Source organism: Rhinoderma darwinii, chromosome 2 (assembly GCF_050947455.1).
Source record: "Rhinoderma darwinii isolate aRhiDar2 chromosome 2, aRhiDar2.hap1, whole genome shotgun sequence".
NCBI lineage: Eukaryota > Metazoa > Chordata > Amphibia > Anura > Rhinodermatidae > Rhinoderma > Rhinoderma darwinii.
In genome coordinates, this window is record NC_134688.1 from 148,695,038 (window position 1) to 148,767,126 (window position 72,089).

General features: G+C 43.3%; 1 protein-coding gene across 1 annotated transcript; it reads left to right on the top strand.

The window, feature by feature from the left end:
• Window positions 1-16,460: 16,460 nt before the first annotated feature.
• Window positions 16,461-54,871, top strand: LOC142742522 (gamma-tubulin complex component 5-like). Its single transcript, XM_075852350.1, has 10 exons — window positions 16,461-16,511; window positions 16,584-16,692; window positions 22,132-22,206; window positions 22,427-22,559; window positions 26,025-26,168; window positions 32,262-32,440; window positions 32,642-32,767; window positions 34,659-34,747; window positions 53,550-53,665; window positions 54,373-54,871. Exons 5-10 carry the CDS (start codon window positions 26,036-26,038, stop codon window positions 54,417-54,419), a joined length of 690 nt encoding a protein of 229 aa, XP_075708465.1. The 5' UTR covers window positions 16,461-16,511; window positions 16,584-16,692; window positions 22,132-22,206; window positions 22,427-22,559; window positions 26,025-26,035; the 3' UTR covers window positions 54,420-54,871.
• Window positions 54,872-72,089: the final 17,218 nt, after the last annotated feature.

Consider the following 72,089-nt stretch of genomic DNA (forward strand, 5'->3'; position numbering starts at 1 on the left):
TTAATATTCTTGGACCCAGCCCTATAGGTAACCAAGAAATTAAATCTGGTAAAGAATAGTGCCCACCGAGCTTGTCTAGGATTAAGCCTCCGGGCCGATTCTAGGAAAACCAGATTCTTGTGATCCGTAAGGACCGTTACCTGGTGTCTGGCCCCCTCCAGGAAGTGCCGCCACTCCTCAAACGCCCATTTAATGGCTAGAAGTTCGCGGTTGCCAATATCATAGTTACTCTCCGTGGGCGAAAACTTCCTAGAGAAGTAAGCACAGGGGCGGAGATGGGTGAGGGAGCTGGTACCCTGGGACAAGACGGCCCCCACTCCCACCTCGGAAGCGTCAACCTCCACAATAAATGGCTCCTCTTGGTTGGGCTGAATCAGCACGGGGGCCGAGATAAAGCACTTCTTGAGAGTCTCAAAGGCCTGGACGGCCTCAGGGGGCCAATGGAGGACATCGGCACCCTTGCGGGTGAGGTCCGTAAGAGGCTTAGCGACGACCGAGAAGTTGGCAATAAATCTCCTGTAATAGTTGGCGAACCCTAAAAAACACTGTAACGCCTTAAGGGAGGCAGGTTGGACCCATTCCGCCACAGCTTGAACCTTGGCAGGGTCCATGCGGAATTCATGAGGAGTGAGGATTTGCCCTAAAAATGGTATCTCCTGTACCCCAAAGACACATTTTTCAGTCTTAGCAAACAGATTATTCTCCCGAAGGACCTGGAGCACCTTCCTGACATGCTCCACGTGGGAGGACCAGTCCTTGGAAAACACCAGTATGTCATCAAGGTACACAACAAGAAATATCCCCAGGTAATCTCTCAGGATTTCATTAATAAAATTCTGGAAGACAGCAGGGGCATTACACAACCCAAAGGGCATGACCAGGTATTCGAAATGACCCTCGGGTGTGTTGAACGCAGTTTTCCACTCATCCCCCTCTTTGATGCGGATAAGGTTATATGCCCCCCGTAGATCGAACTTAGAAAACCACTGGGCTCCCTGAACCTGATTAAAAAGATCCGGAATCAAAGGAAGTGGGTACTGGTTCCTTACGGTGACCTTATTCAGGTTACGATAATCAATGCACGGCCTAAGACCACCATCCTTCTTCCCCACGAAGAAGAAGCCAGCACCTACAGGAGAAGTCGAGGGGCGAATGAAACCCTTGGCCAGGCATTCTTGGATATACACCCTCATAGCTTCACGTTCAGGACATGAAAGATTAAATATCCTACCCTTAGGAAGCTTGGCACCAGGCACCAAATCGATGGCGCAATCGTAATCTCTATGGGGGGGCAACACCTCAGAGGCCTCCTTGGAAAACACATCGGCGAAGTCCTGAACAAACTCAGGAAGCGTGTTTACCTCCTCCCGGGGAGAAATAGAGTTAACAGAAAGACATGACATCAGACATTCATTACCCCATTTGGTGAGATCCCCAGTATTCCAATCAAACGTGGGATTATGCAACTGCAACCAGGGAAGGCCTAAAACCAGATCAGACGATAATCCCTGCATCACCAGTACAGAGCACTGCTCCAAATGCATGGAGCCAACCAGGAGTTCAAAAACAGGGGTATGCTGAGTAAAATAACCATTAGCAAGGGGGGTTGAGTCGATTCCTACTACAGGGATAGGATAAGGTAAATCAATACAAGGCATCTTTAGAGACATAGCAAATTCCACAGACATGATATTAGCAGATGAGCCAGAATCCACGAAAGCACTGCCCGTGGCAGACCGGCCAGCAAACGAGACCTGAAAGGGAAGCAAAATTTTATTGCGTTTCACATTAACGGGAAATACCTGTGCGCCCAAGTGACCTCCCCGATGATCACTTAGGCGCGGAAGTTTTCCGGCTTCTTATTCTTGCGCCTGGGACAGGTGTTCAGTAGATGCTTGTCGTCCCCACAGTAGAAGCAGAGACCATTCATTCTGCGAAACTCCCTACGTTGTCGAGGGGACATGGAGGCCCCGAGTTGCATAGGTACCTCCGAGTCCTCCGTGGAGGGGCGAGGAGACGGGACCTCGGGGGGAATCGCAGAAAAGTCAGAGGGGAGCACACTGAAGCGTTCTAGCTGACGTTCCCTGAGACGTCGGTCAAGTCGTACTGCTAGGGCCATAACCTGGTCAAGGGAGTCAGGCGAGGGGTAGCTAACCAGCAGGTCCTTCAGGGCGTCAGATAATCCTAACCTAAACTGGCACCTTAGGGCCGGATCGTTCCACTGAGAAGCTACGCACCACTTCCTAAAATCAGAACAGTATTCCTCAACCGGTCTCCTACCCTGACGTAAGGTCACCAGCTGACTCTCGGCTAAAGCAGTCCTGTCAGTCTCGTCGTAAATGAGTCCGAGGGCAGAGAAAAAACGATCAACAGAGGAAAGTTCAGGGGCGTCAGGAGCCAAGGAGAAGGCCCACTCTTGGGGCCCTTCCTGGAGTCGGGATATGATGATACCCACCCGCTGGTTCTCGGAACCTGAGGAGTGGGGCTTTAGGCGGAAATACAGTCTGCAACTCTCCCGGAAGGAGAGAAACGTCTTACGGTCCCCTGAAAACCGGTCAGGTAACTTGAGGTCGGGTTCTAGAGGTGAGGTGAGGGGTACTACTAAAGCAGCGTCACCCTGATTGACCCTTTGGGCCAGGGCCTGGACCTGTAGGGAGAGGCCCTGCATCTGCTGGGTCAGGGTCTCAAGGGGGTCCATGATAGCGTCAGCGTAGGAGAAAGGGTAGACTAGGTAAGGGCTTGTAATTATGTAATGACAGGAAGGAGGTGAAGGGAAAGTGAGCCCTAATCTACCCACCGCCCTGTCCCTGCCTACTTGCAACGACCCGCCCTAGGCGACGAGGTACAACTGGGCGGCGGTCCCTACGCTGGCTAAGTGCACTGGAAGACAAACGGGGAACACGCAAGGGAAGGGGCAGTAGCCACGGAACGCCACGAGGAAACGGGGCGGCGAACGAACAGTCAGGACCAGGACGAAGTGAGTACACCCGAGCGGGCACGGAGACAGAAGCAAGCCAGGGCAAGCAAAGCAGGTCAAGCAGAACTGCAGCAAGGCAGAAGCACGGCAGAAGCAGGCTGGAGCAAGCAGCAGTGGGGCCAGGAATCCAAAAGAATTACAAGCACTGAGGGAGAGCACAGGGCAGGTAATAAAGGGCAGGGGGCGGAGCTAACTCCGAGAGACCAGGCCGCGATAGGCTCTCCCACTCCTGAGCCTGCCACCCTGGTTGGTGGGAGATGGTGTCAGTCGAACAGGTCTGGCCTCAGGTGTGGATTGATTAATCCCAGGAGTATAGCTAGATGAAGTACCTGGCAGATCCCTAACAGCAGGACTATGTGACTCTTCTGGATAGCGGCAACGCCCCATGGTCCTTAATGAGTAATTAGCATATAGTGTGCGCCGTTTTAAAAGTGGATTTTAAAGATTTTGCTGCATCTGAAAAAAACATACAAGGGAATATTGTCAGGTCATGTATTACTGCATGGTGGAGGTTCAACGGGTTAAAACTACCAGACAAGTTCCCATGAAATATACAATGAATTGAGAACAATTCCATCTGCCCTGCTTATTATAAATATATCCTATATTATTACAGATCCATAACCAAGCTCTGACATATACACCGTGTTCCAAATTATTATGCACATTGGATTTAAGTGTCATAAACATTTAATTATTAGTTTTTCAATTAAACTCATGGATGGTATTGTGTCTTAGGCTGGGTTCACACAACCTATTTTCAGACGTAAACGAGGGGTATTATGCCTCGTTTTACGTCTGAAAATAAGACTACAATAAGTCGGCAAACATCTGCCCATTCATTTGAATGGGTTTGCCGACGTACTGTGCAGACAACAGCTGTCAAACGACGACGCGTAAAAATACAGCCTCGTCAAAAGAAGTGCAGGACACTTCTTTCAGACGTAATTTGAGCCGTTCATCATTGAACTCAATGAAGCACAGCTCAAAATTTACGGCTGTCAGAGAAGCCTCGCAAAATGCGAGGAGGAGCAATTACGTCTGAAACGAGGCAGCTGTTTTCTCCTGAAAACAGTCTGTAATTTCAGACGTAAAAGCCTGCTACCGTGTGCACATACCCTTAGGGCTCTTTGGATCATTGTAATCAATCTCAGACACCTGTGATAATTAGTTTGCCAGGTGTGCCCAATCAAAGGAAAACTACTTAAGAAGGACGTTCCACATTATTAAGCAGGCCACAGGTTTCAAGCAATATGGGAAAGAAAAAGGATCTCTCTGCTGCCGAAAAGCATGAAATAGTGCAATACCTTGGACAAGGTATGAAAACATTGGATGTTTCAAGAAAACTTAAGCGTGATCATCGTACTGTGAAAAGATTTGTGGCTGATTCAGAGCACAGACTGGGTTCGTTCAGATAAAGGCATAATGAGGAAGGTTTCTGCTAGACAAATTAATAGGTTTAGGAGAGCAGCTGCTAAAATGCCATTGCAAAGCAGCAAACAGGTATTTGAAGCCGCTGGTGCCTCTGGAGTCCCGCAAACCTCAAGGTGTAGGATCATCCAGAGGTTTACAAGTGTGCATAAAGTTTTTATTCGGCCACCCCTAAACAAGCAGAAACGGTTGCAGTGGGCTCAGAAATACATGAAGACTAATTTTCAAACCGTGTTGTTTACTGATGAGTGCCGTGCAACCCTGGATGGTCCAAATGGATGGAGTAGTGGATGGTTGGTGAATGGCCACCATGTCTCAACAAGGCTGCGACGTCAGCAAGGAGGTGGCGGAGTCATGTTTTGGGCTGGAATCATGGGGAGAGAGCTGGTAGGTCCCTTTAGGGTCCCTGACGGTGTGAAAATGAACATAGAGTTTATGACTGACCACTTTCTTCCGTGGTACAAAAAGAAGAACCGTGCCTTCCGTAGCAAAATTATCTTCATGCATGACAATGCATCATCTCATGCTGCAAAGAATACCTCTGTGTCATTGGCTGCTATGGGCACAAAAGGAGAGAAACTCATGGTGTGGCCCCCATGTTCCCCTGACCTCAACCCTATTGAGAACCTTTGGAGCATCGTCAAGCAAAATATCTATGTGGGTGGGAGGCAGTTCACATCAGAACAGAAGCTCTGCAAGGTTTTTCTGACATCCTGCAAAGATATTCAAGCAGAAACTGTCCAAATACTCACAAATTCAATGAATGCAAGAATTGTGAAGGTGATATCAAAGAAGGGGTCCTATGTTAACATGTAACCTGGCCTGCTAAGTTTTTTCGATTGAAAGAGGTTTTGATTTCTGTAAATATAACCTCCTGATGCTGCAAATTCAACAAATTACCATTTTAGTTCTCTTTACAACCTTTAAAATGTTTTGATCTCTGTTGTGCATAATAATTTGAAACAGTGCATTTTGAGTTTTTTAATTCTAAAAAAAATCTGTTATCATTAGGAGATTTGTTCAATAAAATTAGCATTATACTCCAACGGTTGATGGCTTGAAGATTATACTGACTGTCTTTTGCATCGACTATTTAGGAAAATCAGCGAAAAATAACATTTGCATAATAATTTGGAACGCGGTGTATACAGTACCACAACCAAGCTCAGTACATAAATACAGCAGTAGAACCAAGCTCTGACATATATACAGCACCACAACCAAGCTCAGTCCATAAATACAGTACTAGAACCAAGCTCAGTACATAAATACTGCACTAGAACAAAGCTCTGACATATATACAGTACCAGAACCAAGCTCAGTACATAAATACAGCACTAGAACCAAGGTCAGTACATATATACAGTCCCAGAACCAACCTCAGTACATAAATACAGCACCAAAACCAATCTCAGTACATATATACAGCCCCAGAACCAAGCTCATTACATATATACAGCACCAAAACAATCTCATACGTATATACAGCACCAGAACAAAGCGCAGTACTTACATACAGCATCAGAACAAATCTCATACGTGTATATATAGCACCAGAACAAAGCTCAGTACATATATACAACACCAGAACAAATACAGCTCAATTTAGTGCAATCCCTGCTGTATAGGTTTGTACGGCGTAAAACGACAGCTCCCAGCATGGCACGAACAATGGTAAGGATATGCTGGGAGATGCTGTTTCACAAAAAAAAAATCATATCATAATCAAACCACTCATCATCTCGCTGCAGTTCATACAGTGACTACATTACTGATTAAAGGCAGAACATTTACATTAACCCCTTAAGGACACAGCCTGTTTTGGCCTTCAGGACACAGCCAATTTTTTCAAATCTGACATGTTTCACTTTATGTGGTAATAACTTCGGAATGCTTTTACCTATCCAAGCAATTCTGTGAAAGTTTTCTCGTGACACATTGGACTTTATGTTACTGGCAAAATTTGCACGATACATTAAGTATTTAATTGTGAAAAACACTTTGCATTTTTCTAAATTTAAATGTATCTGCTTGTAAGACAGATAGTAATACCACACAAAATTGGTGCTAATTAACATCCCCCATATGTCTTCTGTATGTTGGCACCATTTTTTGAACATCCTTTTATTTTTCTAGGACGTAACACGGCTTAGAACTTTAGCAGCAATTTCTCACATTTCCAAGAAAATTTCAAAAGGCTATTATTACAGGGGCCAGTTCAGTTGGGAAGCGGATTTTAGGGCCTTACATATTAGAAACCCCCGATAAGTCAACCCATTTTAAAAACGTCACCCCTCAAAGTATTCAAAACAGCATTTAGAACGTTTCTTAACCCTTTAGACGTTTCACAGGAATTAAGGCAAAGTAGATGTGAAATTTTCAAATTTCTTTTTTTTTTTGCAGAAATTAATTTTTCATCTATTTTTTTGTAACACAGAAAGTTTTACCAGAGAAACGCAAATCAATATCTATTGCCCAGATTCTGCTGTTTTTAGAAATACCCCACATGTGGCCCTAGTGCACTTATTGACTGAAGCACAGGCCTCAGAAGCAAAGGAGCACCTAGAGGATTTTGGGGCCTCCTTTTTATTAGAAAATATTTTAGGCACCATGTCAGGTTTGAAAGGCTCTTGCGGTGTCAAAACAATGGAAATCCCCCAAAAGTGACCCCATTTTGGAAACTATACCCCTTGAGGAAATTATCTAGGGGTATAATGAGAATTTTGACCCCGCAGGTTTTTTGCAGAAATTATTGGAATTAGGCCGTGAAATTGAAAATCTACATTTCAAAGAAAATGTAGGTTTAGCTATTTTTTTCTAATTTCCACAAGGACTAAAGGAGAAAATGCACCACAACATTTGTAAAGCAATTTCTCCCGAGTAAAACAATACTCCACATGTTGTCATAAACGGCTGTTTGGACACACGGCAGGGCTTAGAAGGGAAAGAGCGCCATTTGGCTTTTGGAGCTCAAATTTTGCAGGATCGGTTTGCGAAGACCACGTCGCATTTGCAAAGCCTCTAAGGGACCAAAACAGTAAAAACGCCAAAAAATTTACTCCATTTAGGAAACTACACCCCTTGAAGAATCCATCTAGGGGTGTAGTGAGCATTTTGACCCCACAGGGGTTTCATAGATATTATTAAAATTGGGCAGTGAAGATAAAAAAAAATCCTTTCTTTCCAATAAGACGTAGCTTTAGCTCAAAATGTTTCATTTTCTCAACAAATAAAGGAATAAAAGAACCCCAACATTTGTAAAGCAACTTCTCTGGAGTACGGCAATACCCCATTTGTGGTCATAAACTGCTGTTTGGGCACACGGCAAGGATCAGAAGGGAAGCAGTGGCATTTGGCTTTTGGAGCACAGATTTTGCTGGAGTGGTTTCTTGACACCATGTCACTTTTGCAAAGCTCCTAAGGTACCAGTACAGCGGAAACTCCCCAAAAGTGACTCGATTCACGAAACTACACCCCTTGAGGAATTCATCTAGGGGTGTAGTGAGAATTTTGACCCCACAGGTGTTTCATAGATTTTATTAGAATTGGTGAAAATAAAAAAAATCCTTTTTCTTCAATAAGACGTAGTTTTAGCTGAAAATTTTTAATTTTCTCAACAAATAAATTAAAAAAAGCACCCCAACACTTGTAAACTTCTCCTGTGTACGGCAATACCGTATATGTGGTCATAAACTGCTGTTTGGGCACAGAGTAGGGCTCAGAAGGGAAGGAGCGCCATTTGCTTTTGGAGTACAGATTTTGCTGGATTGGTTTCTGGGCGCTATGTCGCATTTGCAAAGTCCCTGTGGGACCAAAACAGTGGACCCCCCCAGAAGTGACCCCATTTTGGAAACTACACCTCTCAAGGTATTCACCTAGGGGTGTAGTGAGCATATTAACCCCGCAGGTGATTGGCAGAAATTGGTGTGCACTCGATGTTGCAGAGTGATAATGGGATTTTTTCCATAGATATGCCAATATGTGGTGCCCAGCTTGTGCCACCATAACAAGACCGCTCGCTTATTATTATGCTGTGTTTCCCGGTTTTAGAAATACCCTATGTGTGGCCCTAATCTTTTGCCTGGACATTCGACCAGGCTCAGGAGTGAAAATGTACCATGTAAAATTAAGACCTAATTTGGCCATTTACAAAGTGTTGGATCACAATTGCAGAGGCTCTGATGTGAAATAATAAAAGAAACTGCTGAAAAGTGACCCAATTTTAGAAACTGCACCCCTCAAGGCATTTATTAAGGGGTGTAGTGAGCATTTTCACCCCACAGGCCTTTTCCATGAATGATTGCGCTGCGGAAGGTGCAAAGTAAAAATTTCAATTTTTCCCTAGATATGCTATTTCAGTGGCAAATATGTTGTGCCCAGCTTGTGCCACTGGAGACACACACCCCAAAATTTGTTAAAAGGGTTCTCCCGGATATGGCGATGCCATTTATGTGGAAGTAAACTGCTGTTTGGGCACACTGTAGGGTTCAGAAGGGAGGTAGCACCATTTGGCTTTTGGAGCGTGGATTTTGCTTGGTAGTAGTTTTGTTTGGAGTCTTACTGGTGTTTCAGTTTATAATGTGGGGGTACATGTAAGCCGGGCGGAGTATATAAGGGGCATAGTCAGGTGGTATAATAATGGGGTAAAAAAAAACAATAAAATAGTCCATAGATATTTGTTACGCTGTGACACAATACTTTCTGCACAGGCCGGTGTCTCACTAATAAATGGTCCTTACTTATTCCCCTTTTGGTCCACACTCGGCATCTTTGCAGTTTGGGGAATTTTGCTGGGAAGTGTTGTCCTGGTATAATACGGGCGCTCTCGCTTCCAGCGGATATGTTTGAGCCCTCCCCTTCCTGGTTCCCTAATTTTAGGGGCCTTGATATTTCACCACTTGAAACACAAGAAATGTTCCCCTCTGGTCGGCACAACTGCATATTTTTTCTTTCCTAACTTATTGGAGCCTTAACTCATTTTAACTTTTTTCATAGACGTAGTGGTATGAAGGATGTTTTTTTTTGCGGGACGAGTTGTAGTTTTTATTGGTACCATTTTGGGGTACATGCGACTTTTTGATCACTTGTTATCCTTTTTTTTTTGGGAGGCAAGGTGACCAAAAACCAGCAATTGTGGATAGTTTTTTAGTTCTTTTTATACAGTGTTCACCAAGCGTTATAAATTACATGTTACCTTTATTCTGCGGGTCAGTCCGATTCTGGTGATACCTAATTTATAGCACTTTTTTATGTTTTACAACTTTTTGCACAATAAAATTACTTTTGTAAAGAGAATGGATTTTTTTCTGTTGCCAAGTTGTGAGAGCCAACTTTTTAATTTTTTCGTCAACTGAGCTGTATGAGGGCTTTTTTTTTGCGAGATGAGTTATAGTTTTTATAGGTACCATTTTTGGGTACATGCGACTTTTTGATCACTTTTTATTTAAATTTCTGGAAGACAAAGTGACCAAAAAATAGCAATTATGTCAGTATTTTTTAGTTTTATTTTTTTACGGCGTTCACTGTGCGGAATAAATAACATAATATTTTTATAGTTCAGGTCGTTACTGTCGCAGCAATACCAAATATGTATGGCTTTATTATTTTTTTCAATAATAAATGACTTGAAAAGGGAAAAAGGGCGATTGTGTTTTATGTTTTTACTTGAAACTTTTATTGTATTTTTTAAAACTTTTATTTTTACACTTTTTTTTTTTGCACTATTCTTTAGTCCCACTAGGGGACTTGAAGGTCCAACTGTTTGTTTGAAGTTCTAATACAATGCACTACCTATGTGGGAAGGAAGCACTACCTATGTAGGAAGGAAGCAGATAGGAAGCCAATGTTAGGCCTCCTGTTGCCATAGTAGCAGTCGCCAGCCGTGCCATCGCATGGCAGGCTGCCGATTTGATACAAACCACTTTGATGCAGTGATCGCATTGGATCGCTGCTTTGAAGGGGTTAGTGGCAGGAATCGGAGCTAGCTCCGGTTCCTGCCTTTACAGTGGGATGTCCGCTGTAACATACAACGGACACCCACTGCTGATGACGCCGGCTCAGCTTCTGAGCCGGAAGCTGAGCCGGAAGCTGAGCCGGCGCCATCTTGCTGATGGTACCGCCGACGACGGGGCATAGGAGTATTTTGTTGCTGGCAGACCGGGAGGTAAGTATTAGGCCTCCGATCGCCTTTGCAGCCACCGGCAACCCAGCGATCACGTTGCTGGGGTTCCGGTGGCTATAAACTCCTCACATACTACGATCTCTATTGAACGCAGCATTTGAGGGATTAATCGGTCGGATCGGAGGTTAGCTCCGGTCCTGGCTGATACCCTAGGGTGCCAGCTAACATACAGATGTCACCCAGCGGTTATGTTGCTGGCTCAGCTCCTGAGCCAGTTCCATCTCCTTCACGTACAGTTACGTGGAATTGCGTGAAAACACCAGTTCCCATCACGTAACTGTACGTGAAAATCTGGGGAGGGGTTAAGTGACTCACCGGTGACATCTCAGATTCTAGTTCTTTTCTTCTCCATCCGGTCCAGACCACTATGATGGATTTCTCCCGGCGATGACCCATTTCTGCAGTTTTCTGCTCAGATGTCTTCAGCTTCTCACTTTTAAAACATTTCTGCACCTATAAACAAAGTTAAAATTCTCAACACCTCTAAATATAATAAAGCGCTATACACTGCACCTCTAACTATAATAGCGCCATACAGTGTCCCTGATTATAATAGAACCATACACTGTCATACACACACCTCGCCCCCCCCTGTAGATAGTGCCCCGATAGCCCCCCGGAGATAGTGACCCCCATAGAGCCTCTGTAGATAGTGCCATACATAGAAGCCCCTGTAGATAGCGTTCCACATACAACCCTCTGTATATAGTGCCCACATATGGACTCCAGAGCTGCAAGGCAATAGTGCTAACCACTGAGCCACCGTGTTGCTCTACATATAGCTTCCCCTATAGATAGTGCTCCATGTATAGCCCACCTCTGTAGATAGTGTCTCACATATAGCTCCCCCTGTATATAGTGTCCCACATATAGCCCACCCCTATAGACACTGCCCTACATATAGCCCCCTGTAGCTAGTGCCCAAGTAACCCACCCCTGTATATAGTGACCCACATATAGCCCACCCCTATAGAAAAAGTGCCCTAAATAAATAGCTCCCCTATAGATAGTGCTCTACATATAGCCCACGCCTTTATAGTGTCTCACATATAGCTCCCCCTGTATATAGTGCCCCACATAAAGACCCCCCTGTAGATAGTGCCCCACATAGACGCCCCTGTATATAATTCCCCCCATCCCCACATATAGACTCCCCCTTGTAGATAGAGGCCCACATCCCCACATATAGACCCCCTGTATATAGTGGCCCACATCCCCACATATAGACGACCCCCCTGTATATAGAGCCACCACTATAGATAATGCCACTCACAGTTTTATTAGAGAAAAACAAAAAAAACGTTACATACTCACATGATCCCGTTCCCGCACTGTCCAATGGCAATGCAGACCTGCTCTATTCTGAGAAGGTCTGCTGGAGCTGAGCGACGCGTCGTTCAATAACGCTGATTGGCAGGGCAGAATGACTTTCCCCGTCAATCAGCGCCTTAAAAGCACGGAAGCGGCGCGATGATGTAATTGCGCTGCTAGCGTCGTTGAAAGGCGCTGATTGGCAGGGCAAGTAATTTTGCCCCACCAATCAACGTCATTGCAAGGCGCTGAATGGTCGGGCACAAAACATGCCCGTCCATTCAGCGCTAATGCATGTATTTTCTGTCGCTAGCACCTGGGCCCCCTCCGGTGCTAGCAACGCCTACGGGCATGAGAGGGCCTGTGTCGTCCCGGCCCATACTTGTTGGAGCCTTGGCGGCGCGGGCCTCGTAGTAGCGGTTCCATCCGCTGTAGCAGCCATAACGGCTGCGAGCGGCGCCACTGGGCATATGGGAGGGGGCGTGTCGGATGGCAGTACAGCCCCCCTCAACCAGCGGGCCCCGTAGCGGCCGATACCGCGGTAGTTGCGCCACTGGTTATGGCTTTTGGAAAGTGGGGAGAAAAAAATTAAAATCTGAAAAATGGCTGTGGTAGGAAGGGGTTAAAAATGTGGCAAGCCTGGATTTCATATGTTTTTTTCGTCAGTGCAGTAATTTACACTTCTATAGACTAAGTTTTGAATTTACATAGGTGCACATTTTAAGTATTTTACACTGATTTTATTGTACTAGTTTAAAGAGGCTGTCACCAGTTTAAAACTGCCCTATCTTCGACCTGATCTAATAGATAACGTATGGTCCGTGTCATACACTTCTCTTTACTACGCCCACTTGGTGAAAAGTAAAAAAAACGCCCACTTGTTCATTAAGAACGAATTTGCATAACTTGCTCCTCTTTGTAAAAAATAAACGTTTTTTTTAAAAAAACAACACAAAAAACGTTACTTATCTACATTAAAGCGCCTATTAGATTAGGTAGAAGACAGGGCGGGCAGTTATAAAGTGGTGATTGATAAAATTATTATATTGACTTCTTCCTTCATAGGGGAGCAGGTTGGCGATAAGCTAGAATCGGTCCTGTATATAACTGTTTAACAAACAGCATGGCTGAAAACTTCTGGAGTCTTAAAACTCTAGAGAAGATGAAAAGTTACGTAAAATATACTGTACATAGAGACACGCTTGTTAATATGAAAAGATCAGGACTAGAACTTGTGTATTTACTGTCTGAGGAGCTGGTGTACGAGCTGGGATTACTTCAAACGCATCATACATTGTCTCACCATGGCGACAGTCTGCTTGGTTTAAACACGTTGAGCATATTTAGACCCAATCAAATCTGTCCGTTTACAGTCGCTCCACCCCCTCACGCAAACGTGCCGTTCTCTACAGACGATTGGCTGCTGTCGGCTAACGTACTGAAGATTGGTGATTGGTGTATGGCTGTCCAATCCGTGGTCAGGTGACATTTGCCGGGCTGCCTGCTAATGTACGGGACATGGCGCACTGGACCCGCTATGAAAGAGAGCAGGAGAAGGATGTCAGGAAGCTGATCTCCAGTCTGACCGGCCTGGACGATGAGAGCGACAATAACTACCAGCTAGCTCTGTAGTACGCCGGGTCCAACTTCAGGTCTGTGCTTATTGGTAGCACACTATCCGCTGCTGTTGTGGAACTACAAGTCCCAGCGTTCACGTCATTAATAATGGGAGGGGAGACGGTGACTTGCTCCTAGTTCTGTATCACCTCCTTCTGTCTGTTAAATGAAGTGTTATTGTTGTAAACAGTTCTACAGCTTTATAATACCATTTGTATTTCAATTCCGAAATATTTTCAAGATCTCTGTTTGCTGTCCGTAAAGTGGAACGATATTGTTGCTGTGTTGCTCTCTGATGGCCTGAATGGTGTAGTTTTCTACACTATTCATAAAATTGGCCACCCGATGGACCCATGAAGTCAATAAGATCCATTAGGATCCATTCCGCAGTGAATCTATCATTGAAATACCGAACAGAACCTGATAATTCCCACAGCTGAAGGTTTGCTGCAACGCATCAGCAGCACAAATCACCTTCCTAGTCTTGTGTTTTGCTACAATGTATACTTATAGAATATCGCCAAGACTTGATGTATTGGGTCTGTATGCGGTTTCTTCGCATGAATGTATGGCCCCATTCACAAGACCGTACCCGTAACCACCCACATTTGCGGGGCCACACTCCCATATAAAGTATGGGAGCACGGTCCGTAAAAACCAAAAAAATACGACATGTCCTATCTTTTGCGGAGCCTTTCTATTGCATGAACGCCTTCCCGTAAATATATGGGAAGGTGTCCGTCAGCCATAGAATTGAATGGGTCAAAATTTACTGCTATGTGCATGGAGCCTAAGACTATGTTCACAAGACGTTTTTGCCTATGTTTGATGTACGTCAGGAAAAATTACCAACGTATACGTTAAACGTGGGCTTTGACAAATGCCTAACAATGGCATCCATTACCATAGAGTATAATGGTATTAGTTAAACGTATACGTCAAGAACTGGGGTCCTGATGTATCCATTATACGGGTATTGTTCTAGTCTATGAGTGACGCATGCCACTATTAGGCTATTATGGTATCCATTTAATATATTGAAAAGCACATGACATATATGTTAAATGTATACCTGTGACATGTCATTCAGTGGCATACGTCACCCATAGGCTCCTATTTTTAAAAAAAAACTTATTTAGTATACATATGTAGTATCAACCCGTGTGCATGGGGCGTACAAAAATAAAGCAAAAAGTTACTTAATAATTATATGCACCCCAAAATGGAGAAAATAAAAACTACAACTTCTCCTGCCAAAAATAAGTCATTCTACAGCTGGGCCAACAGGTAAACCAAAAAGTTATGGCTCTCGGAATGTGGCAATGATAAGGTCCCAAAATAGGCTGGACCTTAAGGGGTTAAGGAAGACCTAGACACAAAGATTTGGCCACAATCCGATGAACGTTTGGATATCGGAAGGTCAGACCCTTTTAATATGTCCATATATTTTGCCAGCTGGACAAACCCAGAGATCTAGGTTGTGCCTAGAAATTTACTTTTTTTGTTTATATGTTAATATTCCTATGGGGCAGATTTACCAATGCATTAATGGCAGCTGTCTGACAAAATTACATTACAAAGAATGGAAGACAAATGCTAGATGTTTCAGGGTCTGCTGACCTTTCCTCAATGCAAACCCCAATTGTATATCCTGGTGATGTTCAGCATCATACAGCTCCTTGGGTTATATGACGCATGGCACACTGTAAAATTAGGTGGGTGAACCCAAGAGTAGGTCTGCAGCATTTCTAGAAATCTGACCGTATTCTAGATATTGATGACTAATGTGCCACGATGTCCTCCTGTGATCCTACTCTTTAAGGCCTCATGCACACGACCGTAAAAACTCCCGTTATTACGGGTCGTAATTACGACCCGTAATAACGGGCTCATAGACTTCTATTGGCCACGGGTACCTTCCCGTTTTCTTACGGGAAGGTGCCCGTGCCGTTGAAAAAGATAGAACATGTCCTATTTCAGGCCGTAATAACGGCACGGGCAGCCCATAGAAGTCTATGGAGCTCCCATAATGACGGGTGGCTGCATGTGTGCACCCGTCATTACGGCAGCGTTGCTAGGCGACGTCAGTAAATAGTCACTGTCCAGGGTGCTGAAAGAGTTAACTGATCGGCAGTAACTCTTTCAGCACCCTGGACAGTGAATTCCGATCAGAATATAGAGCAACCTGTAAAAAAAAGACGTTCATACTTACCGAGAACTTCCTGCTTCCTCCAGTCCAGTCTCCCGCCGTTGTCTTGGTGACGCGTCCTTCTCGACATCCGACCCGACATCCCTGGATGACGTTTCAGCCCATGTGACCGCTGCAGCCAATCACAGGCGAATCACATGCTGAAGCGGTCACATGGACTGCCGCGTCATCCAGGGATGTTGGGCTGGATGTCAAGAGAGGGACGCGTCACCAAGGCAACGGCCGGGTAAGTATGAATGTCTTTTACTTTTACCTCGGAAAGGGCTGCCCCTTCTCTCTATCCTGCACTGATGGAGAGAAGGGGCTGCCGATTAGTGCAGTGCAATTTTGCATAGAAAACGTGCCCGTAAATACGGGTGGAATACTGGTGATTCCGGAACCGTATTTACGGGCACAGGTCCGTAAATACTGGTGCAAAACGGGTCGAATACGTGTGACACCGAACCCGTATTTACGCCAGCATTTACGGGTGGGAAAAAATACGGTCGTGTGCATGAGGCCTTAGGTATAGAAGAAAGGTCCATAGACAGATGTCTCGTTCAGTGCTGGTGGGACATCTCCTGTGCAGATCTTTCTCTAGGAAGCTACTTCCACTGGTCCTATTCGTTTGGGTTCATCACAGGTCTTGCAAAAGGGTGATCATATGGATGTTACCCATAAATATTGTACACCTCTGCATTGTGACTGACATGTAAATCGTTTCTCATCTGTATGTCTTCATTTCTTTGTAGATTCCATCAGTATCTTGATGTAAGCAGCCACAACATACACAGGACCCTAGACGGGTAACTTTTTATTTGTTATAGCGTGCATATACACTACTATGAAGGAGCATAAAAAATGAGCTTTGTTTACAGGATCTATGAAAAGTTTGTGATCCATTCAGATCTGAGTAAAGCTGAGAGCTGGAAGCGACTGACAGGGGAGTTCTTGAATCTTCCTCTTCCCAGCATAGAGGGGACACAGGTAACTCCCATTGTGTTGTCTTCTGTTTATTTCCTGAATTTCAATGACACAGACAGACAGATGTTTAGGAAAAAAATGAAATGTGTTATTTTGTGGAGCTAATGTGATTTGTTCTTCAAAAAGACATTAACGATAATATATAATAATAATATAAAGCAGTGTAGGGCAACAAATATAGACATAAACGGTAATCTGCCACCCATTGATCCTGAAAATCCAGCTCTGGGAAAACATTGTCCTAGTACCTGGTTAGGTGGAATTGACCTGATATTTTATCACTGTGGTGTTCCTCCCTCTCTTTGTATTTTTTGTATATTTCATCTGTTCTTTTTTTTATTTTATTTTTCTCAGACAGATGCTCATTATGCCATACTGTCTCTTCTACTTTGTTTTACTTACTCACCCAAAAATGGCTTTATTGAATTAAAAAGCAGATAATTGGAAACCACTTTTACCCTTTCACCTATGACAGCACCCCTGGAGAGACGTCCCATCCGCTGGACAGGAAACCTGAGGATATAAAAAGGACACACCTCTCCACACACACCAGTCAGGTTTCCTGTCCTCCGGCTACCTCTAGCCGGATAGTTCCCGATTCCTCAGCTGAGGAGGATCCTCAACTAGGAGAAGGGGAGTACAGCTCCTTAGATTCCTCAGGTGAGGATGAGGGAGAAAGAAATTTGTTCCCAACAGAGGACGTAGACTTACTCCTTAAGACGGTAAGGGCTACTATGAACATAGATGATCCTAAGGAACCTCGGTCCGTCCAGGACATAATGTTTCAAGGCATAGGACCTAAGAAGAATTAAACCTTTCCCATTCATAGGAACATAACTAACCTCATTAAAAGAGAATGAAAAAATCCTGATAGGAAAGCAGGTATTCCCAAATTCCTCAAAAGGAAGTATCCCTTTGAGGACGAGGTATGTAAGGACTGGGATAACACCCCTAGACTCGATGCTCCAGTAGCTAAGATTTCAAGGAAACACTCCCTTCCCTTTGAAGATCTAGGCTCCTTGTCTGACCCTATGGATAGGAAGGCCGACTTCTTTCTAAAAAAGACCTGGGAAGCTTCTACGGGGGCCTTTAAACCAGCCATTGCAGCCACCTGTGTGGCCAGATCTCTGAAAATTTTGCTCGCACAATTAAAGCTTCATCTAGAAGACAAGACCCCTCGGGATCAAATCTTATCCTCCCTTCCAACACTTTCCAAGGCCACAGATTTCTTGGCAGATGCCTCAGTAGACTCTGTACGCCTTTCCGCCAGATCAGCAGCCCTGTCAAATTCGGCTAGACGAGCTATCTGGCTGAAAACCTGCAAAGGGGACACTGGATCCAAAGGGAACTGTGCGCTATTCCCTGCTCGGGAGATTATCTCTTTGGGCCCCGCTTGATGACCTTCTGGAATAAGCATCAGATAGCAAGAAGGGGTTCACTGCACAAGCAAGGCCAACAAGAGATTCCTTTCGTCCCAAAGGGCTAATAACAAAAGACCTAACCCTAGGGGACAGGACTTTAGATCCTCAAGATTTACGAGGAAAAATAAGTCCTTTCTCTTTAGGCCCCAAAAGGACCCTAAAAATAGGGACCAACAATGACGCCATAGAATCCATGGTGGGGGGGGGGGTCATCTTTCCCGGTTTTTCAGGGATTGGCAGAAGATTTCAGCGAATCCTTGGATTCTATGAATCATAAAAATGGGGTACGTGACGCTTACTACGACGTACCCATATGTCTTCATCATCAAAGATATCTGAGGGTAGCAGCGACAATCAACGGGTCCTATATTCACCTACAATACAGAGCCCTCCCCTTTGGCATCTCACAAGCCCCAAGGGTATTTTCAAAACTAATAGCGGAAATTACCTCTTACATCAGGACGAACGACTTCCTCCTGATCCCATACCTGGACGACTTTTTGTTGGTTGCAGAAACATCTCAAAACTTGACCCTCCAAATACAAATAGTTTGCGCTATACTAGCAAAATTAGGATGGAACATAAATTTTAAAAAATCAAATCTAAACCCATCAAAAAGATGTGTATTCCTAGGAACTCTGCTGGACTCCTCCAAGCAGATGTCCTTCCTTCCAGAAGACAAAATCAGTCCCCTGATAGGATATCAGAGATCTACCTAGTCCATATGACCTCTTTCAGGAAAGATGTCTGTCCTGGGCCTCATGACATCATGCATCCCAGCTGTACTATGGGCTCACTTCAGATCCAGGGCCCTTCAGTGGGACATTTTAAATCAGTGGGACAGGAGCAGTCTCTCCCTAGATCAACCCCTACACATCTCATCCGCAGCAAGGCTGTCTCTCAGATGGTGGTTGAACAGAGAGAACCTCATGCTGGGTATTCCATGGAAGCTAACCCCTACTCTCAACATTACCACAGATGCGAGTCCTTGGGGATGGGGAGCTCATTACGACTCCTCTTTTCTTCAGGGTCAGTGGGATCAACAGACCATTCAGGGATCCTCCAACTTCAGGGAACTGGCGGCAGTTCTTCAGGCCTTCAAGAGATCCATGCCAGCAATTTTAGGTAGACACTTAAAGATCTATTCCGACAACACGCCCACAGTGTCTTATATAAATCGGCCTCGCTGATGGACCTATCCTCACAGATCTTTTTTCCTGGCAGAACACCACCTATTGACCCTATCGGCTGTCCACCTGAAGGGAAAAGACAACCAGGTGGCAGACTTCCTAACCTTAGAAAGGCTTCGCCAATCAGAATGGTGCCGAATACAACCGTATTTCAGAAAATTATCCTCATATCGGGGACCCCATCAATAGATCTACTCCCATCCAAGGAAAACAGAAAGACCCAAAGATTCTTCTCCCTAAACCCTTTAGACCACCCAACAGAAATAGACGCATTCTCACAGTTTTGGAGTCAAGAGAGGGGTTACGCCGAACCTCCTCCCTAGAGTAATAAAAAAGGTCAGGGAAGACAAGGCCAGTGTGATATTAATAGCCCCCTTCTGGCCAAAGAGACCATGGTTCACGTGGTTGAGGAAAATTTCTTCAGACCAACCATGGGTTCTCCCAAACATGTCAGATCTCCTATATCAAGGCCCAGTAATACACCCTGACATTCAGAAACTCCATCTGACAGCCTGGAAACTGAAAGGCTAATCCTTAGGCAAAGAGGATTCTCCGAATCCGTCATTTCCACCCTACTAGCCAGTAGGAAACCGGTTACCTCAAAAATATATCTGAGGTTCTGGAAAGCATTCTTGAATTTTGCAGGCAAGGATATTAATCCTTTAACCAAACCAGATATCCCTTTTAATATTGGATTTCCTCCAGGCAGGGTTAAATAAAAATCTTAGGCCTACTACTTTAAAGGTTCAGATTTCTGCTTTAAGTTCCTTCTTTAATTCTAAATGAGCAGAACACCCCTGGATCAAAAGATTCCTAACCGCAGCCTGCAGACTCAAAAACCAGATGAGATCCCCAATCCACCATTTGATCCAATGGACTCCATCTCCATGAAACTGCTGACACTCAAAATGACATTCTTGTTAGCCACTACATCAACCTATAGAGTGAATGAGATACAGGCCCTCTCTGCCTTCCCTCCACATACCCTACTGTTAGACGATAGTCATCTTAAAAACCTTACCAGGATTTCTTCCTAAAGTGGTCTCTCCCTTTCATTTAGACCAAGATATTGTTCTTCCCTCCCTCTGTGATTCCCCAAAAAATCAGAGGGAACAACAGTTTAACTGCCTAGACGTAAGAAAATGCCTAGTCCAGTACCTAGAGATTACCCAGGATCTAAGATCCTCAGAAAATTTGTTTGTCCAGTTTCTGGGTCATAACAAGGGTTCGGCAGCCAGTAAAGCCACTATAGCGAGGTGGATTAAGCAGGCCATACAATTAGCTTACATAAATCAGAAGCTCAATCCCCCAGAGTTTTTCGGAGCTCACTCCACCAGGGCTGTGTCCACTTCTTGGGCAGAGAAAGCAGAGGCATCTCTAGACCAGATATGCAAGGCTGCCACATGGAGTTCTCCTCACACCTTTTTCAAGCACTACCGATTACAACTGCATACAGCCTCTGACTTGGCCTTTGGTAGAAAGGTGCTATAAGCTGTGGTCCCACCCTAAATACTGATTTCTATTTTACATCTCCAGGGGTGCTGTCATAGGTGAAAGGGTAAAAGATTGATTACTTACCGGTAATCGGTTTTTCAAGAGCCTATGACAGCACCCCGCTGTTACCCTCCCTATGGTATGGTTTGTGGCAAATGAGCCATCATTAGGCAGATCACATTGAGTTAGGAGGTGGCTGGGATTATGTAAACGACGTAGCTTGCTGTGCTATGCTGTTTCTGCAACTCCCATTCACTTCTATGGGAGTTACGGAACAGCATAGCTTGGCTATTTCCGTACTCTGGCCACCTCCTAACTCATTGGCCGGAGAGCAGCGACAGTGGGAGACGGTATTACGGGGTATTTACATTGTAAAGATAAATGCAGGTAGAAGAGGTGGGACCTGGTTCTATCTTTCGTGTCTATTCCATAAATGTCAGAGATGGGAATACCCCCTTAAAAGGTTTGACCCCAAAATACCCTACAATTATAGTTAAAATTCTCAATTCCCATGCTGTCACTCGACTCTGGTTCACCTTGAGGGCTGGATATGAACGTACTACGTTGCTTCCGTCCATTTGCTACTGCAGGAGTTTGTCACTTTGCTAAATGTCACTGTAGCATGTTGTGATATAAAAGGGTAACTAAACTTTTGAAAAAACCTTTGACTAATGACGTGTCAGAAGTTTTGATTGGTGGGTGTCTTAGTGTTCGGACCCACACCGATCGCTAAAACGAAGCGGCAAAGTTCTTGGGTGAGTGCTGTGCCGTTTTTGTTTCTGATCGCCTTTCCTTGGAGCGGTGTACGGGCTCAGTAGAAAGTCTGAATCTGTACACCGCTTACTCGTCTTTCCGAGGAAAGCCGATCAGAAACGCAACGGTACAGCGCTCACCCAAGTACTTCTGCTGCTTAGTTTTAACTATCAGTGGGGGTCTCAGTGCTCGGACCCACGCCGATCAAACCTGACCTGTGACATGTTAAAAGTTTAGTTGCCCTTTAAGAATTTTAACTACAAGTATGCAATGCCAACTACTTTTGTGTGTATCTACAATATTTTTTGTCTTTTTTGACAAAAAAGTATTTAACATTGCATATAGTTTTTGGCTAACACGGTACTACACTATTTTTACCTATGAGTAGATTACAAAAAAAAAACCTTTTCTTCTCTTATAGGTATGGATAAATGTCAGACAAACCCTTTTAATATCTGTGTAATGAATGTTTTGTTTTAATGTTATTTAAAACCAAAAAAACAAGACCGATACTTGAGAATATACAGTCAAATCGATGTAAATCGTTACATTTTCCTGACCTGTTGTGTGGATTAATCATAGAGGAAGAGGAGCCATTTGATTGGGGAAAATACTTGATAGAAGGGGAAGACATTGGTCTCAGTGCAGACGACACACCGGTAAGTTTTATCTCCTCTTATGTCCATGTAGACTTCGTATTGCGACAATATTAGTATGTGCACTCCATTGTTCCATAAAGGTCAATGATAAAAATGTATCACTACACATTCTGCCAACCCCACAAAAAAAATCAGCCGTGCGCTTTGCATGTACTAAAACATTTGTATCCTATGGTAAAGTGGAATTTGTGGACTGACTGCTAGTTAAATATGATTTCAGGAGTGGTCTGATATTAGTGAGGAGGAAGATGATCAAGAGACCCTTAGTAGGGAGGACTCAGGAATTCAGGTTGATAGGACCCCACTAGATGATGGGGAAAAGAAGAGTGCTGCTCCTGTAGTATCATGGAAAGGTAACTATGTGATATCATTTGGTCTGTCTGTCTGCGCAAACTCCTGTGCCCCTGTCTGCTATTCATCTCATGATATTTTGGATGGTCATCTTATAATTCAAGCGGTTATCCCACCACCTGTTCCGCTAATTAAACCTCCTAAACGCGTTATAAAGTGAATTTAATGAGCTGTATTGGCTCCCAAAATACATTTTCCATCTCCTTTTTTTTAGTTTGGTATTTCCCTGGTGATATGCACCACACAGTAATCCCATAGTAGCACAGACCCCACTAAAACTTACCAACTAGAATAAATCCGACAACAATTTCTTTGGATAAAAAATGGCCACGAAGTTTATTAAGGGTAACATAAAATAATAATTAAAAACAGAATAACCATATATTGAAATCTTAAACGAAATATCAATATTAAAAACCAATAAAATAAAAAGTTCGCCCAGCATTAGCAGGGTGACAAACCCCTCTAAAAATAACGACAAGAAGGAAATCAAAGACCTGAAGGAGGGAGGGTGGGCGTCGGTCCAAATCTTCAAAACAAACTGCTTGATCACGACGGAACAGCTTTTTTTTATGGCCCATTTTCCAGCCTTTGAAATTCAAATGTCCCATCAGCTGGTGCCAGCAGAAATTCTTCCTGGAGATAGAAAGTTCTGGAACCTGCTCATGCAAATGCATAGCTGACTCAGGTCCAATCACCTGGTGTAAAGGATCTGCCAGGCACAGCTTCGGGGTTAACGCCCATAGATAATCAGTCTGCACCTGCTTCTATGTCTGTGAGACTGACTCCATCTTCCACCACTCGGGGTGGCAGGCTTAGGAGTAGGAGAACCTATCACAGCCTGGCCAGACGGAGCTAGCTCCCGCCCTCTGTCTATTTATACCTGCCTTTCCTGTTCCTCCTTTGCTTGTGATTCTTCTCGTGTGATTTCCTGGCCCTGCTGCAGCTTCTTGTACCATTGTCCTTGCTTCATATTGACCCCGGCTTGCTGACTACTCTTCTGCTCTGCGTTTGGCACCTCGTACTCTCCTGGTTTGACTCTGCTTGTTCACTTCTCTTGTTGATCACGGTGTTGCCGTGGGCAACTGCCCCTTTCTCCCCCTAGCTCTGTGTACCCTTGTCTGTTTGTCTGATGTGCACTTATTGAGCGTAGGGATCGTCGCCCAGTTGTACCCCGTCACCTAGGGCGGGTCGTTGCAAGTAGGCAGGGACTGAGTGGTGGGTAGATTAGGGCTCACTTGTCTGTCTCCCCACCCCCGTCATTACACCTGGAACCAAAGAATAATCTGCCCGGAGACAGAAACATCTGGAACCGCCTCGTGCCACCACCACAGCTTACACAGGGGATGCCAAGACGGTAAGTATCATTCTAAAAATATAGACATGAAGGGAGAAAAGAGGGAAGGGTAAGAGAAAACATACACAAAAACACATCTTTCCACTATAAAACCTTAGGAGGTTCGTGCCACCACGTGTCCCCCAAGCGATAGCTTGTGGGGCCCCTAACAGGATGGATCTTCTGGAGGCACACGTGACGGATCTTGCGAGGCACTTTCCTACAAGCCCTATAATTCCGTTAGTCTGCCTCTGCATCATAGTCCCTTCCCCTGCCGCCATATCGCTGCCGGAGTATGATTCTCCCTCCCTGCTCTGCTCACTACAAACCATTATAAATAATCTCATGACGTCCTGAATATCGGCATAGCAGGGATCCACTACTGCACACAGGATGCTATACTGTGAGAAAGCTCAATCAAAGACACTAGACAAAGAGCATCTAGTGAATTAATCCGCCGCTAGGTGCTCTCTAGATCCGGACGCACGCTGAAACAGACTTCACATATGTATCCAGCTATAGCATTACTGGACGGAAGTGCACAGCGGCGTACTCGCAAAACCGCAAGGGGAGCCATCTACGAAACTAGGTCATGTCTATGGATTACAGATTTTGTAATGCGTTTAAATTGATACATAACTAACTTTTTGATATGGGATCCTTTTATTAGCACTTGCTGTGGTGGGACAACCTCTTAACCCCTACCCGCACGAGTCAGTAACTATACATCATCGCGGGAGGTTACTTCCCGCACGAGGACGTATAGTTACTGAGTCGGTCGGGATTCGGGAGGTCTTCTGTCACCGACAGCTGATACTCCACTCTTGCCAGCCAGGGGTCCTTTGCTGCTGATTTAGGCAATTAACCCCTTAAATGCGGCGATCGTTTTAGGGGTTTCTAGCATATCGGCAGACCCCGCTCTGAAATCGCGTGGTTTGCCCATCGTTAGCATGGCAAACACGGAGGCCAAACAATGGCCTCCGTGTCTGCCATGCACAGAAGCCTATCAGGACCAACCTTCTGGCTGGTCCTTATAGGCTTCCTCTTAGAGTGACAGGAAGTCACCGTCTCGTTCCTGATGCACACCGTCCCCGACAGCTGATACTCTAGTGTTGCATCGCCGCTGATTTCGGCAATTAACCCCTTAAATGCGGCAATCGCCGCATTTAGGGGGTTTGTAGCACATCGGCAGCCCCCATGCAATCGTGGGGTTTGAAATGTCAACCGGAGGCCCGACAACGGTCTCCGGGTCTGCCATGCATGGAAGCCTATGAGGACCAGCCTCAGGCTTGCTGTCAGAGTGACTATGATGTCAGCTCATTAACATTAGCCCATGTTTTTATGGTATAGAATGAGAGCTTGTCACAGCACTGAGTAGTAATACAACCTTCAGCACTCCAGCTGTTGCGAAACTACAACTGACAATCAAAGGACTTATTATTCCAGCCAAAGACTGTCAGGGCATTCTGGGAATTGTAGTTTCACAACAGGCTGGAGTTCCGAAGGTTGCTGACCGCTGTTATACTGTTTTAAGTCTTAACCCACGTCGATATTACAGAAAAAAAGTGGGACATATAATAAGATTAAAAACACAAAAAATGGCCATGCTCACAAATTGGGCCGGTATAATCCCAACAGGACGCAGCCAGGTCAAAAATGCTGCTGAAGGAAAGTGCTCAGGTGTGTTAAATAATAGCCACTCCCACTAGAATTGAGGGGAGTGGCGTGTGGTGCATGGGATATGTAGTAAAAAGTAAATGAATAGTGTATCATGTGCAAGTAGTAATATGTGTGAAATATAGGGGGCAGTACTGAAAGGGTCAGGAACGTGAGTGATGCATGAAGTGTCGGTGCAGTGTGTAAAACATGGAGGGCTAATGCGTAAATCATGAGGCACAGCCTATATAGCCTGGTAGCAACCTATTTTTTGTGTTTTTAATCTTCTTATATGTCCCACTTTTTTTCTGTGTTTAGCTTCAAGTTTGGAACGAAAAGTTCCAGTTAGGGACTCGCAAGTGTGGGGATCCGTGACGAGGATTGCAAGCTTGCGTTCTTTTTGCCAAAATTACAACCAATACCCCATGTATTTTCCATGTTTACTTGTATTATATTTACTACTTTTTGGACGCAGCCAGGTCTTCAATGCTGGGAGAGCATGGTGTGTTGCGGTCTGGCATAGCAAGCAGGGCAGCCCGCTCTATGTACGACGAAGGCATCCCGCCGAAACGCGCATCGGGTCTGACGGTCTCTCATTACAGGGTTATCATTACTATGGGTATGTCATTGTATTTACTTCCCCCATGCTGCTTGTTTCCATGAAATACTCACTTGGAGCATTATTTATTTATATGTCCTTATCTGCATAACAGTCTCATGGTAGATTGGTGTTTGGCAACAGACTTGCTATATACCTGTCATTATCATATATCCGTATCCATGCATGCTACTTGATCACAATATATCACCATTGCTGTATCTTTGTTCTGACTATGTTACTTTACTAGTCTGGTTGCCTCACCTTAGTTCATGTTACCAAATTTTGGTCCCACTTCTCTGTATTTACATTCCCTGTAATCTTTGAACGTTTTTATCCATGCTTTGCATGACTAATTTTTTATCATTGTTATATATGTCAATAAAGTTTGTGATTATTCTGCTCTATTTTTTGTGTTAATTGTACCCCATTCTTTGTAGGTGTTATATCAGTTGTTGAGGGTCAATGCACCAAGTTACACTTGGTTTTACGTAAGATCTTGTGTTTAGCACTGATGCTATGATTTTTTACATTCATTAAACAAGATCATTTCCTGTCTGTACGAATAGGTTTTCGTTGCATAAATACAACAGCAGAACCAAGCTCAGTACATAAATACAGCTCCAGTACCAAGCTCTGTCCATCTATACAGCACCAGAACAAAGCTCATTGCATATATACAGTACCAGAACCAAGCTCGGTACATAAATACAGCTCCAGCACCAAGATCATTATATATATATATATATATATATATACAGCACCAGAACAAAGCTCAGTACATAAATACAGCCCCAGAACCAAGCTCGGTACATATATACAACACCAGCACAAAAACAGCTCAATTTAGTGCAACCCCTGCCGTATAGGTTTGCACTAAATTTGTTTCCAGCTCCCAGCATGACCCGAACAATGGTAAGGATATGCTGGGAGTTGCTGTTTCACAAAAAAAAAAAATCATATCATACAACCCATCATCTCGCTACAGATCATACAGTGACTAGAGTACTGATTAGAGGCAAAATAAATATTTACATTAAGTTACTCACCGGTGACGTCTCAGATTCTAGTTATTTTTCTCCATCCGGTCCAGACCTCTATGATGACTTCTCCCGCTCACAGCCCATTTCTGCAGTTTGCCGCTCAGATGTCTTCAGCTTCTCACTTTTCAAACATTTCTACACCTATAAACAAAGATAAAGATCTCATAGCCCACCCCTGTATATAGTTCTCCGCATACAGCCCACCCCTGTATATAGTGCGCCACAGATAGCCCACCCCTGTATATAGACCCCCTTTAGATATAGCCCACCTTTGTATAGAATTAAAAACACAAAAAATGGCCATACTCACAAATTGGGCAGGTATAATCCCAACAGGACGCAGCCAGGTCAAAAATGCTGCTGAAGGAAAGTGCTCAGGTGTTAAATAATAATAGCCACTCCCACTAGCCTTGAGGGGAGTTGCGTGTGGTGCATGGGATATGTAGTAAAAAGTAAATGAATAGTGTATAATGTACAAGTAGTAATGATATGTGTGAAATATAGGGGGCAGTACTGAGTATAGTGAGTGGTGAATAACGTGTAAAATATAGGGGGCAGTACTGAAAGGGTCAGGAACGTGAGTGATGCATGAAGTGTGGGTGCAGTGTGTAAAACATGGAGGGCTAATGCGTAAATCATGAGGCACAGTCTATATAGCCTGGTAGCAGCCTATTTGTAACGCCATAATAATACATAGAGCGGGCTGCCCTGCTTGCTATGCCAGACCGAGGTCTGGTCTTCAATGCTGGGAGAGCATGGTGGGTTGCGGTCTGGCATAGCAAGCAGGGCAGCCCGCTCTATGTATTATCATGGCGTTACAAATAGGCTGCTACCAGGCTATATAGGCTGTGCCTCATGATTTACGCATTAGCCCTCCATGTTTTACACACTGCACCCACACTTCACGCATCACTCACGTTCCTGACCCTTTCAGTACTGCCCCCTATATTTTACACGTTATTCACCACTCAATATACTCAGTACTGCCGCCTATATTTCACAAATATTATTACTACTTGCACATTATACACTATTCATTTACTTTTTACTACATATCCCATGCACCACACGCCACTCCCCTCAAGGCTAGTGGGAGTGGCTATTATTATTTAACACACCTGAGCACTTTCATTAGCAGCATTTTTGACCTGGCCGCGTCCTGTTGGGATTATACCTGCCCAATTTGTGAGTATGGCCATTTTTTGTGTTTTTAATCTTATTATATGTCCCACTTTATTCTGTGGTTTACCCCTGTATATAGTTCTCCACATATAGCCCCCCCCCCCCCCCGTAGATAAAGCCACCCCCAGCAGATAATGGCACGTACTTTTTTTTTTATTAGGATAAAAAAACAAACTATGCAAACTCCCCTTAATCCCGTTCCCGCGCCGCCCGACAGCAATGGAGACCTGCTCTCTTCTGCGCATGTCTCCTGGGGTTAAAACGACGCTAGCAGCGCGATGACATGATCGCGCCGCTTACGTCTATGAAAGGTGCTGATTGGCAGGGCAGAATGACTTTCCCTGTCAATTAGTGCCTTTCAACGACGCAAGCGGCGCAAAGTATCGCGCTGCTTCACTCGTAGAAAGGCGCTGAATGGCCGGACATGGAACGTACCCGGCCGTTCATTGCTTCTAATTGTACCTGTGTGCTATAAAAGCAGGTACAATTATAGTGCAGGAGGGGGTGGTGGCGGCTTGTTTCAGTGGCGCCACCAACCCCTCAGAGAGGCAGCAGGCCGCCGTCTTGGACGGTGTGGCCCTGGCGCCCCCGTCTAATTTGCGCCCGGGGCACATGCCCCGCCTGCTCCCCCCCCTAGCTGCGCCCCTGTATAAGGTAACACTATATTGTATCCAACACATACTGTATATGGCCTTGTACTGAGGTATAAGGTAATACTATATTGTATCCAGCACATACTGTATATGACCTTGTACTGAGGTATAAGTTAATATTATATTGTATCCAACACATACTATATATGACCCTGTACTGTTACAAGAAAAATTATATTGTTTCCAGCACATACAAAGCCTTATACTGAGTTATGAGGTCATATGTAGTGTATACGCAACCTTGTACTGAGTTATAAGGTTATACTACTGTATATTGTATGCAATATATACACAGACTTGTACTGAGTTATGAGGTTGAAAAAGGACTCGGTATATATAACTATATATATATAATGAATACTCACTACACACTCACCCACGTGTGTAAAAGGGCTGGTATAATAGCTGGGTTTCACCTACTTTGGTCGCCCATTATTACTACCCCCTTTATAATCGGGGTCACACGGGTTATGACTAGTTCCCCTACCTTTTTCTTATACTAACGTCTACTTACTTTGCTTCTACTCAACGGAATAAGACCGTACAATAAATACAATTGTATAGTAAATAAAGGGTACTATTTATTACTAACAATAATCACACTTACATATAAAATACACCAAACTGAACACAGTAACTGATCACCGTATAGTATCCGTATACCCCAATACATATAACACGTTAATATATACTGAGTATACTCACACTATACGTAGTACAGTATAACCACGATATCACAATCCTAATTATACCGCCACCCACTTATCTAAACATACATATGAATACAGTTACGTTAAAATACAATACACGCTACCTAATATCACTTTCCCTATATTCTAAGGGTTCAGCAATGGGTTAACAAGGGGAATGGGTTGCTGTGTAAATGGTAGGAAAGGGTTAAACAGGTAAAGCGGGGCTAGCAAGTTACTCAGGGCAGCAAGGGTAAACAGGAACTCAGGGCTACAAGGGTTGAAGTAAGGAGGGGGGAGAGCATAACGTGTAGCTGCTGCTACACGTGGATACTTAGCAGTCCATGTGGTACAAGTTGGTGAGGTCTCTCAGGAAGGGCCATGAGGCAAGAGCAGGCCAGGAGGGAAGAGGAGACCCTTAGTGGAGCCAGGTAGCAGGAACAAGAGAGAGAACTTTGGGACCGTATGTCCTTTTAAACCTCCCCGTGCACACCTGTGTGACATCACCGGCTCATGCACGAAAAAGGGGGGGCCTGGGCCTCATGGAATACCATTATCTAGTAGGGGGATGGGTATACACCTTTCTGGAGGGACAAATCTATATATATCTACACTCGCATGTATATAGATATAAATATATAAAACACTTCCCTTTACAGAGGTCATACCATATTCTATGCAGTATATACACTTCCCTGTACTGAGTTATAAGGTTATACTACTGTATGAAGTATATACAGACTTGTACTGAGTTATGAGGTCATGCTATATTGTATGCAGTATATACACGGTCTTGTACAGAGTTACAAAGTAAAGTTTATTGTATCCAGTACATACACAGATTTATGCTTCCTTTATAACTTTCCTCTCCCTATTTAATTGTGCATTTTTTAGAGGGAGTAAGGCTGTGTTCACATCAGTCTGTGTTCCGCTGAGGGGTTCCGTCAGAGGTTTCCATTGGGTTAACCCCTCACCCCATTGATATTAATGGTGAGGGAAACGGAAGCTTAGGTTTCTATTTGCCTTTCTGTTGAGGGGTTAAACCGACGGAAACCTCAGTCGAAACCCCAAAACGGAAGGGCAACTGTGATGTGAACAGGCCCTAAGGGGGACATTACTGAGCATTTGGCCAATGACAATCATGTGTATAGCTGCCTTAAATATTCTGTCATTTACACATGCTGTGTGTCTTCTCAACTGCTCCTCTTGTTTTATTGGTCTAGGTGCCTTGGCCTGTTGATATCGTTATCAGCTCAGAGTGCCAAAAGATTTATAATTAGATCTTTCTACTTTTGTTACTAATAAAATGGGCGAAATACAGTTTGGATGTCGTGCAATTTAATGGGAAGTACACTCTCATTCTGTTAAGAGTAAAGGCTATGAAAACCTTTTGATATCGGTTCTTTTTTTTTTTTTATGCAATGTATCTGTTTCTGCATACTAATCATTTTTCTAATATAGTTTTATTAAAATGTTTCATTTTAGCAATGCAGCGTCTATGTACCCACTATACATAGAAGCTGCATAACGCCGCAGTAAGCCAAGTTTTTCAGTCAGCTGGACTGTTTGCTTGTCTGACAGCGGCTTCTGTGTGGCTCTAACACAAAATCTTACCCTAAGGGTATGTGCACACACACTAATTACGTCCGTAATTGACGGACGTATTTCGGCCGCAAGTACCGGACCGAACACAGTGCAGGGAGCCGGGCTCCTAGCATCATACTTATGTACGATGCTAGGAGTCCCTGCCTCGCTGCAGGACAACTGTCCCGTAGTGAAAACATGATTACAGTACGGGACAGTTGTCCTGCAGCGAGGCAGGGACTCCTAGCATCGTACATAAGTATGATGTTAGGAGCCCGGCTCCCTGCACTGTGTTCGGTCCGGTACTTGCGGCCGAAATACGTCTGTCAATTACGGACGTAATTAGTGTGTGTGCACATACCCTCATACCGATCACATCTAAGTTGTTCAACGTAGAGCTGATTGTTATTCGGGTTAGATTGTGTTTCAGAGGTGCACAGGAGATGTCAGTCCAAAAAGAAATCCAATAACTACCACCAATTTGATATTTATTTATTTTTTCTGTTGGAAATGCCTTGTTTTGTTTAAAAACTTTTAGGATTTAATAAATTAAAGTATAATGAATTAAAGGATTTTACGATGATGGCCTGTCCTGAGGAATAGGTAATCAGCGGGGGTTATAACACATGGGACTCCACTGATCATCAGAACGAAGGGGTTATGGCGCTCGCTGGAGCACAATGTCCCTTTCACTGTAGTACCCAGCACATTTAAGCAATGGCATTAATGTAAAATCCTGGAAATCCCAGTGAAGACTGAAAATTTCCGGTGGAGCCAGAAAAAATAATAATTTTCCAGTTTTGACCATTTACTATTCCTGGAGCCTTTATTTGTAACTTCAGCAGGGAGGGAGCACAGTATTTGACTGTATTAGCAGCTATGTTTGCTGTGCCCATAACTTTGTTGCTTTTTGTCTTATTTTTGGTATGCTTGTAATGTTTTTAATTACCAATATTTTCATAGAACTTGTAAGCACAGCTGAGAAGGAATCTCTAAAAGCGGAGTCTGGATCTGAACCACAACTTCTTCCTCATCTAGTAACTCCAACAGAGCCTAAGGAACAACAAATCCATTGCATGTTTCTCCTCCGAGTCAAGCTTATGCATTTTGTCAACAGCTTGCACAATTACATGATGACCAGGGTTGGCAGTTTTATTTTTTTATTAATTCAATGAAAATGATGTGAAGACCCCCATTTTTCTGTGGATATGTCATAAATGCTTAAGATGGGAATACCGCCTTAATATTAATAACTGTATTTGATCATTTTTATATTTAAGAAGAGGAGATAGTAAATCACAATATATCTAAACTTATTTAATAACATTATTTTTTTTTCATAGATTCTTCATAGCACAGGACTGGAGTTTCAACATCAAGTAGAGGAAGCAAAAGATCTGGACCAACTGATTAAAATTCACTATAGATATCTGTCTACCATTCATGATCGCTGTCTTTTAAGGGAAAAGGTAAAGAAAGATTTTATTGAACTTTGACTATCCATTCATACCCTATTATTAAAAGGTCATATAATACCCTAAAACTCATTATAGATATTAAAGAGGCTCTGTCACCACATTATAAGTGGCCTATATTGTACATGATGTGATCGGTGCTGTAATGTAGATTACAGCAGTGTTTTTTATTTAGAAAAACGAGAGAAGTGTATGACGCTGACCAATCAGCGTCATACACTTCTCTCCATTCATTTACACAGCACATAGCGATATAGCTATATCGCTATGTGCAGCCACATAAACACACTATAACTTTACTGCAGTGTCATGACAATGAATATTCATTACCTCCGGCCAGAACGTGATGTCTATTCCGAATCCTGACACTTTGCTAACACAATCCTGACACTAAAGCACAGCAAGCGTAATCTCGTTTGAAATGACCGTTTACAGCGTAATCTCGCGAGATTACGCTTCCTGTGCTGTAGTGTCGGGATTGTATTAGCGAAGTGTCAGGATTCTGAATAGACATCACGTCCCGGCTGGAGGTAATGTATATTCATTGTCAGGACACTGCAGTAACGTTATAGTGTGTTTATGTGGCTGCACATAGCGATATAGCTATATCGCTATGTCCTGTATAAATGAATGGAGAGATGGGTATGACGCTGATTGGTCAGCGTCATACACTTCTCTCCACAACGCCCACTTGGCCATATAGTAAAACATGCCCAGTTGTCCATTGAGAAACTCATTAGCATAAAGCTAATGTAGGTCATAACTCCGTCAAAAATGATCGTTTTTCTAAATAAAAAACACTGCCGTAATCTACATTACAGCGCCGATCACATCATGTACAATATAGGCCACTTATAATGTGGTGACAGAGCCTCTTTAAATATGCATCTGATGCCTGATCTCTCATTCATAAAAATGCATACTATTTCTGGAGATGCAGAAAGGGTAATGCCAGCAGTTGTCTGCAGTTATATTTCGTGACTCACACATAAACCTGTGGCTGATCCCTTTCAAAATGGAGAGGGAGCAAATTGAAATTCAGAAGGCATATGACTTGAATGGTTGGGCTGCCCCTATACCTATTAGATGGTCCGTCAATCCCACTGTAATAGTCAGGTAATGCTGACATCTAAGGTACAGCTCAACCCTGTTGAAAACAAGACGATCAGTCATATTTATCAAAATGGCGCAAAATGTGATATATTTGGTGTAGCTCAATAGACATGTTAGACACTTTTTTTTTTTTTTCTTTTTTATACCAGCTCATGTCTGGTGTCCATAAATACTAATAGTTTACACCCCAAAATTTGTCAGTTTAAAACTGTTAGTGTAGGTGTTAAAGGGGCACCATACATACTTTTCTGATAGAATTCTGTGTCTGTTGTGTATGGACGCTTCTCACATGCCACTTTGGTCCTAAGAAAGCTCCAAAGAAATATGTTTGCTATGTGTTTTAAAAGATGGCATTGCGACTGGTAAGAGACTAAGTATTATACAATAGAAAATAGACTGGATTCTTAAAGCATCTGTCATGGCGACAGACCTTTTATATTAGGGCACTCTCGATCATGTGTTCTGCGAGTGCAGTATCAGGTCTCTTGCCATGACAGATCCTCTTTAACCAATTATAACAATTCCTTTTTTCCAATGAAAATCTCAACAGAAAAATAATGTGATATGCACTGCTCAATAAAAGTCTAATATTTAAAAAAAGTCCAATGCCGGTCTCTCGTCTCATTCTGCAGTGAACAATACATATGCCGCTCCTCTCGATGTATACTGATCCATTGATATCTGTAAGGAGGGAAGTAGACTCATGATTTTAATGTTTGAGTCTATTATAACTAAAGTATTTCTTAAGTGTAATATTAATTTTTTCTTTCAGGTGAGCTCTGTAAAAGAAGCAATAATGAAAGTGATGAATGTTGTGCTGATGTTTGCAGACCGCTGGCATGCTGGTTTTGGAGCATGGAAGTAAGTAAGGCAATGTAAACTTGAACCCAACTCCAAAGTTAACCCCTTCGTGACCATCCTATTTTTTTGGGGTTTTTCCATCGTCGCATATAATGAAAGACCTATAACTTTTTTTTATTTTTCTGTCGACATAGCAGAGGGCTTTTTTTTTATTTTTTTTTGCGAGATTAGTTGTATTTGTAATGACACCTATTTGGGGTACATACACTACCGTTCAAAAGTTTGGGGTCACCCAGACAATTTTGTGTTTTCCATGAAAACTCACACTTATATTTATCAAATGAGTTGCAAAATGACTAGAAAATATAGTCAAGACATTGACAAGGTTAGAAAAAATGATTTTTATTTGAAATAATAATTTTCTCCTTCAAACTTTGCTCTCGTCAAAGAATGCTCCATTTGCAGCAATTACAGCATTGCAGACCTTTGGCATTCTAGCTGTTAATTTGCTGAGGTAATCGGGAGAAATTTCACCCCATGCTTCCAGAAGCCCCTCCCACAAGTTGGATTGGCTTGATGGGCACTTCTTGCGTACCATACGGTCAAGCTGCTCCCACAACAGCTCTATGGGGTTGAGATCTGGTGACTGCGCTGGTCACCCCATTACAGATAGAATACCAGCTGCCTGCTTCTTCCCTAAATAGTTCTTGCATAATTTGGAGGTGTGCTTTGGGTCATTGTCCTGTTGTAGGATGAAATTGGCTCCAATCAAGCGCTGTCCACAGGGTATAGCATGGCGTTGCAAAATGGAGTGATAGCCTTCCTTATTCAAAATCCCTTTTACCTTGTACAAATCTCCCACTTTACCAGCACCAAAGCAACCCCAGACCATCACATTATCTCCACCATGCTTGACAGATGGCGTCAGGCACTCTTCCAGCATCTTTTCAGTTGTTCTGCGTCTCACAAATCTTCTATGTGATTCAAACACCTCAAACTTCGATTCGTCTGTCCATAACACTTTTTTCCAATCTTCCTCTGTCCAATGTCTGTGTGCTTTTGCCCATATTAATTTTTTCCTTTTATTAGCCAGTCTCAGATATGGCTTTTTCTTTGCCACTCTGCCCTGAGGGTCAGCATCCCAGAGTCGCCTCTTCACTGTAGATGTTGACACTGGCGTTTTGCGGGTACTATTTAATGAAGCTGCCAGTTGAGGACCTGTGAGGCGTCTATTTCTCAAACTAGAGACTCTAATGTACTTGTCTTGTTGCTCAGTTGTGCAGCCACTTCTCTTTCTACTCTGGTTAGAGCCTGTTTGTGCTGTCCTCTGAAGGGAGTAGTACACACCGTTGTAGGAAATCTTCAGTTTCTTGGCAATTTCTTTCATGGAATGGCCTTCATTTCTAAGAACAAGAATAGACTGTCGAATTTCACATGAAAGCTCTCTTTTTCTAGCCATTTTAAGAGTTTAATCGAACCCACAAATGTAATGCTCTAGATTCTCAACTAGCTCAAAGGAAGGTCAGTTTTATAGCTCCTTTAAACATCAAAACTGTTTACAGCGGTTCTAACATAATTGCACAAGGGTTTTCAAGTGTTTTCTAATCATCCATTAGCCTTCTAACACAGTTAGCAAACACAATGTACCATTAGAACACTGGAGTGATGGTTGCTGGAAATGGGCCTCTATTCACCTATGTAGATATTGCATTAAAAACCAGAGGTTTGCAGCTAGAATAGTCATTTAGCACATTAACAATGTATAGAGTGTATTTCTGATTAATTTAATGTTATCTTCATTGAAAAAAACTGTGCTTTTCTTGCAAAAATAAGGAAATTTCTAAGTGACCCTAAACTTTTGAACTGTAGTGTATAATCTTTTGATTACATTTTATGAACTTATTTTTGGGGGGAATAGAAAAAACAAACCAGCAATTCCGCCATTGCTCTATGCATTTTTAATTTACGCCGTTCACCTTGCGGGATAAATAACATGTTACCTTTATTCTATGGGTCGGTACGATTATGTTTTACTACTTTTGCACAATAAAAACACTTTTGAACTAAAATTATTTGTTTTTGGCATTGTCACGTTCCAAGAGCCATAACTTTTTTTATTTTTCCATCGATTTAGCGCTATGCGGGCTTGTTTTTTGCGGGACGAGACGTAGTTTTCATTGGTACTTGTTTGGGGTACATGGGACTTATTGATTAACTTTTATTACTTTTTTTTTGGGGGGGAATGGGAACAAAATAGCAATTCCGTCATATTTTACCTATTCACCTATGACAGCACCCCTGGAGGGACGTCCCAGGAGAGACGTCCCATCCGCTGGACAGGAAACCTGAGGATATAAAATGGACACACCTCTCCACACACCCAGTCAGGTTTCCTGTCCTCCGGATGGAAGATTCTCCTGAGGAAAAAAGCACTTCTCCGGGATTGCAGACCCCCTAGCAAGGTTTACCTTATTCCACTAGGGGTGCTCTGGAAAGGTATAAGTCTCCCCCCTGGGAGCAACCTTAGTCTGGGATAGGTACTCCCGCCTCTCCCGGTCCATCGTCCCCCTCCTGCTGCAAAACAGGATGGTGGTTTAAGGTCCACAGTGTGGGCCTTCCTCTGGCGGAGAGCGGATCCCCGGGGCTCGTTCGGCTTGGGGAAGGGCCGGACCAGACCCAGCGTTGGCGGCTTCCCGGCGCTCTCACTGGCAAGTCCGGTCGCCGCGACACGTCACTTCCGGGCGCGTGCAACACTCCAGCGGGCGGTGTTCTGGTGGCCCACGTGGGGAGGTGGTGCTCCAGCGTCCGGAGCGAGGGCCTCCCAGCCAATCCTTGGCCTATTTTAGGCCAGTAACAGCAGGACTCGCTCTCCTGCTTCCACAGTCATGGAGTCGCCAGGAGAAGCTCCAGGACGCACTGAACGCTCGGATGCCAAGTCCTCCAGCCCGGTACTTGAGGACGTCAGAGCGGGGTAAGAGAAGACACCTCCCTTACTTAATGCTGTTCCCCTTTCTCTTGTACATATGTTTAGGCCAGGGATTGTCCTAGGAAAAAGCAGGATAAGGCCCATAACAAGGAATGTGCGATATGTAAAAAGAAACTCGCTTCTTTCCTGTCAGAAATGTCTAGATAATATTATATCAGAAGAGTCCACAAATTTAGCCACAAGCATTAAAGATATTGTAAAGGCTGAAGTGAGGAGCTCACTAAAGTCCCTTAGAAAGAGAAGAGATCCTCCGGTCGCCTCTTCTAGCAGTACACCGATGAAATACCAACAGACAGAATACAATAAAAAATAATGCTCAAGAGGGACACCAATGAACTGTTAAGCACCGTTGCTAACTGTATTAAATGCACTATATTGAATCCTGAATATTTGACCAAGAAATACTTGGTGCATCGATCAACAATTGACTTGAGATTAAACCAAGAAAATATGATCGACTGAAGCACATGAGATTAGAGAAAATATACAAATTTTATTGAATAAAAACATGAAACAATTAAAAAATGGAATAGGGGATGAGTCACACAATAAAAAGACGTTGAATCAATCAAAAACCAGGTATGATTGTTAAGTCGACATGTAAGCAATGTACATGTTGTTGTAGCAGCAAAAGAGGATATATATAATCACATACAGAACTGTGTCCAGTGGAACCAAAGCAAATTGTAACAAAGTACATCCAATGAAATCCGACAGAGATATGGCAAATGTAGAGATGTGTTAATTATGGGGGTGGCGATTTCTAAGTAAGTATACAGAATTAGTATAAACCGCAACCAATTATATGAACAATATAGGGCAGTGCTGAATGCCAATTGCACTTTGGATCAAAGGACGACCGAGAATGACAAGTGAGGCTTAATCACAGCTGCTGAGCAAGAAAAAAATGTGAAACCTACCGGTAGACATAATGGAGGCGTGGATGGGACGTTTAAACGCTGATTCCAGATTGGTATCTTTGTAGTACACCCAGTCATAGAGGGTTCGCAACCGAATCAGGACTTGGAGTAATTGTTTAATACATTTTTAATACACACGGTGGGGCTTTTCACAGTGGTGATTGTACCCCTGTTTTTAGAGAGTTATGAAATAAAGATATATATTTTACTCATATATCACTTCAGTGAATTTACAATTTTTTCATATTTTGTGGGAGCGCAAATCATATGTATCGTTCAATACAGTGAATTAATACGAATTTATACAGTTCATTATATAGTATATTATATCTGGGTATGGCAGCCTTTGCACTCTCTGATTTAAGTACAGAAGGATGGATGAGTGAGGCCAAAAGCGTCTTCTCTGAGTGTGAACTTGTGCATACAACGCAGGGTGCGTCCCTTAAATCCACCTTTAAAAACCTCACTAGATTACATAAGGACTATACAAGGAGTTGGTGGGAAATTCAGAGCCTGGAGAACTATCTCAAGAATAAAATAGTACCGAGAGGACAGAGTTCCTATTGCTCCAGCCTCCAGATTAAAGACACCTAATATAAAAGAGAGGTAGGAGCAGGAGATCACAGGGAGTTCACTGAGACTAATGCAAATTTTGGTTGAGGAAGAAATAATCCAATTTGATCATATCTGTGTTGAATTGAAAAAAGAAATTGAGACGGTCAAGACTCTGGTAGATACCCCAGGTTTTGATAAAAAAGACAAAATCTTACAAAAATCCTTGGAGAGGTTTACTAATCATCTAAAAGAGTGTAAGCACTTCCAGTTCCAGAGAGATCTGCAGGAGTTTAGGGAGAAAAAAGCTTACGATTTTGTTAATCAACAACAACCGCAGCACCAGCAGTTAAATAGGGGTTTAAGAGAATCTGACCCCTCTACATCTGAGAGTGAAACAACAGACTCTGAAAGAGTGGGCCCTTTCTTTGGGACTGGTGGTGGTAGACAGAAATATAGGGGAGGTGCCAGAGGTAGGAATAGAGGCCGGGCTAGAGCTTCTTCCAACAGTGGCAGTAATTTTTTATCCAACAATCCCCCCATTTCCCGCTACATGCTGAGGGGACAAAAGGATTAAGAAAGGGAAGAGGAACGGATAAGTTACAAATTATTAATTTATCTGAATATAATCGGAGTGCATCTGAGATCATGCTTTTAGAGAAGGGGCTTTCATTTGTCCCCACAGTGAAGTTTGATTCATTTACCTGGATCAAGGATTTAAATTTATTTGCTCGGAAATTAAAATGGATTACGTTTTTCAAACATCACAACCGCAAAAAATGTATGGAAATGGGTTTAGAAGTATCTGATTTGGAAGGCCTAGAAGCCTTGGAAGGGTTGCTTGAGGAAGCAAGTAGAGCCCCAGGACTAGGCCCTTTTACCAATCTAAAAACTAAAAGTAGGAAGTTGCCACCATTGGGAGATTTTACAAATGTGGATTTGTTTGTTGACATGGTGGGAGATTAGATTAACCCCTTAATGACCAGCCTATTTTGGACCTTAATGACCAAGCTATTTTTTACGTTTTGACTTGAGATTAAACCAAGAAAATATGATCGACTGAAGCACATGAGATTAGAGAAAATATACAAATTTTATTGAATAAAAACATGAAACAATTAAAAAATGGAATAGGGGATGAGTCACACAATAAAAAGACGTTGAATCAATCAAAAACCAGGTATGATTGTTAAGTCGACATGTAAGCAATGTACATGTTGTTGTAGCAGCAAAAGAGGATATATATAATCACATACAGAACTGTGTCCAGTGGAACCAAAGCAAATTGTAACAAAGTACATCCAATGAAATCCGACAGAGATATGGCAAATGTAGAGATGTGTTAATTATGGGGGTGGCGATTTCTAAGTAAGTATACAGAATTAGTATAAACCGCAACCAATTATATGAACAATATAGGGCAGTGCTGAATGCCAATTGCACTTTGGATCAAAGGACGACCGAGAATGACAAGTGAGGCTTAATCACAGCTGCTGAGCAAGAAAAAAATGTGAAACCTACCGGTAGACATAATGGAGGCGTGGATGGGACGTTTAAACGCTGATTCCAGATTGGTATCTTTGTAGTACACCCAGTCATAGAGGGTTCGCAACCGAATCAGGACTTGGAGTAATTGTTTAATACATTTTTAATACACACGGTGGGGCTTTTCACAGTGGTGATTGTACCCCTGTTTTTAGAGAGTTATGAAATAAAGATATATATTTTACTCATATATCACTTCAGTGAATTTACAATTTTTTCATATTTTGTGGGAGCGCAAATCATATGTATCGTTCAATACAGTGAATTAATACGAATTTATACAGTTCATTATATAGTATATTATATCTGGGTATGGCAGCCTTTGCACTCTCTGATTTAAGTACAGAAGGATGGATGAGTGAGGCCAAAAGCGTCTTCTCTGAGTGTGAACTTGTGCATACAACGCAGGGTGCGTCCCTTAAATCCACCTTTAAAAACCTCACTAGATTACATAAGGACTATACAAGGAGTTGGTGGGAAATTCAGAGCCTGGAGAACTATCTCAAGAATAAAATAGTACCGAGAGGACAGAGTTCCTATTGCTCCAGCCTCCAGATTAAAGACACCTAATATAAAAGAGAGGTAGGAGCAGGAGATCACAGGGAGTTCACTGAGACTAATGCAAATTTTGGTTGAGGAAGAAATAATCCAATTTGATCATATCTGTGTTGAATTGAAAAAAGAAATTGAGACGGTCAAGACTCTGGTAGATACCCCAGGTTTTGATAAAAAAGACAAAATCTTACAAAAATCCTTGGAGAGGTTTACTAATCATCTAAAAGAGTGTAAGCACTTCCAGTTCCAGAGAGATCTGCAGGAGTTTAGGGAGAAAAAAGCTTACGATTTTGTTAATCAACAACAACCGCAGCACCAGCAGTTAAATAGGGGTTTAAGAGAATCTGACCCCTCTACATCTGAGAGTGAAACAACAGACTCTGAAAGAGTGGGCCCTTTCTTTGGGACTGGTGGTGGTAGACAGAAATATAGGGGAGGTGCCAGAGGTAGGAATAGAGGCCGGGCTAGAGCTTCTTCCAACAGTGGCAGTAATTTTTTATCCAACAATCCCCCCATTTCCCGCTACATGCTGAGGGGACAAAAGGATTAAGAAAGGGAAGAGGAACGGATAAGTTACAAATTATTAATTTATCTGAATATAATCGGAGTGCATCTGAGATCATGCTTTTAGAGAAGGGGCTTTCATTTGTCCCCACAGTGAAGTTTGATTCATTTACCTGGATCAAGGATTTAAATTTATTTGCTCGGAAATTAAAATGGATTACGTTTTTCAAACATCACAACCGCAAAAAATGTATGGAAATGGGTTTAGAAGTATCTGATTTGGAAGGCCTAGAAGCCTTGGAAGGGTTGCTTGAGGAAGCAAGTAGAGCCCCAGGACTAGGCCCTTTTACCAATCTAAAAACTAAAAGTAGGAAGTTGCCACCATTGGGAGATTTTACAAATGTGGATTTGTTTGTTGACATGGTGGGAGATTAGATTAACCCCTTAATGACCAGCCTATTTTGGACCTTAATGACCAAGCTATTTTTTACGTTTTTCAATCATCGCATTCCAAGAGCTATAACCTTCTTATTTTTGCGTCGACATAGCTATATAAGGTCTTGTTTTTTGCGGGACAAGTTGTATTTTTTAATAGCACCATTTTTAGGTACATATTATTTATTGATTAACTTTTATTAACTTTTTTTTGGGGGGGAATAGAAAAAAATCTGAAATTTCGCCACTCTTTTTTGCGTCCTAAATCTACGCCGTTTACCGTGTGGTATAAATAACACAATAACTTTATTCAGCGGGTTGTTACGATTGCAACGATACCAAATTTGTATAGTTTTTGTATGTTTTACTACTTTTACACAGTAAAAACGCTTTTTTTTTCAAAATTATTTGTTTTTGTGTCTCCATATTTGAAGAGCCGTAACGTTTTTATTTTTTCGCCGATGCAGTTGTATGAGGGCTTTTTTTTTGCGGGACGACTTGTAGTTTTTATTGGTACCATTTTGGAGTAGATGCGACTTTTTGATCACTTTTTATTACATTTTTTTAAAGTCAGGATTCACAGAAAACAGCAATTTTTCCATAGTTTTTTATTAAATTTTTTACGGCGTTCACCGTGCGGGTTAAATAATGTCATAGATTTATAGTCGGGGTCGTTACGGACGCGGCGATACCAAATATGTGTAACTTTTTTACTTTATTTTGTTTTTTTAATAGTAAAGCAGTTTGTAAGGGGAAAAGCTGGTTTTTTTTATTTTTTTCACTTTTTTTTTTAATTAACTTTGTTAAACTTTTTTTTCACTTTTTTACTAGTCCCATTAGGGGACTATAATATGCGATTCTCCGATCGCTATTATAATACACTGCAATACTTCTGTATTGCAGTGTATTACTGCCTGTCCGTTTAACACGGACAGGCATCTGCTAGGTCATGCCTGCGGCATGATCTAGCAGGCATTCACTTCGGGCAGCCTGGGGGCCTTTATTAGACCCCCGGCTGCCATTAGAGACACAGACACTCGGCGATCGTATCGCCGGGTGTCGGTGGGGGAGAGAGGGAGCTCCCTCCCTCTCTCCAAAACCACTCAGATGCGGTGCACGCTATTGAGCACCGCATCTGAGGGGTTAAACGGGTGAGATCGATACTGATATTGATCTCACACGGCAGAGCAGGGACGCTCCCAGCCCTCAGCTGCCTCTGGCAGCTGAGAGCAGGGAGATCTGACAGTTCCCTGCTCTGTAAACTTATTCCGATGCCGCAACGTAAAAAGTCTATGGCATTGGAATAAGGCCCGTTAGTGACCGACGTAGAAACACGATGGGCCGGTCACTAACGGGTTAAGGCTTTGAGTCCGGATATGAGGGGCATTGACAACAATCTGTCTTGGTCTGAACGAGTAGCTCTTACCACTTTGGAAAAAAGACAAAATATCGTTTTAAAAGCATCCGATAAGGGTGGGAACATCGTGGTTATGAGCAGAGAAGACTATAAGAATGTGTGAGGACATTTTACTCAATCCTTACTGTTATACCATTTTAAAAGTCAATCCCACAGCACTGTTCAAAAAGGAGCTTTTGGGTATTTTGCGCGATGCAAAGAGCAGGTCTCTGATCAGTGCCAGTGAATTTGACTTTTTGTTTCCACAATTTCCCATCATGGCATGTTTTTATAGCCTGCCCAAAATCCACAAAGGGTATGCTCCCTTACGTGGCAGACCTATTGTGTCAGGCATCAACAATCTAACCCAGAATGTGAGCACATATATAGACCAAGTGTTGCGTCCATTTGTATTGGGCCTTACATCATATGTACGTGATACGATGGATGTTTTAAAACAAATTGAGGGTATCACACTGGAACATAATATATTTTTGGCCAGCCTGGACGTAGAGGCATTGTATTCTTCTATTCCACATAGACTTGGTTGTGAAGCAGTGGAATATTTCCTAAAATCTAGAGGTACTCAATATGTGGCTCATAACCAGCTTGTTTTGCAACTGCTACATTTTGTGTTAGAAAGAAATGTATTTATCTTTGAAGACCGCATTTTTCACCAGCAACGTGGTACAGCAATGGGGAGTCCGACTGCTCCCACCTATGAAAATTTATTTCTTGGTTGGTGGGAAGAGACAGTAGTATTCGGGGACAGATTTGCTAAATGGACTTCATCAATAGGGATCTGGATTAGATATATTGATGACGTGTTGCTGTTTTGGAATTCAACAGTGGAGGAATTCAATACCTTTGTGGCAGCCCTCAATGTAAACGATCTAGGGCTAAGGTTTACTTGTGAAATCAGTGATCGGGAATTATCTTTTTTAGATCTCAAGATCATCAAAACTAAGGAAGGCACAATACGTACTAAAGTACATCGTAAGGAATCAGCGACCAACAGCTTCCTTCAATGGAATAGTTGCCACCCTTATCCCCTCAAACGAGGGATCCCTAGAGGCCAGTTTATGAGAGTACGCCGGAACTGTAGCTCGATGGATGATTTTGAGATACAGGCGCAGGACCTCACAAATAGATTGAAGGATAGAGGCTTCCCTAAGGGGTTAATCAGAAAGGCCTATGAGTGAGCGAGGGATGCAGATAGGCAGAGTCTTCTTGTCCCTAGACAACGAAAAGAGGAAAGAGTCACGAGACTCATAGGTACTTATGACTCCAAACAATCTGAAATCATGCAAATTTTAAAAAGGTACTGGCGTATCCTAAGTGCTGATGTGGACTTGGTGGATCAGATTACACAATGGCCTTCAGTAACGTTCCGTAGAGGTAAAAACATTAGGGATAGAGTGATGCAGAGTTGCTTTGACCCCATTACACAAAAAGGAACTTGGCTAGACAGGCAGGTACCGGGCACACATAGATGTGGCAGTTGCAAAGCTTGTGATTTTATCCAGAGTGGGAAAAAATTCAAAAGTGTTACTACAAAGGTGGAGTATGATATTCGAGACTTCGTGAATTGTAAAACAGCAGGAGTGGTCTACTTAATAACATGTCCATGCCCCCTGAATTATGTGGGTAAAACGGTGCGGCAGTTTCGGCGCCGAATTAGAGAACATGTTGGTGATGTTGTTAACTCGAGAGATACTCCTATATCCAAACATGTACATGCTAAACATCAGGGCAGAGCAGAATGTTTAAAATTTCAGGCAATTGAACTAATACGTCGTCCTAAGCGGGGAGGGTATTGGGACAACCTTATTCTGCGTAAAGAAGCCCAATGGATTTATAGATTGGAATGTGTACAGCCTGAAGGGTTAAACGAGCAGACAAATTATGCCTGTTTTATCTAAATATGCATCCTTATCGTTTGTATATCATGAGGGTTTTCTAGGCAGATTTATGGCCGTTGTGCCAAGTCCTTGTACAGCAGCTTGCATTATGTCATTTAATGTTAAGAGGCATGGTTCTTCGTTTCAGTAGGTGATTCAAAATTCCAAAGCGTGGTAGACATTGTATCGCTCAATCATTCATACAATATGTATCTACAGGGATGGTGCTTTATCGATGGTAGTCCAGTTGCGGTTTTGAGCTGATCCGCAATATTTATCCAAACGTATTATTATTGTTATACTCTATCCTCGATTACAATGAGATCCTGTGCGGCAATGAGGTGTTCCTACAGCCTCCACTGCGCCTGCGCGGTCGTTCTGATGTTGTCTGTTGCTTCCGGGTATGTCAGATGACAGCCGGGAGTCACATGGTCAGGCGTCACGAATCTGGTGGGTGAGTGTGATTGGCTGGTTCGGAGTGCGCCGCCGAGGCCTGGGGGAGGAGTTATGTGTTATAGTAACTCAGAGTCCCGTAGTGAAGCATGCCGCATATATCTATGCGAGCATGCATCCGTGGTGTACAGCAGAATATCTGCTGTTGAAGTAATATCGCTGGCATCCTGGCCAGAGTGACCAAGCTACAGACCCCTGATGATAAGTATAGAAACGCGTAGGGTTGGTTTCAAGTGAGGAATTTTAGCGTAGGGAACAGTGGCATTGTTGTGTACCTGAGCATTAGGAGTTTTTGGTGCGGTTATCGCGGGCTCCGGTGTGTTTGAGGGTCTAAACCACTGTTACACCAATGTTTAAACGCTGATTCCAGATTGGTATCTTTGTAGTACACCCAGTCATAGAGGGTTCGCAACTGAATCAGGACTTGGAGTAATTGTTTAATACATTTTTAATACACACGGTGGGGCTTTTCACAGTGGTGATTGTACCCCTGTTTTTAGAGAGTTATGAAATAAAGATATATATTTTACTCATATATCACTTCAGTGAATTTACAATTTTTTCATATTTTGTGGGAGCGCAAATCATATGTATCGTTCAATACAGTGAATTAATTTTTTCATGTTTTTATTCAATAAAATTTGTATATTTTCTCTAATCTCATGTGCATCAGTCGATCATATTTTCTTGGTTTAGCCTCTTCTAGCAGGTTGGATTCGGATTCCTCAGCTGAAGGGGACCCCCAGCTAGGCGAAGAAGGGGAGTACAGCTCCTACAATTCCTCAGGTGAGGAGGAGGGGGAGAGAAATCTATTCCCAACGGAGGATGTTGACCTACTCCTAAAAACGGTCAAGGCGACTATGAATATAGACAACCCAAAAGAACCACGGTCCATCCAGGACATTATGTTTCAAGGGCTAGGACCTAAAAAGAATAGAACCTTCCCCATCCATAGGAACATATCTAACCTTATTAAAAAGGAATGCGAAACTCCTGATAAAAAGACAAGCATTCCCAAGTTTCTCAAAAGGAAGTATCCCTTTGAGAAAGACTCATGCAGGGACTGGGATAACATCCCCAGGCTCGACGCTCCAGTAGCCAAGATCTCAAGGAAACACTCCCTTACTTTTGAAGACCTAGGCTCCTTGTCTGACCCTATGGATAGAAAGGCCGAATTCTACCTTAAGAGAACCTGGGAAGCCTCTACGGGGGGTTTCAAACCAGCCATTGCAGCCACCTGCGTGGCCAGATCCCTGAAAGTGTGGCTCGCACAACTGGAGGTACATCTGAAAGACAAGACTCCTCGGGATCAAATCTTAGCCTCCCTCCCAACACTTTCTAAAGCATCAGACTTCTTGGCAGATGCCTCAGTAGACGCAGTACGCCTTTCCGCCAGATCAGCGGCCCTGGCGAATTCAGCTAGACGAGCTATCTGGCTAAAGACCTGGAAAGAGGACACCGGATCCAAAGGGAAGCTGTGCGCTATCCCCTGTTCAGGAGACTACATTTTCGGGCCCTCACTTGATGACATGCTAGAAAAGGCATCAGACAGTAAAAAGGGGTTCCCGGCACAAACAACGCCAACAAGAGAGTCGTTTCGTCCCAGAGGGCCAAGTAACAAAAGAGGGGGGTACGCTAACCCTAGAGCACAGGAATTTAGACCCTCGAGATTTCCAAGAAAAAACAAGTCCTTTCTTTTCAGGCCCCAGAAGGACCCTAAAAATAGGGACCAACAATGACGCCAATGGGGCAATGGGGGGGTCGCCTTTCCCTGTTCCTCAAACATTGGCGGAAGATTTCATCGAATCCTTGGATTCTGGGAATCATAAAAACAGGATACATACTAGAGTTCACAACCCTCCCCCCAGATAGATTCCTTCCCACAGCCCACAGGGGTCCTAAGGAACCCAGTCCAACAAAAGATCCTAGAAGTAGAAGTTATGTCACTTATAAAAAAAAAAAAAGAGGTCCTAATACAGGTTCCAGACACAGAGATAGGTCAGGGCTTTTATTCCCCCCTCTTCCTAGTGAACAAACCAGGAGGAAAACACAGGGTCATTCTAAACCTAAAAAAACTGAACTGCTATCTGACCTACAAAAAATTCTGCATGGAGAGTATCACGTCAACTATAAACCTCCTCTCCAAAGACTGCGTGATGGCCTCAATAGACCTAGAGGATGCCTATTATCACGTACCCATATGTCACCATCATCAAAAGTATCTAAGGGTAGCAGTAACACTCAACGGGTCTGTATGCCACCTACAATACAGAGCCCTTCCCTTCGGCATCTCTCAAGCCCCAAGGGTATTTTCCAAACTGATAGCGGAAGTGACCTCATACATCAGGATGAACGACATTCTCCTGATTCCATATCTAGACGACTTCCTGGTGGTAGCAGAAATGGTTCCAACTCTGACCCTACACATACAGATAGTCCGGGATATGCTGACAAGATTAGGATGGAACATAAATTTAAAGAAATCAAATTTAAATCCATCGAAAAGATGTATATTCTTAGGAACCCTGCTGGATTCCTCCAAACAGATGACCTTCCTCCCAGAAGAAAGAATCGGGCCCCTGATGAACAGGATATCAGAGATCTACCTGAACCATACGACATCTTTCAGGGAAGCTATGTCAGTCTTAGGCCTCATGACATCATGCATCCCAGCCGTACTATGGGCTCACTTCAAGTCCAGACCACTGCAGTGGGACATCCTAGACCAATGGGACAGGAGCTGTTTCTCCCTGGACCAACCCTTTCACATCTCTTCCACAGCAAGGCTGTCCCTCAGATGGTGGTTAAACAGGGCAAATCTCACAAGGGGTATTCCATGGAGGTTAACCCCTACTCTCAATATGACCACAGATGCGAGTCCCTGGGGGTGGGGAGCCCATTACGACTCATCTTTTCTTCAGGGTCAGTGGGACCAGCAGACCGTTCTCAGATCCTCCAACTTCAGGGAACTAGCAGCAGTTCTTCAGGCCCTGAAGGGATCCATACAGGCAATCTCAGGTCAGCACCTAAAGATCTATTCGGACAACACAACTACAGTATCCTATATAAACCGACAAGGGGGTACGAGATCGGCCTCACTGATGGGCCTAGCCACACAGATATTTTCTCTGGCAGAACACCACCTGTTGACTCGATCAGCTGTTCATCTCAGAGGGAAGGACAACCTGGTGGCAGATTTCCTAAGCCGGGAAAGGCTTCACCAATCAGAATGGTGCCTGAACACCACAGTATTTCAGGAGGTCATTCTCAGATGGGGAACCCCATCCATAGATCTGTTCGCATCCAAAAGAAACAGAAAAACCCAGAGGTTCTTCTCCCTAAATCCTTCAGATCACCCAACAGCAATAGACGCACTCTCCCAGTGCTGGAGTCTAGAGAGAGGCTACGCTTCCCCCCCCCCCCCCCCCTGGACCTACTCCCAAGAGTCTTAAAAAAGATCAGAGAAGACAGAGACAGGGCCAGCGTGATACTGATAGACCCCTTCTGGCCAAAGAGACCATGGTTCACGTAGCTAAGAAAAATGTCATCACACCAACCATGGGTTCTTCCAGACAGGCCAGATCTTCTATATCAGGGCCCAGTATTACACCCAGATATTCAGAGGCTGCACTTGACAGCAAGGAAACTGAAAGGATAATCCTTAGGCAGAGAGGATTTTCAGAATCAGTCATCTCCACCCTACTAGCTAGTAGGAAACCGATTACCTCAAAAATATATATGAGGTCATGGAACGCATTTTTAAACTTCGCAGGCAGGGAGGTTAATCCTTTAACCAATCCAGATATTCCCCTAATATTGGATTTTCTTCAGGCGGGACTAAAAAAGAACCTTAGGCCTACTACATTAAAGGTTCAGATTTCGGCTTTAAGTTCCTTTTTCAATTTTAAATTAGCAGAACACCCCTGGATCAAAAGATTCCTAGCGGCCGCCTGCAGACTTAAACCCCAGATAAGGTCCCCTGTTCCTCCCTGGGACTTAAACCTTGTTCTCCAGGCTTTGATAAAACCACCCTTTGAACCCATAGACTCTATTTCCTGGAAGATGCTAACACTCAAAATGACCTTTCTATTAGCCATTACATCAGCCCGTAGAGTGAGCGAGATCCAGGCCCTCTCTGCCTTTCCTCCACATACCCTACTACTAGATGATAGTCATCCTAAAAACCCTACCAGAATTCCTTCCTAAAGTGGTTTCACCCTTTTCACCTAAACCAAGACATTGTCCTTCCCTCCTTTTGTGACTCTCCAAAGAATCAGAGGGAACAACAGTTTAACTTCCTAGACGTAAGAAGATGTCTAGTCCAGTACCTAAAGGTTACCCAAGATCTGAGATCATCACAAAATTTGTTTATCCAGTTTCATGGTCACAATAAGGGTTCAGCAGCCAGCAAAGCTACCATAGCAAGGTGGATCAAGCAGGCCATACGGCTAGCCTACATAAACCAAAAACTCAAACCCCCAGAATTCTTCGGGGCACACTCCACTAGGGCCGTATCCACTTCATGGGCAGAAAGAGCAGATGCATCCCTAGACCAAATATGTAAGGCTGCCACATGGAGTTCTCCTCACACCTTCTTTAAACACTACAGATTACAACTACATACAGCCCCTGACTTGGCCTTCGGTAGAAAGGTACTACAAGCTGTGGTCCCACCCTAGAAATAATGATTTCTATTTTAAATCTCCAGGGGTGCTGTCATAGGTGAATAGGTAAAAGATCGATTACTTACCGGTAATCTGTTTTTCAAGAACCTATGACAGCACCCCGCTGTTACCCTCCCATGTCTGTAGTACATGACCCTCATAAACTGGATCGCTACCCTTAATTTGAGCATCCCTGTAAATATTGTACATATTAAGGTGTGAGGGACTTTCACCAAAAAAATAAAAAAAAAGCACACATACAAACTAAACTACTTCTCATCCTGAGTTCTTCCTAAAGACTGGGTGTGTGGAGAGGTGTGTCCATTTTATATCCTCAGGTTTCCTGTCCAGCGGATGGGACGTCTCTCCTCGGACGTCTCTCCAGGGGTGCGGTCTTAGGTTCTTGAAAAACAGATTACCGGTAAGTAATCGATCTTTTTTTGCGGTTCTTTTTTTTACGGCGTTCACCTTGCGGTTTAAATTACAAGTTAACTTTATTGTTTGGGTCGTTACGGTTGCAGCCATACCATATATCTGTACTTTTATTTACTTTTTTACACTTTTACTAAATAAAACTGCTTTTTTTAATGGAAAAAATGTTTTGTTTTTTTACTGTAATTTTTATTTAACATTTATTACTTATGTTTTTTAGGCACACTAGAGGGCTTCACTATACAATGTTTAGAACGCAGATATAATGCTTTGGTATACTTCGTATACAAAATTATTATTGCCGGTCAGTGTAAAACTGACAGGAAATCTATTCGGACGTGCCTTTGGCACGGCCTAGTTGGCATATAGCCAGGGCAGACCTGGTGGCCTTTGTTAGGCCCCTGGCTGCCAAGACACCCCATCGGAGGCCCGCGATTGCATTTGCAAGCCGCTGATGGGTTAGAGTGGGAGCTCCCTCCCTCTGTAAACAAGTTAAATGCTGCGGTCGCTATTGACCGCAGCATTTAACGGCTTAAACGGGCGCGTTCTAAGTAAACTTCGATTGCTACCATTGGAGCAGGAGCCCGGCTGTCGTCAGAAAATCGGCAGTGAAGCCAAAGGCCCCTTAGTGACCGCCGTGAAAAGGCGCATTGGTGGTAACTAAGGGGTTAATTGTGAAACAAGACATTTTAACAAAAATTATTGTCCCTTAGCATAAAATTGACAATGAATTGCATCCGTAGCTTCACAACTCTTTTAAACTAGTAGTGTAATCTTCAGCTTATTGATTTATCAGTTGGACGTTTTAAAGCAATGGACAAATAAATCCGACTCGTCGGATGTACAGTCTGTGCTAGAAACATGCTGGGGGGAATACATTAAAAGGTTTACGCCAGTTTACTGGCGTTAAATAGTTGCAAATTTTGGCGCACGCCATAGTTTCACTACAATTTGTGACTTTTTACTTCTCTCGCTACTTTCCGGAAGGGGCACAACGGCTTTACCGTAACTTACGCCAGAACTGGCATAAGTTATGGCGCAAGTTTTACACCTGCTCATAGTAGGTGTAGGTTTGCATTTCTGTCACACGAACTGCCAAAGATGTGCACCGCTCAGTAAATTTGGTGTTTCCTACCAACCTACAATGCATTCGGAAAGTCTTCAGACCCTTTCACTTTTTTCATATTTTGTTATGCTGAGGCCTCGTGCTAAAATGGGGGAAAAAACAGATTTTTTTTTTTATCATCCTCCGCTCAATGCCCTATAATGACAAATTAAAAACAGAATGTTAGTGATCTTTGCTAATTTATTGAAAAGGAAAAACATTGCATTGACATAAGTATTCAGACCCTTTACTCAGCACTTCGTTGAAGTACCTTTGGCAGTGATAACATTTTGAGATCTCTCTAGAAATGTTCAGTTGGGTTTAAGTTAGGGCTCTGGCTGGGCCATGCAAGGACATTCACAGAGTTGTCCCTAAGACACTCCTGTGTCGTCTTGGCTTAGGGTCATTGTTGAGTGGAAGGTGAACCTTCAGCCCAGTCTGAGGTCCAGAGCACTCTGGATCAGGTTTTCATGAAGAATATCTCCATTCGTCTTTCCCTCAACTCTGACCAGTCTCCTTGTCCCAGGTGCTGAAAAACACCCCCACAGCATGATGCTGCCACCACTGTAGGGTTGGTATTGTGCAGGTGATGAGCAGTGATGGTTGACCTTCTGGAAATTTCTCCCATATGCACACATGATCTTTGGAGCTCCGCCATAGTGACCATTGGGTTCTTGGTCACCTCTCTTACCAAGGCTCTACTCCCCCGATTACTTAGTTTGGTGGGGCGGCCAGCTCTAGGAAGAGGTTGTTCCAAACTTCTTCCTTTTAAGAATTATGGATGCCAATGTGCTCTTGGGAACTTTTGAGTGCAGCATAATTTTTTTTGTACCCTTCTCCAGATTTGTGCATCCACACAATTATGTCTCGGAGCTCTACAGGCAGTTCTTTCCTCCTCACGGCTTGGTTTTTCCTCTAATATGCATTGTCAGCTGTGAGACATTCTATAAACGGGTGTATTTCCAAATCATGTCCAATCAAGCGAATCTACCCGAGGTGGATTCCAATCAAAGTGTAGAAACATTTCAAAGATGATCTAGAGGAAAGGAAAGTGCCCAAAGGAAATTTACAAGTGTCATAGCAAAGGGTCTGAATACTTATGTCCATGCGAAATTTTAGTTTTTTTTATTTGTAATAAATTTGCAAAAATTTCTAAAATTCTGTTTCCACTTTGTCATTATGGGGTATTGAGTGCAGAATGATGGGAAAAATATAGATTTTTTTTTTTAAATTTTTTTTAGCACAGGGCCTCTACGTCACAATATGTGAAAAAAGTGAAAGGGTCTGAAGACTTTCCGAATGCACTGTAAATTTAATTTAAGACTTGGCCCAGTCTTAATATACTCCCCACGGTGTGCATGTAAAATTAGTAAACCTCTTGTGCTAATATATTTAATGCCGTTTTTTTTTTTAGTTTTTTTTTATCAAGGGCAGAATCTATCCTAAAGATGGAATCTGATTTTACAAATTGTCACAAGTTTCTTGTGAAAGTATTAAATAAAGCAGTCTGCAGAGGGTCGTTTCCACACTGTAAGTATAGAGCATATATTTTGTACTTTATTAAATATTTGCTAGAAAAGTCTGATTTGGTGCCTTATGTCTACATAAGCAGACCTACTTATGGAGACTATTCATCTCTGTATTGACATTTCACTATATCTGTCAAGGTTATGCCTTAATGAGAGACCTATTGTATATATGCTCCAATATAAGTCAATCACCAGCCAAAAATCTGATCACTTCTCTTTGGCTAGAGATTGAACCTCTTCCTCCCCTTTTTCTTTTGAGAGTCCTTCCAATTCTAAAGCTTGCCATAGACCTTTAGAATCTTTTCTTTCAGGGTTCAAAAAATGCCTGTCACTCTCCTGGGGGAAAGAAGGGTTCAACAGGTTGGATTTTTCATAGTTAGTGGAAATGCTTTTCTCTGTAAACTGGGATAGGATCCGCAGCGGGTGGATTATTTAATGACAGATGACAGGGTTATTATAATGCTGGGGCCTAAATAAGGCAGAATAGCAACACTATACACACCCTTATCTCCCTCTATAACATACAAGCTCAGCTGAGTCAAACTTGCCTGTTTATGGGTAGTCCTGTCTACAGCTATCACATACCTGTGGGTGGAGTTGGTTTGGTCTCTTATGGCAGGTATCCCACTTTAAACCACTTTAAATATTGTAAAACAACCTTTTAGATGCTACAACTGAGTTGTTTTTTTTGTTTTGTTTTTGTCACAGTGGAATCGTTGGCTTTATCTCTTATGGCTGGCATGGAGCAAAGTTAGTCCTGGTTGACTATGAATACGATTTAGTCATGAATGCAAATTAAATTGTGTTTATAGTGTTGTGTGTATAAATTTGCTGTATATAAAACAGTGGGGAGGCTTATAAAATCTAGCCCTAGTGCAAAGGAAAAGTGGTGATGCTTATAGCAACCAGTCACGTCCCAGTTTTTATTTCCAACCTACCTAGTCACTATGGATGACACCACCGTTCTTGTTTGTACTAGTTTTTAGAAATGTCCCCCTTTATGTTATATTGAGCTATCACTGCATAGATGGAATTTGGCACTGTAAATATTATGATTTACAATAATATTTCTGGTTTCATCTATAAAGATTGATGTGTTTTATAAAGCTCTGCTGTATAAACTGTAATGATATACAGATACCAGCTGCTGTAAATTTGAGTTTTATTCATGCCTGTACACGATAAAATTTGTGTTTGCTCTAAATAATGTTTCCTTTTTTTTTTCTGATCTAAATTGTCCATTCAGTATCTCTCACAAAGAATAAATAAAGCTCTTGATAGATTTGTCTTTAGTCCAGAAATGGGCAGTATTGGTTTTCCTGGTCTTGGAAAATTCCAGAGGCTGAATAGTCATTGCTTGAGTTTAGGCTTGCGTCAGGGCTCTGTAGTCGATCCTGTCAAAACTACGGAACCCTTGCACAACCGAGACATACGGAAACCATTGGCACCGATCCGTCACCATTGAAATCAATAGTGATGGAAACGGAAACCTGTGGTTTCTGTTTGTCCGTCAGGTCTCCGTTCCGACGGAAAGCTCAGTCGAAACGGAGCCTTGACAAGGATGTGATCGAAGCCTTAGCTGTTAATAGTGAGCAGCTATTTGCTTCCCAGTAAAAAGAGAAAAAAAAAAATCTCTACAGATTCGAAGTTTTGAGTATTAAAATCCAGGTTTATATGCAGGCTTTTTAGAAATAGCGACACACTTTTGCACCAAAAAACACTATGGCCAGATGTTAGCTCGAAGTCCATAGGGAATTTTTAGGTCATGTTCACACAACATATTTTCAGGCGTATTTTGGAGTGTAGAATGCTTATATTTCACGCTGAAATACGCCTTCAAACAGCTTCCCGTTGACTTTAATGGGAAATACGCTGTGTAGTTCATATGAAGCGTATTTTTACATTGCTAAATTACAAAAAACGCCTAGTAAAAATAAGCTTTGTAAACCAGATGTTTTACAAGCTGATTTTTCCCGTTGACACTTAAAAAAAAACGCTTAGAAAATACGCTTCAAAAACGCTTTTAAAGATAGAAATGCTTTGAAAACTAGCTCCAAAAAATGCTGGGAATCAAAGGCTGATTACATGAGTCTTTTGGGGCCAAAAAAAAGCCGCACAAAAAAGGAAGCCATCACACATAGCGTTTTTTTGTTGTTGTTTTTAAAAAAAAATGCTTTGCAGTGCAGTGCTGGCCTTTTGTTGTTGTTTTTTTTTATTTTTTTTTAAGAAAAACAAACAAACAGGCCAATTGCTTGCTGAAAGTCAATAGTGAAATATAAAACACACTACAAACAATGCTTTTTTGTTTGTGCCATTTTCCTTCACTTTTGGTGCATTCTTTGGCTATGTTCACACAGAATTTATTTGCAAGCGGAATTTCTGGCTCAAAATTCAGTTTGGAAGTTTGAGGCAGATTTTCCTCTCCCTGCACGACGATTTTTGGCAATTGAGCGCCGCGGGCATAAAACGCTGTGAAATACGCTGTCTCTGCCTCCCATTGATGTCAATGGGAGGTCAGAGGCGTAAACGCCCAACGATAGTGAGACGGTTTTACCGCTCTTGGGGAAAAAAGACGCCTCCGCCTCCCATTGAAATCAATTGAGGCATTTTTGGGCCGTTTTTGACGAGTTTTGCAGCGCGGTTTCCACGTCAAAAAACTCTGTGTGAACATAGCCTTTAGGTCTTTGTGGATTTTTAAAACGCAGAGCGCTCTAGGTATGGAGTTAAAGAGGCTCTGTCACCAGATTTTCAAACCCCTATCTCCTATTGCAGCTGATCGGCGCTGCAATGTAGATAACAGTAACGTTTTTCTTTGTAAAAAAAAACTAGCATTTTTGGCCAAGTTATGAGCATTTTTATATTTATGCAAATGAGCCTTTCTTATGGACAATTGGCCACTTCTCTTCGTTACCACCCAGCTTCTGGCAGTGCACAGACACACAGCGTGTCCTCGCGAGATCACGCTGTGACGTCACTCACTTCCTCCCACAGGAACTTCATCGAGTCGGACGAGCGAGGACACGTTGTGTGTCTGTGAACTGCCAGAATCTGGGTGGTAACGAAGAGAAGTGGATGATGCTGATTCGTCAGCATCATACACTTCCATTCACAACGCCCAGCTAGTAAAACAAGTAAACACGCCCAGATGTAACAAACACAATACACGCCCAGTTGGAAATAAGATTAAAAACGCCCCGTTGTCCATAAGAAAGGCTCATTTGCATAAATATAAAAATGCTCATAACTTGGCCAAAAATTATCGTTTTTGAAAAAGAAAAACGTTACTGTTATCTACATTGCAGCGCCGATCAACTGCAATAGGAGAAAGGGGTTTGAAAATCTGGTGACAGAGCCTCTTTAACCCCTTAGTGACCAGCCCATTTTAGACCCTAATGACCAAGCTATTTTAGTCGCATTCAAAGAGCTATAACCTTTTTTTTTATTTTTTCGTCTACATAGCTGTATGAGGACTTGTTTTTTGCGGGATTAGTTGTACTTTTTAATAGCACCATTTTAGGGTACATATAATTTTTTTATTAACTTTTATTAACTTTTTTTGGGGGGGATTATAAAAAAAACGATTACGGCGATACCACATATGTAGAGTAATTTTTATGTTTTACAACTTTTGCACAATGACACTTTTGAACTAAAATTATTTGTTTTTGCATCGTTGCTTTCCAAGAGCTGTAACTTTATTTTTTATTTTTCCATCAATGTAGTGATTTTTTTGACTTGTTTTTTGCGGGATGAAACGTAGTTTTGATTGGTACTGTTTTGGGGTGCATGGGACTTATTGATTCATTTTTATTATGACTTTTTTTGGGGGCAATGGAAAAAAATTGCAATTTCGTCATTGTTTTTTGCGGTTTTTTTTTACGGTGTTCACCTTGCGGTTTAAATTACATATTAACTTTATTAATGGAGTCATTACGGTCACGGCGATGCCATATATGTGTACTTTTATTTATTGTTTTACACTTTTACTAAATAAAACCACTTTTTATGGAAAAAAATGGTTTTATTTATTTTTTTACTGTACTTTTTATTAATAATCTTTATTTCACATTAGTGACTTATTTTATTAGTCCCACTAGGGGACTTTACTGTGCGATCTTCCGATCCCTGCTCTAATGCTCTGGTATACTTCGTATACCAGAGCATTATTGCCTATCAGTGTAAATCTGACAGGCAATCTATTAGGACGTGCCTCTGTCGCGTCCTAACAGGCATATGTTCAAGGCAGACCTGGGGGCTTTTATCAAGGCCCCGGCTGCCATGACACCCCATCGGAGACCCGCGATTGCATTTGCGGGCCGCCGATGGGTGACAGAGGGAGCCCACTCCCTCTGTAAACAAAGTTAAATGCCGCGGTCGCTATTGGCGGCATTTAACGGGTTAAACGGCCGCGATCGAAGTAAACTTCGATCGCGGGCGTTGGAGCAGGAGCTCAGCTGTCATCAGACAGCTGAGCCCCGGCTCCAGCCTGCACAGGAGACCCGTGCAGGACTTAGACTAGACAAACGTGAAAAGGCGTCAGCCTAGCCTAAGGCCCCTTAGTGAGGAACGTTAAAAGGCGTATTGGTGGTCACTAAGGGGTTAACACGTTACAAATGTATAAATAAAAACAAAACAAATGCTTGAAGGTGACGCATGAAATTCATCCCATTTTTTTACCAGCCTCAAAAACTTTAAGGGTAATGGAAAAAAAACTTTCATTCTGTTCTGCGTCCTAAATTTATGCTGTTTACTGTGTGACATAAATAACCAAATTGGTATAGTTGTTGTTTTTTTTTTTTTTTTGCTTTTTAAAAAAAACCCTTTCAAACATCCGCCGTATATACTGTATACATTTAAGATGCCGGAATCCCTGGCAAGAACGGAGCCCCTGACATCACTGTCCATATATGAACAGTGATATTTGGGGCCTTGAGGTGCCGGAATTCCCAACAGAGCGCCGGCAATGCTCTGGCCGGGGGAATCTGCTCCCGGAGGAGCCACTGACAGGGATGTCAAGGACTTTCCCTGCTTGTATTGCTCTGGCCGGGCACTCCGCAGTTGAAATCCCGACATCACTGTCCATATATGGACAGTGACGTCAATGGCTTTCCCGGGCTTAACGCTTAAAGTAGCGCTGTGCCCGAGCAGTCCTCGATGACAGACAGGCGTGATGACGTCACTGCATCGCACCTGTCTGTGCCGAGTGGCTCACGCCGCTTCGCACCGTAAATGCTAAAGCAGGGAGCTGACTGTTCCTTGCTTCAGCATTGGATTCAACTTTATTTATTTCCTGATCTCGCTCGTTGATCAGTGCACGTTTGCTCCTTTCACAAGGAGCTATGTATCATTACTTCCCTAACCGTACATACAGACCAGGGGACATTTCAGAGTCTGACGTATCTGGAACAGACGACTCAAGACCATCTTCTGATGACAATAGGTTGGGAGCTAAACGTAAAACTAGAGGCAACAAATACAATCCTCCCAAGAGAGCACCCATTGCATCTCAAAAATTCTCTGCACCATGTTCTCCCCGCAGTGGACAACATTCTATTTCCTCTACCTCTTCTACACCATCAGTCTCCTCTCTGGCTCGTCCCTCCTTCACGACTATGACCACAAATGTTCCATCAACCCCAAACATCATGGGGACAATTTCAAGTGTAGACGTCTTGGGGAGAAACCCTATATCTACATCGGCCACGAGCTCCCTGATGAGTGGTCCCCCGAATGCCTTTCCTTTTTTAGGGACACATCACACCCCATGGAACCAACCGAAATAACATCTGTGACTGACACCTTAGATGATTTACAGATTTATAATCTTTCTTCTGTGCAGTTGAGTCCCCATCAGGAGTCGCTTCTACGGAGAGGTCTCTCTTATACCCCTACATTTGCCTTTGACGAGTTCTCTTGGGTTAAGGACATTCATCTTTTTGCCAGGAAGCTGGCATTGCATAAATATTTTAAGACCAGGACCAATGATGAACATCAAATGGATTCTAGTGAACGCAGAACCCTACAGGCCCTTGAGGACTTGTCTGATGAAAACGAACACCACATCAGCTCAGCTACTGGCCCTTTTTCCTCTTTAAGACCTCGATCTAGGATGACCCCTCCCTTTGCACAATACGCACATATCGATGTCTTTGTTAAACTGGTGAGCTCCGAATTGGGGAAACTCAAAGCCAACAAACATGGCATTAATCATAATTTGAATAAAATGGAACAGGATGCACTAGACACACTGTGTAATAACGATGAAATTATTATAAAACCCTCAGACAAGGGTGGTAATATTGTTGTCATGGATCGTACGTATTATACATCCATGGTCCACAAATTACTTGATGATAGAACTACATATGTCATCCTTGAAAGGAACCCTACAAACCTTTTTACATCTGAGTTATGCTCCCTATTGGATGATGCTAAGTCTGGACAACTTATCACCTCAGACGAATTTAAATTCTTGTATAATTCCACTCCGACTATTTCAACTTTCTATGCACTTCCAAAGATTCACAAGGTTACAAGACCAGTTCCTGGGAGACCCATTGTCTCTGGAAATGACAACCTGACACAGGGCATCAGCACTTATGTTGACGAGATGTTGGCACCCTTTGTTAAGGCCTTACCCTCTTTCCTGAGAGACACCAAGGACACCCTCACCAGAATCCAGGGGATCAATGTCACTGACACTACCTTAACCGCCACTATTGATGTAGAATCACTTTACACTAATATTAAGCACGATTTGGGTTTACAGGCGGTCCAGTATTTTTTGAATACCAAGGGAATACAATTCCAGGCACACAACACTCTGATACTTTCACTTCTTAAATTTCTATTAACTCACAATTATTTTTTATTTGATGGTAAATTCTACCACCAGGTAAAGGGCACAGCAATGGGCACAGTTTGTGCACCCACTTATGCTAATTTATTTTTAGGGTGGTGGGAGGACACTTTAATTTTTAATGAAGATTTACTTTTTTTCACCTGTCATATACTATTCTGGGGGAGGTATATTGATGATATACTGGTCTTCTGGGATGGTGACACTACACTCTTTCATGATTTCATGGATATACTTAATCACAATGATATTGACATGAAATTCACTCACCACATACACAAAAACACTATTGATTTTCTTGATCTTCAGATCTCTCTGGATTCTGGTGGCGGTGTCCACACTAATGTCTTTAGAAAAAAGACTGCTACCAATAGTTTTTTACAATATGGTAGCTTTCACCCGCCAGCACTCAAGAGGGGTATACCTATTGGTCAGTACCTTAGGGCCAGAAGGAACTGTTCCGAGGAACACACTTTCAAATTAGAATGTGATGCCCTCTTCCATAAATTTTTGGCAAGAGGCTACCCCAAAAAAATCCTACATCGAGCCTATGCCAGAGCCAAGGCCACTCCTAGAGAGGAATTGCTTTATGGCAGAAAAACTAATGCTGAGGAAAGATCTGTAGGTTCCAAAATTAGGTGCATTGGCAACTTTGACACCTGTTCCACTCAGATATCTAAGATTTTAGGGAAGCATTGGGCTGTTCTGCGGTCTGATCCTGACTTGGCGGATGCTATTTCTGACATTCCAAATGTGACTTTTCGACGCGGTAGGAACCTTCGTGAGTTTCTTACGCGGAGCCATTACTCTAGACCACTTATCTCTCGTGATACATGGCTTTCAGCCCCCACGGTAGGATCCTTCCCCTGTGGTAGGTGCTCCTTCTGCACATATATGCCCAAGACCAAGTGTTTTACCAACCCCCTAAATGGTTGTCAATTTTCCATCAAACACTTTATTAACTGTCAAACTACTGACGTTGTATATGTCGCCAGATGCCCTTGCCCCAAACTGTATGTTGGCAAGACCACCCAGCAACTCAGGAGAAGAATCTCTAGACATATTAGCAGTATTAATATGAAAGAGGACACCTCTATTTCTAGACACGTGAGATCTTTCCATGGGAGCGACCCCAGGGTCCTTCAATTTTGGGGCATCACGCAGTTGAAACTTGGACCTAGGGCCGGTAACTTAGATAGGAGGCTACTGCAGGAGGAGGCACGATGGATACATAGGCTCAGTTCTCTGAGTCCCAATGGCCTCAATGAGGGGTTCACCTTCATGGCTTTTTTGTAGGGGGTATTGAACCCTCTTCTTCTGCTGTCATTGACCTTTTTGTGAAACCTTTTTGCTGAATTAATCGTTCTTGCTGAACATACTTTTTCTTGTGTTATTTCTGTCGGTCTGACAGTTATGTGATACACTGATCACCATATATGCAGTTTTGATGTATATCTAGTTATACTATTCTAATGCTTGTTAAGCACTTTAATTATCATTGATGCTGCTATTTGACACAACACATGATTTGTTTTGATCCTTGCTCTCTTATTTTTGGTTCTGTCCACTGGACGTATGTATGTGTATATAATATCATGCACCTGCGTGCATTGACTCTGCATGCTACGTTGTGCAGCTGGATTTATGCTCTCCCTGTGATTATCATGACGTTTATACTGTTATATATGGTACTTGACATTTACTGTCACTAGTGATTGAGGCTCCTAGCGTTATCCACTTGTTTGGATTTAGATATTTTGATTGGGAGCCGTTCTGCATTCTTCACTGGCTGCCTTCGTTGTCAGTCTCCTCGTATATTTAGTTCTCTGAACGACTATCACCCGTTTTCACTGGTGTGCGCTTGCGCCCAGCTCCCGTGGTGATTGGATGCCTGATCACGGCGTCCCATTGGCTTGCAGCCATGCCACTCATCTTGTCATGGGGGCTTGTCATTTGTGATTATCTGATTGGCCCAGAGGAGGGTGTTTGCTGTGACACTTCATGCGGACGTCATATACACGAGCCTTTATAGGGAGCAATTTTTCAAACGCGCGCTCATTAGCCCCGTGTTATCCCCTGAGGACGCTGCTTCTGCAGCGAAACATGTCGGGGGGGCTAACGCTATCTTAATCTATCATTGACGGTCTTGTCATTGCTTATACCCGTGGGGGACTATTTCTATGCACGGCAGTCTGCAGCTGCCGAATTAGTCTCTCCCACTGCGCCCAGCGTTGCACTGGGTACATGCACACTGACTCCTTGACACACACTGGCCGTCTTTTGATATAATTTTAACTCTTTAGTGTTGTCTGTCTGTTTGATACATAATAAAAGTTATATTTTAACTGACTTCACTGACATTTATCGACTAGTCGACTGGTGGCTGGGAAATTGGGACTCTGTGCCCTGGCACATTTCTCTTTATTGTCTAATCATCCCTGCCAGCCACTAGAGGGTCTCCTTTTTTGCCTTTTCATGTATCATTACTAGGATCGCTCATCCCCATACATCTCTATCATGTCAGCAGCACATATTTACACAGGGAGATGTGCTGCCGACAACTATATTTATTTTCGGCTGCATAAACGATACAATCAGCCGATGAATGAGTGCCTGCTCGTTCATCAGCTGATCGTTGCTACGTTTACACAGGGCAATGATCGGGAACGAACGTACTGTGAACTCTCGTTTGCCCGATTATTGGCCTGTGTAAATGGTCTTTTAAAAGCAGGAGTGTATCGTAAAGGGAGATAAAGTATAAAAGGCAAGATACTACTTCTCTTACTTAAAGAGGCTCTGTCACCAGATTTTGCAACCCCTATCTGCTATTGCAGCAGATAGGCGCTGCAATGTAGATTACAGTAACGTTTTTATTTTTAAAAAACTAGCATTTTTGGCCAAGTTATGACCATTTTTGTAGTTATGCAAATGAGGCTTGCAAAAGTCCAAGTGGGCGTGTATTATGTGCGTACATCAGGGCGTTTTTAATACTTTTACTAGCTGGGCGTTCTGATGAGAAGTATCATCCACTTCTCTTCAGAACGCCCAGCTTCTGGCAGTGCAGATCTGTGACGGCACTCACAGGTCCTGCATCGTGTCGGCCACATCGGCACCAGAGGCTACAGTTGATTCTGCAGCAGCATCAGCGTTTGCAGGTAAGTAGCTACATCGACTTACCTGCTAACGCCGATGCTGCTGCAGAATCAACTGAAGCCTCTGGTGCCGATGTGTCCTCGCTCGTCTGACACGATGCAGGACCTGTGAGTGACGACACAGCATGATCTCTCGAGAACACGGCTGTGTCTGCACTGTCAGAAGCTGGGCGTTCTGAAGAGAAGTTGATGATACTTCTCATCAGAACGCCCAGCTAGTAAAAGTATTAAAAACGCCCCGATGTACGCACATAATACACTCCCACTTGGACTTTTACTTTTAAACACACCCACTTGGACTTTTGTAAGCCTCATTTGCATAACAACAAAAATGGTCATAACTTGGCCAAAAATGCTCGTTTTTTAAAAATAAAAACGTTACTGTAATCTACATTGCAGCGCCTATCTGCTGCAATAGCAGATAGGGGTTGCAAAATCTGGTGACAGAGCCTCTTTAAATCAACTCCTGGTTTTGGCTCTGAAAACGGCATAAAAAAACCTGAACAAAACCTGCGCATGTGAATACATCCTAAAACTGCGCAAATCTAGAAGGCATTGTATCTGAGCTGTACTCTATTATAGTGATTGTGGGGTACAAACTGATTTTCAGGGTGCACTCTGATACAGATACTGTTGTGTTGTAGTACAAATCCATCACTCACTTTTCTTTTCCCAGGGCTCTAGTTCTTTAGGGGGACAATTCCTGATGCTGCTCAGGATCTCTAGGGGCAGGGGCGCATCCTGTCATCTAGCCACTGAGATTAACTGCTCTCCTGCACATAGGCTGCTATCTTAAAGGGGTTGTCCACTTCTGGACAACTGATTACCTATCCACCGGATAGGAAATCGGTATATGATCAGTGGGGGTCCGGATGTACATGCCGGAAGCAGATAGCTTGGGCCATGGAATAGTGGCCGAGCTTGAAGTACTGCAGCTCTACTATTCAAGTGAATAAGAGCAGAGCTGCAGTTCGGCAGCACGTCCACTATGCAATGTACGGAGCAAACTTCTTCCGACTCCGTACATAGCATACTGTGCAATGACATCTAGTGCCCGGAGAAGCAGCTGATCGGTCCGATTTATCGGACCCGCAACGATGATATACTGATGACCTATGTAATGATGGGGTAGGGAGACAGACCGGTGAGCCCTAATCTACCCGCCACTCAGTCCCTGCCTACTTGCAACGACCCGCCCTAGGCGACGGGGTACAACTGGGCGACGGTCCCTACACTCAATAGGTGCACGACAGACAAGGGTACAAAGAAGCCTGGGAAATGGGGAAGTTGCCCACGGGAACACCGTGAGCAACAAGCGAGGTGAACGAGCCGAGTCAAATCAGGAGATGAGCGAGGTACAAAACGCAGAGCCAAAGAGTGGGCCAGGAAACCAGCAGAGAAGAATCACAAGCAAAGGAGGAACAGGAAAGGCAGGTATAAATAGACAGAGGGCGGGAGCTAGCTCCGTCTGGCCAGGCTGTGATAGGCTCTCCCACTCCTAAGCCTGCCATCCTGAGTGGTGGAAGATGGAGTCAGTCTCACAGACATAGAAGCAGGTGCAGACTGATTACCTATGGGCGTTGACACAGAAGCTGTGTCTGGCAGATCCTTTACAGTACCCCCCCCTTTTATGAGGGGCCACCGGACCCTTTCTAGGTGGACCTGGTTTATTGGGGAAACGAAGGTGGAACCTCCTGACCAATACCCCAGCGCGAACATCCCGGGCGGTTAGCCAAGTCCTCTCCTCAGGCCCGTATCCTCTCCAATGGACCAGGTACTGGAGGGAGCCTTGGACCATCCTGCTGTCCACAATCTTGGCCACCTCGAATTCTACCCCCTCAAGGGTGAGAACAGGGACCGGAGGTTTCCTCGAGGGAGCCAAGGACGGGGAGCAGCGTTTAAGGAGGGAGGCATGAAACGTAGTGTACTCGAAAAGACAGGGGCAACTCCAGTCGGAAGGAGACAGGGCTTCAATGACCTTGTACGGCCCTATAAACCGGGGAGCAAACTTCTTGGACGGGACTTTAAGGGTATGTGCACACACACTAATTACGTCCGTAATTGACGGACGTATTTCGGCCGCAAGTACCGGACCGAACACAGTGCAGGGAGCCGGGCTCCTAGCATCATACTTATGTACGACGCTAGGAGTCCCTGCCTCGCTGCAGGACAACTGTCCCGTACTGTAATAATGTTTTCAGTACGGGACAGCAGTTCCACGGAGAGGCAGGGACTCCTAGCATCGTACATAAGTATGATGCTAGGAGCCCGGCTCCCTGCACTGTGTTCGGTCCGGGACTTGCGGCCGAAATACGTCCGTCAATTACGGACGTAAATAGTGTGTGTGCACATACCCTAAGGCGCAAATTTTTTGACGATAGCCACACCAGATCCCCGACCACAAACAAGGGGTTAGCAGAACGTCTTCTATCTGCCTGAATCTTTTGTATGCTCTGGGACGCCTCTAGGTTCTTCTGAACCTGGGCCCAGACTGTGCACAGTTCCCGATGAACGACCTCTACCTCGGGATTGTTGGAACTACCAGGTGAAACGGAGGAGAACCGTGGATTAAACCCAAAATTACAGAAAAAGGGGGAGACCCCTGACGAGTTACTGACCCGGTTATTAAGGGAAAATTCGGCGAGGGGAATGAATGAGACTCAATCATAATGACTGTCAGAGATAAAACACCTTAAATATTGTTCTAGAGACTGATTAGTCCTCTCAGTTTGGCCATTCGTTTCAGGATGGAAGGCAGAGGAGAAGGACAGATCAATCTCCAACTTTTTACAGAAAGCTCTCCAAAACAATGAAACAAATTGTACCCCTCTGTCAGAAACAATATTGACAGGGACCCCATGGAGACGCAGGATGTGTTTGACAAACAAGGTAGCTAACGTCTTAGCATTGGGTAGTTTCTTGAGGGGCACAAAGTGGCACATCTTACTGAAGCGGTCTACTACAACCCACACCACCGACTTGCCTTGAGATGGAGGCAAATCGGAGATAAAATCCATGGAGATATGGGTCCAAGGTCTCTGGGGAATGGGCAAAGAACATAGTAAGCCCGCTGGTCGGGACCTGGGAGTCTTGGACCTAGCACAAACTTCACAAGCGGCGACGTAGGCCTTAACGTCTTTAGGCAACCCAGGCCAGCAATAGTTTCTGGCAATGAGGTGCTTGGTACCAAGGATGCCTGGATGACCAGATAGTGTGGAGTCATGATTTTCCCTAAGTACCCTTAGCCGGAATTGCTGGGGAACAAACAACTTGTTCTCAGGAAGGTTCCCGGGAGCTGAACCTTGATCAGCCGCAATTTCAGAGACTAAATCAGAATCAATAGAGGAAATGATTATACCTGGAGGCAAAACACAAGCAGGATCTTCCTCCAAAGGAGGGCTGGCCATGAAGCTACGCGACAGTGCATCAGCCTTAATATTTTTAGACCCAGCCCTACCCTTAGGGAGCTGAGCTCCTGGTACCAAATCAATTGCGCAATCGTATTCTCTATGAGGAGGTAACCCTTCGGAGGCCTCTTTAGAGAAAACATCAGCGAAGTCCTGAACAAACTCAGGTAGAGTGTTCACCTCCTCGGGGGGAGAAATAGAATTAACAGAAAAACATGATGTCATGCATTCATTACCCCATTTGGTAAGATCCCCAGTATTCCAGTCAAACGTGGGATTATGCAACTGCAACCAGGGAAGGCCTAAAACCAAATCGGACGATAATCCCTGCCTCACCAGTACAGAGCACTGCTCCAAATGCATGGAGCCAACAAGGAGTTCAAAAACAGGGGTATGCTGTGTAAAATAACCATTAGCAAGAGGAGTGGAGTCGATACCCACTACCGGGACAGGTTTAGGCAAATCAAACAATGGCATAGATAGAGACATAGCAAATTCCGCAGACATAATATTAGCAGAAGACCCTGAATCCATGAAGGCACTGCCGGTAGCAGACCTACCACCAAAAGAGACCTGAAAGGGGAGCAAGATTTTATTACGTTTTTATATTTACGGGAAATACCTGTGCGCCCAAGTGACCTCCCCGATGGTCACTTAGGCGCGGAAGTTCCTCCGACTGGTTATTCTTACGCCTTGGACATTTGTTCACTTGATGCTTGTCATCCCCACAGTAGAAGCAGAGACCATTCTTCCTGCGGAACTCTCTACGTTGTTGGGGGGACACGGAGGCCCCGAGTTGCATAGGTACCTCCGAGTCTTCCGTGGAAGAACGAAGCAACGGAACCTCGGGAGGCATCATGGGGGAGTCAGAGGAGAAAACACAAAAACGTTCAAGTCGTCGTTCCCTGAGACGTCGGTCAAGTCGTACCGCTAAAGCCATAACCTGATCTAGGGAGTCAGAAGAGGGATAGCTAACTAGCAGGTCTTTCAGGGCGTTCGACAGACCCAATCTAAACTGGCTACACACCACTTCCTAAAGTCAGAACAATACTCCTCAACAGGTCTCTCACCCTGACGTAAGGTCACCAGCTGACTCTCGGCAAAGGCAGTCTTGTCCGTCTCGTCATAAATGAGCCCGAGAGCAGAAATGAAAAGATCAACGGAGGAAAGTTCAGGAGCCAAGGAGAAGGCCCATTCTTGGTGCCCGCCCTGGAGCCGGGACATAATTATACCCACCCGCTGGCTCTCCGAACCAGAGGAGTGGGGCTTTAAGCGAAAATAGTGCCTACATCTCTCCCGAAAGGAGAAAAAAGTCTTCCGGTCCCCTGAGAACCGATCAGGCAACTTGAGGTGGGGTTCAAGAGGTGAGGTGAGGGGCACTATCAGGGTAGCATCAGTCTGGTTGTCCCTCTGAGCCAGGGCCTGGACCTGTAGGTAGAGGCCCTGCATTTGCTGAGCCAGGGTCTCAAGGCGGTCCATAGAGTGTCAGGGACCAGGGTAGACTAGGTATATGGGCTTGTGATTATGTAATGATGGGGTAGGGAGACAGACAGACCGGTGAGCCCTAATCTACCAGCCACTCAGTCCCTGCCTACTTGCAACGACCCGCACTAGGTGACGGGGTACAACTGGGCGACGGTCCCTACACTCAATAGGTGCACGACAGACAAACAGACAAAGGTACAAAGAAGCCGGGGAAATGGGGAAGTTGCCTACGGGAACACCGTGAGCAACAAGCGAGGTGAACAAGCCGAGTCAAACCAGGAGATGAGCGAGGTACAAAACGCAGAGCAGAAGAGTGGTCAGTAAAGCCAAGGTCAAACAAGCAGACGGTCAGTAGTTCAAGAAGCTGCAGCAGGGCCAGGAAACCAGCAGAGAAGAATCACAAGCAAAGGAGGAACAGGAAAGGCAGGTATAAATAGACAGAGGGCGGGAGCTAGCTCCGTCTGGCCAGGCTGTGATAGGCTCTCCCACTCCTAAGCCTGCCATCCTGAGTGGTGGAAGATGGAGTCAGTCTCACAGACATAGAAGCAGGTGCCGACTGATTACCTATGGGCATTGACAGAAGCTGTGTCTGGCAGATCCTTTACACCTATCCAGTGGATAAGTCATCGGTTGTCTGGTAGTGGATTTCCCGTTTTAATAAAACTTCCTCTGCTCCCTTAAAAGCTCCCCCCCCCCTTCCCTACTCTTCACAAGAACCTCTCTTCCTGCTGTAATATGATACAGCTTAGCAGTCGGGATGTGAGGGAGGGGGCAGGGTAGAGTGTCTGCAGGCACAGTGCCTGGATGTGAGCAGATATGCTGGAGAGGAGGCTCTAACCCCATCAAGCTGCTGAACTTCTAGAGTGTGTGTGTGTGTGTGTGTGTGTGTGTGTGTGTGTGTGTGTGTGTGTGTGTGTGTGTGTGTGTGTGTAATGTGCATGTTAGTGTGTGTCTGTGATGTGTACATGTACAGTAGTGTTAAAAAAATTTAATAACTGAGTTTAAAAAAGCAAAATCATTATAATAAGTTTTATTTTCCTAAATGCAAATGCATTGGAAATACTACACATTCAATTCCAAATCCAAACCATAACAAAATGTGTCCAGTTTATGTTAATTATTTACAGAAAGTAAGGGAAACTGAATATTAGGCTGTTCAAAAAAATAGCAGTGCCAGCGTTTTTCTTTAAAAACTCAAATTTACTGTATAAACTGAAAAAAATGTTTCAGATTTCACTTTACTGAGCTAATATTTAGTGGCATAACCGTTGTTTCTGAGGACTGCTTGACATCTGGGTTGCATGGAGTCGTCCAACTTCTGGCACCTCTGAACAGGTATTCCAGTCCAGGAAGATTGGACGACATTCCACAGTTCTTATGCATTTTTGGGTTTTGCCTCATAAACCACATTTTTTATGTCACCTCACAAATTCTCTATGGGATTGAGGTCAGGGGATTGAGCTGGCCACTCCATTACCTTAATCCTGTTAGTCTCTAACCAAGAAGTTGTTCGCTTACTGGTGTGTTTTGGGTCAATGTCGTTGAAACACCCATTTCAAGGGCATTTCTTCTTCGGCATAAGGCAATATCATCACAAGTAATTTGGTATATTCAAACTGATCCATGATCCCTTGTATGCAATAAATAGGCCCAACGCCATGGTATGAGAAACATCCCCATATCATGATTTTTGCACGACCATGCTTTACCGTCTTCAGTGTATGTGGCTTGAATTCAGTGCTCGGGGGTCGTCTGACATACTGTCTGCGGTCACTAGACCCAAAAACAATTTTGCTTTTATCAGTCTACAAAATGTTGTGTCATTTTTCTTTGGGTCAGTTAATGTGTTTCTTGGCAAGTTTTAACCTATTCAGGACATGTGTTTTTTTCAACAGTGGGACTGCGGGGAGTTCTTGCTGGTAACTTGGCTTCACCTAATAATCCACTAGTACTCCCTGGTAACTTCACATCTTCTTTGATCTTTCTGGAGGTGATCATTGGCTGAGCATTTGCCATTTTGGCTATTCTTTGATCCATTCAAACAGTAGTACCCCACTTCCTTCTGCGTCTTTCGGGTTTTGGTTGCCACTTCAAAGCATTTGAGATCATTCTAGCTGAGCAGCCTATAATTTGATGCGCTTCTCTAGATTTTTTTCCCTCTTCAACGTTTTAAATCAAAGTACGTTTTTCATCAGAACAATGTCTGGAATTACCCATTTTCCCCCGTATTTCAGAAGGAAATGCACTATAACCAACATTTGCCACTCTCCTACCTTAAACCCTTCCTGCTTTGGCTACTTTTGACATTTCTGACAGAGCCTCATTTTTCGAATCTGACATGTTTCACTTTGTGTGGTAATAACTCCGGAATGCTTTTACCTATCCAAGCGATTCTGAAATTTGTTTTCTCGTGACACACATTTGCTCGATACATTCAGTATTTAATTGTCTAAAACACCAAAATTTAGCGGAAAATTCCAAAAATTTGCATTTTTGTAAATGTAAGACAAATAGTTATACCACACAAAATAATTGCTAATTAACATCCCCCATATGTCTACTTTAGAGTGGTATAGTTTTTTTGAACATCCTTTTATTTTTATAGGATGGGACCAGGCTTAGAACTTTAGCAGCAATTTCACACATTTTCAAGAAAATGTCAAAAGGCTATTTTGACAGGGGCCATTTCAGTTGTGAAGTGGCTTTGAGGGCCTTATATTTTAGAAACCCCCAATAAGTCACTTTAATTTAAAAAAAACTGCACCCCTCAAAGTATTCAAAACAGCATTTAGAAAGTTTCTTATCCCTTTGTAAATTTCACCTCTACTTTTCTCTAATTCCTATGAAACTTCTGAATTTCTGTTTTTTTTGTTTTTTTTTTGCAGAAATTCAGTTTTAATCCTTTTTTTTTCGAACACAGAAGGTTTAACCAGAGACGTGCAACTCAATATTTATTGCACAGATTCTGCAGTTTTTATAAATAGCCTACATGTGGCCCTAGTGTGCTTATGGACTGAAGCTCAGGCCTCAGAAGCAAAGGAGCACCTAGTGAATTTTGAATTCTTATTAGAATATATTTTAGGCACCATGTCCAGGTTTGAAGAGCTCTTGAGGTGCCAAAACAGTGGAAATCCCCCAAAAGTAACCCCATTTGGGAAACTACACCCCTCAAGGAATTTATGGGTATGGTGAGCATTTTGACCCCACGTTTTTTTTGCAGAAATGATTGGAAGTAGGCCATGAAAATTAAAATCTAAATTTTTTTCAAAGAAAATGTAGGTTTAGCAAAAAAAAAATTTATTTCCACAAGGACTAAAAGAGAAAAATCACCAATTTTGGACACGCGGTAGGGCTCAGAAGGGAAGGAGTGCCATTTGGATTTTGGAATGGTTTTTGGGTGCCATGTCACATTTGCTGAGCCTCTGTAGTACTAGTTTAGTGGAAACATCCCAAAAGTGACTCCATTTGGGAAACTACACCCCTTTAGGAATCATCTACGGGTAAAGTGAAAATTTTGACCGC

Excerpts from the sequence above, each read along its gene's own strand:
- LOC142742522 (XM_075852350.1), top strand. The coding sequence starts at position 26,036 with ATGCTGGGAGAGCATGGTGTGTTGCGGTCTGGCATAGCAAGCAGGGCA. Across the intron at positions 26,169-32,261 it reads CAGGGTTATCATTACTATGG|AACTTGTAAGCACAGCTGAG; the intron begins GTATGTCATTGT and ends ATATTTTCATAG. Across the intron at positions 53,666-54,372 it reads CAGAGGGTCGTTTCCACACT|TGGAATCGTTGGCTTTATCT; the intron begins GTAAGTATAGAG and ends TTTTTGTCACAG.